General features: G+C 34.7%; 2 pseudogenes; both read right to left on the bottom strand.

Annotated features, from left to right (window-relative positions):
• Positions 1-40,838: 40,838 nt before the first annotated feature.
• On the bottom strand, positions 40,839-42,046 carry LOC125964074 (casein kinase II subunit beta-like; annotated as a pseudogene).
• A 9,954-nt stretch (positions 42,047-52,000) lies between these two features.
• Positions 52,001-71,218, bottom strand: LOC125963974 (T-box transcription factor T-like; annotated as a pseudogene).
• Positions 71,219-72,089: the final 871 nt, after the last annotated feature.

Below are 72,089 nucleotides of genomic sequence, written 5' to 3'. Positions count from 1 at the left end.
TATTCGCAATATTAATGTTTGTTATTAAGCTTTTCAGCTATCTGGTAACTCAAGTGGTCTGTAGTTGAATACACTCTAAAGCCAGATGGAATATCAGAAAATGTGTATGAGGTTTTAATTATCTGAAAACCCGAAATGAACTGTTACTCGTGATACCTGGGGATTTTAATGAAGAGCCTACATATGTTCTTCTTGCTAATTGAAGATGAACTTCATTTTAACAGATTTAATCTCTTGAGTATTTAAAATATAAAAAAGAGAAGGATTGAAAAGAATTTTAAAAACCCAAAGTAAACTTTTCTAAAACTCTGCATGTTGAATATAAAATTATTGGAGGTTTATATTTTTATATCACAAATGATTGTGTTGAATATGTAAAATATCAATGATATAGAAGTTCATGAAATGATAGGTATTAATTATTTCACAGTTAACAAACAAATGATTCAACCAAAACACTCATGATATATCTGAATAAAGCATTATATCTACATATTTAAAGCTGAGTATAGCATACATTAAAAAAATTGGACTGTACATAATACATTAATAATAGCTAGTATTTAGAGTTAGAAAATTCTTAGATGTAGAGTTTAGAATAATTGAAGTTTTATTTTGTAAGTAGCCAATGGAGAAATTATAAAAACTTTAAAAGAAAAGGGGCACTATTTGAAAGTGAAAACAATGCATCAAAGTTGAGAAAGCAAAATAAATTTAAACACACTTTAAATGTGATAAAAATATATACTGAGAAATTCTAAAAGTTAGCTGGAAGCCACGTGTTGAGCTATGTACAAGTCACAGAACTGTATCAGTTTCTAATCCAAGCATTGCTTTGGGGACACAAATGTAGAGAATTGCCCATGAAAAACTGGAAATATAAATATGAATAAATCTGAAAAGAAAATGAGGCAGGGCAGAAGATCCTTTGTCAGAGGAAAAATAGTTAATATCACTACAAAGGAGTTTATGGTTTAAACATGAGGGATAGTGGTGAATAGCCAGAGAGAGGTTCAAATCAGTATGAAAAAAGTGGGGAGTGATGGCTGTTTGGCAGGATCTACCCGAGCACCACCCAAAGTAGATAGGGCAATGCTGGCCCACCTGGTAGGTATGTTGCTTAACTTGTGGTAGATAACAAATGCCATGGCAACTTGATGCCATCGCACACTTGCTTGAAGCAACTGTCAGTATTTTGATTGCCCATTCACCAACTGCTGGCAGTGACAGATACCAATATGCTGACTGTGCCGGACACATATTTTTATTGCAAACTGTTTTGTTTTTTGCAATTTTACAAATTATTTTCTCCAAATAACATAAGTGCATACCCTGAATCTGCTCAATCCTGGGCCCCTGATGAGATCAAAGTTTTAGCTGAAGGCCTGGATTTTCAGCCTTAAAGGTAATTTCACCAAGATAATGCCAACTTGTGGGTACCTGTCCCATAAGACCTTGACCAGGTGAGAGGCTGAATAAAAATCAAGTTGTTATCTTTGTTTTGAAAGAATGTCATTGTCATCATGATGTTTTGTTTTAACCTTATTTCTTCCAAACTTCTGCTTTTAATATGTCAAAGCACATCATCGTTCAAATTTCAATTTTGCTGATGACAGTATGGGGAGCTCTTATAGTTTGGAATGATATGCAACTTAGAATGAACTTAATCTTTTCTAGAAAAAAAATGATTCGCTAATTTTAATATAACTCTAGAATGCAGAGCATATTGTTAAAAGAAGGCACATTTCTCCTGAGTGACAGTTCAGAGGACTTACCTGTTGAAATTACTGAATGCTGCATTATATATCTAAGGCTTGTCATCTACTCATAATGACATGCAGTAATTAAGGGGAAGGGGTTCAGGACCTCGCATAAGCCACCCAGCAAGGAAGAAAAGAAAGTTTTATCTGACAAGTAAAATACATGTTTTAATAAAAATTAAGTAGTGGAACCCAAAACAGGAGAGGACTCTGTCAGCAGGTATGTAGAATAAGGAAGCAGGTAAGTAAAAATTGTCATATTTGGGAGTTCAATAAGTGGAAAAGTAACTTGGATAACTGCCTGAGGATTTGTTGGTTTTGAGATTCCAAATGCAGATTAAATGATCTATCCCATTCTTTGGATTGGGGTACCAAGCATAACATACGTTATGCAATGATGCAACGCAATTATTGCATTAAGAAGTGGAATAAATTAGTGTTTACTTACTAGAACTGTTTATTTCCAAAGCATTTAAAATAAAAAATAGGATGATACAATCCTGACTGAGTACTAATCTGAACCTGTTTAAATACTGTTTAACTTGAGTTTGAATTAGTTTACAAAGTGGTATAATTCATAAATTCTAGGACACCCAAGTAAAAGAAATTGGGAAAACAGATGACAAGATAATGAATTCAGGTTGATAAAATGTTGCAATAAATTTTACATATTTTCAGCTCTTTTAGAGGCCTTATTCTAACTTAGTGTCTAACCATCTGAGGAAACAAAATTGGTTTATCGTTCTAATATTATTATATGACTGGAGCAAATAGAAAATTCAAAGTTTTGTTTTTTAAACCTCTTCCTGGTTAGGTGTTATAAATCCATGACCTGTCTTTTTATCATTTTGGTTAATGCATATTTGTTTTCTAGCAATTGCTTTTTTTTTTTTTGATTTTTTAAAATTTATTTATTTATTTATTTATTTTTGGCTGCATTGGGTCTTCGCTGCTGCACGCGGGCTTTCTCTAGATGCAGAGAGCGGGGGCTACTCTTCGTCGTGGTGCACAGGCATCACATTGCGTGGCTTCTCTTGCTGCAGAGCACAGGCTCTAGGCACGAGGGCTTCAGTAGTTGTGGCGCATGGGCTCAGTAGTTGTGGCTCATGGGCTCTAGAGCGCAGGCTCAGTAGTTTTGGCGCACTGGCTTAATTGCTCCGCGGCATGTGGGATCTTCCTGGACAAAGGCTCGAACGCATGTTCCCTGCATTGGCAGGCGGATTCTTAACCCTTGTGCCACCAGGGAAGTCCCAGCAATTGCTTTTTATTGCATCATCTCTGGAAAATATATTTCATTTTGTTTTGTTTTTACATAACCAGAAATGTCATAATCTCCCACATCAATATGCTTTTTTTAAGCCAAATATATGAATATATGTTTATACAATTAATAATGGGTCATTTTAACTTCCAATAAAGAATATATTATAGAACATCTAACTGCATAATTTCCTTAAGAATATGTGTGGAATCATTTATTCCTACAAGTTTTCTCTCAGTTTTATTGGAATCTTTCTACAAACCTTTTTTTTTTTTCATCAAATTATAATTGCTACTGAATCAACATGAGGACATTTCAAGCACAGACAATATGACGATGAAGGATAAAGGCAGAAAATTATTTCCAGGATAATATCCTTCTTTGTCATGGTGAGGAAAGTGTCCATATTGACTTAAGTTGCATTATTGTCGCTACTGAATCGACACAATTGTAGGTCAGGAAGCCCAGTCTCTGCTATGAACATCCTCCTGAAGGGTTGGTTCATTTGAAGGTGAAAGAGATCCTGGAATACGTGCTCAACTTTCTCATGAGAGGGCAAGAATTATACTTGGTATTGTGTTTTTCACTTTTCCCTTATTTTAGAAGAAGCAATTAAGCACACACTGTGAAAATCTTTAAGATGTGAACATTGTTACACTCAGGAGTTAACTCCTGTTTAAACACAAGAGAAGTGCCAGAAAGTGTCAGTTAAAACCTTTATATAATTTTTGCTATATGATCCTCACCATTTGCCTGAATCTTACTAGGGAAGCATACAACTGTGTGCAGTGGTGGGTTAACATTAAATTCATGATGAAAAATCTCAAATGCATACTCACAACGGTCCTAAAAATGTTTTCTCATTTTTCTGGTATTGTCATCAGGTGTTCTTCACATACTTCAATATACCCTAGTGTTTGCTCTTACCTTCTCTTGCCTCATAAGTCTGAAAATATTTTAAGTAATAAAAATAAATAGGTGCATTTAGACAGGAATTATTTCCTCGAACAAATATATCCAAGTATATATCAATCCATACTCATTTTCTGTCTTATTACATTGTACCAAAAGTCAATCTCTCAACTTGTATTCAAAACCCCATTCTTTGTAGTTTCTCAGGAACTTTGTTACTGGAAGTATGTCTTTTTACTGGATCATCAATTGTTAGTCAACAACTCATTAATATATTAATATGGATGAATATGGTATTTCTTCTTTATTGTAAGATATCCTCCTTAAACTACATTTCTTCACAGCAATGCCCATTTCTTTATCCTTTTCACAGTAAAAATTCTTGAGAGTTCTTTAGGTTTGTTGTCTCATACCCTCGTTTCTAATTCTCTTCTCAAAACATTCAGATTCTGACTCCACCTCTTTGCTCAAACTGCCATATACAAAATTTCCAGAACTTTCATGCCTTTGAAATCTTTCTCCACTTCTCAGAAATGGTAACTCAGTGACCATATCTTCTAGAAATCTTACTAATATTTTATACATTAAACGTGCATTTTTTGGTATACAATTATATATCAATAAAGTATAAAAAATAGGAAACATCCTTTGCAGGACTATTTCTTTTCAGGGTGGTTAATTTCTGTATGCTTGGGTACATTTTATAAAATATCAAATAATATCAAGTATTATAATGGCTAAAATATGTTTATAAATTTCATTAAAAATATACATTAGAAAATCTTTCCTAAATCTGATCCCTTCCTTCCCTGGAAAGTACCTGCTTGCAAAATTGATAATAATAGTTAATGTTTATCAAATATTTATTGTTGATTATATAAACATAACTACATTTTATAAATTATTTCATTAAATACACACAAAATTATTTTGATAATTAACAAAAAAAATATATATAGAGAGACTGAAGCTTAAAGACATAAATTCTTCAGGCTAAATCTTCCAGCAAGTAAGTGCTGGGAATTATAAGTTAAGAAAATGCATACAACACTTGCCTAAAGACTAGGAATTGTTGGAGAACTTTTTTCATTGGATTATTTATTTAATACATTATGAAATACACTATGGATTCCTTTCTATATAACAAATTTTCCAATAACACATGGATCCTTTTTACTGTTCTTTGGATTCATATTGTTTTGCTTTCTTCATATTAAATGCCAAATGCAGTTTTCAAAACTGCTAAACATTTTCATTTATATTACTTTTCCTAGAGAATGTCCTTAAGCATAAGTAATTCTCTCTCTAATGTGGCTATTTAAATACTTCATTTATTTAGGTTCCCTTCATGAATCTTTAGCATGTATTTTAGGGAAATATTATAACTCAGCTGCACACTGCATTTTATATATGTGTATAGATGGGGTTTTTAATTAAAATTTGGAGTTTGTGTTAAATGTTATTTTATTACAGCAATAAAACTTCATTAGCTTTGATCAGATAACTACACAAATAACCTATCTGAAACTTCCAAAGTATGCAAAAGAAGCAAGCTTACAGTGCCAAGATAATGAAACACTTCTAAACAGGAAAAAAATTCAAGGTTGGTAGAAAGGAAAGTTATGTGTAAAGCAGTTTAAATAGTAGCAGAAAGAGATAAATAAAAGCTTAATATGTAAATGTATGCTTGGCCAGGAAAAGAGCACAGCAGCATGTGATATAAACTTCTCATTTAACAGAGTTGGAGCCACTGGTCTAGAGAAGCTGGATGGATTCTTCGGGACCTTAAAGACATGACTTCTAGCTCCAAGTCCGGTTGGCTTTTCCTAACTCAAGGTACCTTCTTTTAGGAAACAGAAGATGCACATTTACATGACACTATACTAGAAAAAGATAAATGCAGGCACAAATTTTTTCACTGGTTGTTCTCCATACTTTTATGAAATTTACAGATGATACGACTTTTATGTCTTGTGGACCACATAGTTTCTGTCTTTACTATTCGATTCTGTCTCAGGAGCATGAAGGTAGCCAGGGACAGTGCCTATATGAATGAGTGTGGCTGTGTGCTAATAATACATTTATGACACTTAATTTTGAATTTTATGTAATTTCAACTCATCAGGAAAATTTAACTGCATTCAATCATTAAAAAATGTAAAAACTATTCTTAGTTTGAAGTGCTTACAAGAACTATGGTTGCCTGGATTTGGCCAGCAGATCCTAGATTGCAGACCCTCGTCTGCATGAATGAAACCACTACCACTCCCCATCACCTACCGTAAGAGGGAATGGGTTTTGTCCTTGTTGTTGTTTCTTGTTAGATGTATAAGCAGGTATTTTATTTAAAGAGATAGAGATAGATTATTTAAACAATTATTTTGAGATTTGAAAAGGCACATGTTCTTAAGCTGTGAAGAAATTGAATTAATTTTGGTAGCCTCTGATTGCACTTCTCATCATTGAGATTGTTTTACATTTAATATGCAGGTGACTTTTATTTCAGAGAAACTACCATGACTAATTATGTCTAATTTACTTCTAGCTTATGAATTTTCTGAAATTGGACAACAGGTCTTATCAAATATGGTAGCTTCTCAGTATTTAGTATAATGTTTTACACCTTGCCACTTAAAGTGTGGTCTTCAGAACAGTCTCAGCATCACCAGTATCTTATTAAAAATGCAGAATCTCAGCTTCCAACCAGGCAGATACACTTAATCAGAATCTTCATTTTAACAAGGAATTCCTAAGCCCAGCACAGTTGAGAAGCTCTGTTCTATCATACAGTGAACATTATGATATAAAAAACAAATTGCAAAAAATATGCCCTACTGAGGTAATTCCCTTAAGTGTTGAGCAGATAAGTTTACCTAAAAAATATTGAAACATTATGGATTATTTAAGATATACAAGTAGCAAACCCGCCTCTACTCCAGGATCACCTGTGTTATAGCATTGGAACTGACATTTGTATCTTGTAGCCACTTTGTGGACAAAGGGAAATGTTTAGTCTATGAAAATATTCTCATGAGAATTCATGGAAATAATGTTAACATGGCAGGCTGAATGATGTTTCAGGACCATCCTATCCCAAATGGCAGTATTCTAGGGGTCCAAACAGAACATGGCAAAGGCCCTCTACTTTTAGAGCCATATCTACCTAGCATCTTACCTTAACCCTTACTAAATATTTTTCAGGAATGAGGCATTCAGGTCACACAGAACCCAAATATCTGTAAAAATCATTATCAATTTCTTCCTTCCTACAATTCTCTGAACTGGAAGGAAGCGACTTTCCATTTTCTCTTCCTCTGTGGCAAAGTATGATTACAGTCACATTCTACCCTAAGTTGTCCCTGGCTTATGATCTAATAAAATATTATTACATGATCAATTATCCATATGACCTGTCCTCCATATGCTAACAAGAGCTACATTTATTCAAAAATCTCTCTTCTTCCTTTTCTTAATAAATCTCAAAAGGACAATGTTATTATGGAGTTAACAGGATATTGACTGATCTTAAACATAAGTATTTTTTTCCCATAAATTGATATATGTCATTGATTAACTATTAGGAAGCCAATGTAACAGGATTTTGAGGAAAGGAAAAATACACAGAAAATGTAAATGCCTATGTCATGGCATATTAGATGATTCTAAAAGTTAAACTAAAACTAAGATTTAAGGAAAGCAATTAAGTTTTCAGAACTTTGATTTTTGGTTGCTTAGTTTATAATAAAAGTTGAACTTTTGGAATTGAAGCAGATGGAAGTTTGTTTGATAGACTCTTCTTATTCTACCACTCCACAGTCATTTGTGCAGATTTTAATGGGTTTGCAGAGCTGTATGAAGCAACATATATTATGATGTAAATGCCATCATTATGACATATGCTTAAACTTCTGCTGAGAAATAAATAAAATATCTTGAAATGCCTGCTGTTTATCCCAGCTGTTTATTTCTCACAGCCCATAAATGGAAAAGTCACACAGTTTAGCATTTATATGCTAGAGGCATTTGGAAATAATTAAAATTCTTCCAGAGAGTCCTTTCCTTTTGTTCTGAATTAGAATTAACTCATAATTTCAAGAAAAGAGGGCAAAAGCATTATTTGAGACTAAATAAAGTGTATATATATTTTCCCAGGAAAGTAAAGAGATTATCAAGACTTGCTTTTTTTCTCCCAAATTTCCAATAGTGGGATAAGTAAGTGAAAGGACATAACTGGGGACAAGTATAGGCCACCCAATCTGTATGCCTGGCTACATGTCCAATGAAGAAACAACTACCAGTGGGAAGCTTGCTTCTGTGGGTAAATTAGGTTGATTGCAATGATCTGACTTATATTGATGCTAATACACACAAATAAGGGAAAGCCAAGGGAGTTGCATTTCCTTCATTAAAAAATGGTGAAATACCTTATGAAATAAAAAACCAAACGTGTTAAAATGTTCTACAAATGCAATCTAAAAATATAGTATTTATATATAAATGTTTTAATAATTATTGTTTATTTTTTCATGAATGTGCTACAGCCACATGCCCATTATATAAATATTTCATTTTGTTTAACATAAAATTTAAGTTACTTGATTTTTACGGAAAATGTGACAGTACCTTTTGAATTTGTTATTATGACAATGGCTAAATTTTAAAACATGGTATAGTATCAGTTTTTTTTTAATTTTTAACGTTGCAGAAACAAAAATACTATGAAGAACTTCTCAAACTTTTCACTCATAGTTGATAAACATAACCTAGTAATCTAAAAACATTCTTATTATACAAAATAACTTGAGAGGAAATAATATTTGAATTATTCTTGCTGTCAAATTGATCTCATAATTATATCCCAACATTTTTATTTAAAACAATTTTGATCAACCAAATTATATACAAAATAAATATTGTATATCTAATTTATATTAATATTATAACTGTATGAAATAAATTTGTATACATTATATAATTTATATTAATATTATAAATTATATGTTATATATAAATGATCCTTTAAGACATATTAAACTTAATATGTTTAATATCTTCCATGCCTCAATTCATAATTATCTATTTTCTTGTGTGTAAGCAGGTCAAATAATTGATATTTTAATGTGAAAAGTAAATCTTCCACCTAAAAGTAGTTTGTTTCGGATGTGTGTCCATGTGTTGTGGTGACTGTGTCTCTGCTAATAAAGCAAATGGTTAGTGTTTAGTAGAAACATTTACTGATTTTTAAACATTAAGAAAGGCATAAATGAATCTTTGCTAAATCTTGCTCTCATTTTTCATCTGGTAAAAAATGGCATTACTTTTTCACTCATATGAGATTCACAAATGGTGTGCCTGAAAACAGTCTCAAGGAAAGTCCTATTTAAAGTTCAACAATTATGTGTGCTCATTTGTTGAAACTTTAAAAAAGAGCGCAAATTACTAGTTTTTTTTTAAGCTTTCCAATTTTTAATAATATAAAAAGTTTAGTTACACAATCTTTTCTTCAGTAATTTGTCTAAAACAACAATATGGAGACAGAACTTAACCTCTAGGAATATTTACACAATTCCATGTGGGCATCACTATTCAGTCATTTTGAAAGATTTCAAAAACTTTAAAATGTGTAGTGTTTGAGCTCAATGTCTGAAAAACTAGAGAAAATTGTCCTTTATATGCAAAATTTACAAAGGTTAGAATTTGTAAACATGGCATATAAATAGTGTCTCTGTGTTTTTAATAATTTTGTCCTTAGAAAACCTAGGAGACTAAATTTACATCCTCTCTAAAATAAGAGAAAATTGAGACTGAATCACTTATTATCATAAAAATGCTTAAAATATCACTAGACTTTATAGTGTAATCATGAATGCATTCATTTTTCAAATACTCATGTTAAGATAGGCAGTAAAATTTTCTAAAATTTGTTATTTAAAATCATTCTGATTACTGGTGGAATAACATTATATTTATTAGTCAAATTCAAGAATATTTTCAGTTTAATAAATTATATTTTTCTGTTTACCCCTGGAATAAATGTTTAATTTTTAATGTGTATTGTCAAATCATTAGATTATTTCTCTTTTTAAAATATTACATTTTAGGGGTGTGTGTGCGTGTGTGTGTGTGTGTGTGTGTGTGTGTGTGTGTGTGTTTTGGGAGATATACCTTTAAGAGTTGACTAAGTTAAAAGAGAATTCAAATCATAACTTGTGGCAATATATTCTGGCCATTTTAATTAAGGGGGATTGATTTTGTCACAATAGTAACCATGCCAACTGAGAGAACTATTCTTGTGATCTTAATCTTCCTGAAACTATTAAAATTATATGGATAGAGCATTCCCTCTTAATATTTAAATATTTCTACAATATGGACTTCTCCCTGTATCCAACACTTTAGCCTAAACTACCTTCAGCTTTCATCTAAGCTAATAGAAGGAACTCTCTAAACCAACAGACTTTGGTTGGTTTTAAACATAATTTTTTACCAAAATTAAAAATAAAATCATTCCATAAAACAAATCATATTATGTGCTTCACTTTTTGTTTTAACATTTTTATTGGAGTATAATTGCTTTACAATTGTGTGTTAGTGTCTGCTTTATAACGAAGTGAATCCGTTATACATATACATATATCCCCATATCTCTTCCCTCCGGTGTCTCCCTTCTCCTCCCTCCCTATCCCACCCTTCTAGCTGGTCACAAAGCACGGAGCTGATCTCCCTGTGCTTCACTTTTAATTTAAAATCCTTTCACGGTTTCTCATTGCTCTTAGGCTTTAAAAAAAATCTTAACATGTTCTCCGAAGACCCCTGTGTCTGGACCCTACTTACTTCTTTCTCCTCCTCTAACAAGTTATCTCTTGCTTTCTTAATTGTAGCTCCAGGGGTCCTCTTTCAGATTCTTAGATCCATTCACCCCTTGGCCTTTCTACATAATGCTCCCTCTTCAGACAATTCTTTACTCTTATTTCTACCAAGATAAAATTGAATCATTAGCCAAAGGGTCATATTATTAGTTAAAAAAACAAACAAACAAACAAACAAAACCTTTCTAATCTCCATAACCAGGTTTAATCTTCCTCATGGTTTAATATCAGGTACCTTCTTTCAAATATCACATATGTCATTTCACTGTGTGTGTGTTTGTGTGTGTGTGAGTGTGATCACGTACTTACTGTCCCCTAACTGAACTGCAAATTCAGGATCTTTATTTTCCTTAATGTGGTTTCCCCAACAGAGAAGTTGAATAGGAGGGACAGTGACAAAGAAACCAATCTTAAAATGCATGAAATTGGGTAGCACAGAATGGAATAATTTTATAGGAGACCAGCAATTATAATGACAACGTTGTATGTCAAGAGGAAATGGACTCCGACTCTAGATTGGAGGAGTGGCAAAGATTTGGGGCTCTCTGTATTTCACTGTGGAATGGCCTCTGCCTAAAGCTTACATAATCCAAGTGCAAATTATAACCTAAACCTCAAAAATCTCATCCAGCCATGGCACAAGCTCAGGATTTAGGTACAAAGTCAAATCATCTAATTAAGACTTCGTGAACAGGTCTTTTGATACAAATCTTCAGAAACAGAGATCTGAGACCTAAAAAACCAAGTGATCTTGAAACCATCCCCACACAATATACAAGATGAGATAGTAAATTAGTATCCTGTGGCTGCTGTAACAAGTTCCACTTGAGATTGACATGTATACACTAATATGTATAAAATAAATAACTAATAAGAACCTGCTATATAAAAAATAAGTAAAATTAAAATTTAAAAAAAACAAAAATCAAACCAAAAAACCCCCCAATTCCACAAACTTGGGGGCTTAAAACGATGGATGTTTTTTCTTTCATAGTTGTGGATGTTGGAAATCTGAATTTTGGCAGGGCTGTGGTCCTTCCACGGTCTCTCTGTCTCTCCCAGCTTTTTGTGGCTGCTGACATTCCTTGCCTCGGTCTATATCTCTTTCTGCCTAAATTTTCATCACCTCCCCCTTCCACGTGTCTCTCTCTCTCATCCCCCTCTGTCTCTGTCTTATGGGAATACCTGTGATGACATTTACAGCATACCCAGATAACACAGGACAAGCTTCCCCTCTCAACATCCCTAACTTATTCAAAACCTTTGCCCAAAAAGACAAATATTACCTTTGGCCGTATGAAATGATGTTCACAATCTGGGGATTAGGATGTGGATATATCTTTGGGGTGGGGGAGACCATTCATCCCACTACATATAAGAAAAGGAGAGCTGCAGTAAATACTCATTAAAAAAAAATTGGAACAGAAGGCATATAACTGGCATTGTTTCATAGTAACTTTGAAATTGAGCCTGGCACATGCTACCAATTCCCCCTGCTCTGAAGGAAGGTAGTGAACATTGCTTAGGGTGCTGTTCTGATCCTTCAGAATAGTTGTTGTAGGTACTTTGCACCAACCTTGGACTCTTACTTCTGTTTTATTATCTATTCTTGTTTGCTTTTATTATTATTTTTTCCACAAAGAAAGTCCTATACTTTGGGCTGATTAGTTTTCTCATCCTTTGGAAACCCTGATGCTCCTTTTCATTTTAAATTGCCTCTGTCTCTTTTAGTATAAACTGATGGTACTTCTGCCTACACAATTCTCCTAAAAACTCTGTGGATATCTTATTTTTTCTTTTTGTAGTTATAATAAATATATTTTATTTCAAAAATATGTTCAGCATGTTTTATAATTTTTAAAATTAATATTTATTGGAGTATAGTTATTTTACAATGTTGTGTTAGTCTCTACTGTACAGCAAAATGAATCAGCCATACATATATATATATATCACCTCCCTTTTGGACTTCCTTCCCATTCAGGTAACCACAGTGCATTAAGTAGTGTTCCCTGTGCTATACAGTATGTTCTCATTAGTTACCAACTTTATACATAGTATCAGTAGTGTATATGTTTCATTCCCAATCTCCCAATTCCTCCCATTCCCCTCTTTCCTCCTTGATATCCATACATTTGTTCTATATGTCTGTGTCTCTATTTCTGCTTTGCAAATAGGATCATCTATGCCATTTTTCTAGATTTCACAGGTATGCATTAATATACAATATTTGTTTTTCTTTTTCTGACTTACTTCACTCTGTATGACAGTCTCTAGGTCCATCCATGTCTCTACAAATGACCCAATTTCATTCCTTTTTATCGTTGAGTAATATTCCATTGTATATATGTACCACATCTTCTTTATCCATTCCTCTGTTAATGGACATTTAGATTGCTTCCATGTCCTATTGTAAATAGTGATGCTATGAACATTGGAGTGCATGTATCTTTTTGAATTATGGTTTTCTCTGGGTATATGCCCAGTAGTGGGATAACTGGGTCATATGGTAGAAAAGACAGCCCTCTGAATGGGAGAAAATATTTGCAAATGAAGCAACTGACAAAGGATTAATCTCTAAAATATACAAGCAGCTCATGCAGCTCAATATCAAAAAAACAAACAACCCAATCAAAAAAATGGATGGAAGTCCTAAATAGACATTGCTCCAAAGGTGACATACAGATGGCCAAGAAGCACATGAAAAGCTGCTCAACATCACTAATTATTAGAGAAATGCAAGTCAAAACTACAATGAGGTATCACCTCATATAAGTCAGAATGGCCATCATCAAAAAATCTACAAACAATAAATGCTAGAGAAGATGCGGAGAAAAGGGAACCCTCATTCACTGTTAGTGGGAGTGTAAATTGATACAGCCACTATGGAGAACAGTATGGAGGTTCCTTAAAAAACTAAAAATAGAACTCTGGGATATCTTAATGGCATTCTCTACATTAGACAAAAACCAGACCAACAAATCCTTCTGAGACAGGCCACTTTGGGCTATGGGTCAGGGCACTGTGTTATTTTTGTTTATAATCTTTGCAGTCTTTTTAAATAGCTGAGTGGGTCTATAATGCAAGACTTTAATTTTATTTTTTAATAAAATGCTTTATTAAAACACACTTAACTTTACCTTGATATTTTGCTGGCAGTGCCCTGGATTAGGTCTTTTTTTCCCCTAAGGCCTTGCTTTACTTTGAAAATTATTTTCCTATCCTGCTAGCAAAGCTGAGTGTGAGAAATAGCTTTATTTTGCAACATCACAAGCACTGAATTAGATACATTTTCTACCATTCACAATAAATAGACATAGTCTTGCCAACATTCCTGCATACGTAACATAAATCACCTTATTTTCAGCCTCCCAAAACAATATTCTTATTGCCTTTCCAACATCCTTTGTTTCTTCACAGGCAATGCAATGTAAAATTTCTTAGATTTTTGTTTGTTTTTGTTTTTTTTGCGGTACGCGGGCCTCTCACTGTTGTGGCCTCTCCCGTTGCGGAGCACAGGCTCCGGACAAGCAGGATCAACGGCCATGGCTCACGGGCCCAGCTGCTCCGCGGCATGTGGGATCTTCCCGGACCGGGACACGAACCCGTGTGCCCTGCAACGGCAGGCGGACTCTCAACCACTGCGCCACCAGGGAAGCCCTGTATTTTTGTTTTTTTTTAATTTCTTAGATTTTTGTATTAGATAAAGTTCATTCAGGGAAGCAGAACATATATGAGTATTATGGGATATGGAATTTAATATAAAACCTTATATAACTGTTTCAGAATCTGGGAAATGTGGAGAATCAGGGAAAAAATCAGTAAGAAGACTCTTGAAATAGAAGTATAGGTAGATAAGTCAGAAATTGAAGGGGAATCTGGGAAACCATGTCCATCCCCCTGCTGAAGTGGGGAGATGAAGGGAAGGTTGAGGAAAAACCTATAGAAATACATCACAACTGTAGAGCTACCACATTTCTAGAACCACAGCTAACTGTCCAATGGTGAGCTTAGGGCTGCTATGGTCTATATATATATATATATATATATATATATATATATATTTATCATGCTAAATATGTGGTTTCTAGTAAACATCAATTTGGAGAGATCTAGCAGTCAGTTGGAAATGTATTGCTGGAACAAAGTCAGGGTTAAAGGCATTGATAAGGGATTCAATATCATAAATAAGTAATTGAAAGCTCTGCTTATTTAGAATAAAAACAATGGAAGACTAAAGTCAGAAGTAAGGGAGAGCAATACTTGAAAAAAGAAAAGGGAAGGAAGCTAAATGGATCAGTGAATTAAAAGAATTAAGGGAGGCATCCAAATTGAAAGGAAAGAAGTAAAATTATAACTCTTCACAGATGGCATGGCCTTATTTGTAGAAAACATTAAAAATTCCACAAAAATATCTGTCAGAACTAATAAGTGAATTCAGCAAAGTTGCAGGATAAAAAATTAACACTAGAATCATTGTGTTTCTATACAATAAGAATGAACAATCTAAAAAAGGAATAAAGAAAATAATACCATTTACAATAGCATAAAAGAGAATAAAATACTTAGGAATAAACTTAACCAAGGTGGCAAAAGAATTGTGCACTGAAAACTACAGAACCTTGCTGAAATAAATTAAAGAAGACAAATTAATAGAAAAATATTCCATGTTTATGGATTGTAAAACTTAATGTTATTAGATATCAATATCACCCAAAGTGATCAATCTACAGATTCAATACAATCCTTCCCAAAATTCCAATGATATTTTTTGTAGAAATAGAAAAATATCCTAAAATTTATATAGAATCTCAATGGACCCCAAAGAATCAGAACTTTGAAAAAGAAGAACAAAGTTGGAAGTTTTACACTTCCTAATTTCAAGTAATTACAAAGCTACAGTAATCAAAACAATGTGGTATTGGCATAAAGACAAGCATATAGACCAATGAAATAGAAGAACCCAGAAGTAAACCCTCACATGCGTGGCCAAGTGAATTTTGACCAAGAGCATTTACAGGGAAAAGGACAGTCTTTTCAACAAACAGTGTTGGGAAAACTATATAACCACAAGAAAAAAAAAAAGTTGGAACCTTACTTTAAACCATATAAAAAATACTAATTCAAAATGGATCAATTGTCTAAATGTAAAAGCTAAAACTACAAAAATCTTAGAAGAAAACATGGATAAAAGTTTCTTGATATTGGATTTGGCAGTGATTTCATGTACTGGACACCAAAACACTGGCAATAAAAATAATAACAGATAAATTGAACTATATCAAAATTTAAAACTGCACATCAAAGGATACAATCAGCAGAATGAAAAGGCTGCCAATGGACTGGGAGAAAATATTTTCAAATCATATATAATAAGAGGTTAATATCCAGAATATGTAAAGAACTCCTGAAAAGTTGAGACTAAAACTAAAGGATGAAAAAAAAATCCAGTTAAAAAATGAGCAAAGGACTTTAATAAATATTTCTCCAAAGAAGATGTACAAGTGTCCATGAAGCAGGTGAAAAGGTGCTCAACATCACTAATCATTAAGGAAATGCAAACTAAACACACAATGAGATGTTACCTCATACCCATTAGGATTGCTACTATCATAAAAACAACAAATAACAAGTGTTACTGAGAATGTGTAGAAACTGGAACCCCTTTATGCTGCTGATGGGAATATAAAGTGGTGCAGCCGGTATCGGAAGTAGTATGGTGGTTTCTCAACGAAATGAAAATAGCTTTACCATATAATCCAGCAATCCCACTCTGGATATATATCCAAAGTAATTGAAAGCAGGGACTCAGGTATGTATACCCATGTTCAGAGCAGCATTCTTCACAATAGCTAAAAAGTAGAAACAACCCAACTGTCCAACAATTCATGAGTAGATAAACTAAAAGTTGTACATATAATGGAATATTATTCAGCCTTAGAATGGAAGGGAATTCTGACTCATGGTACAGCTTGGATGATCATTGAGAACATTATGATAAGTGAAATAAGCCAGTCCCTAAAAGACAAATACTGTGTTATTCCACTTACATGAAGTAATTAGACTAATCAAGTTCATACAGACAGAAGGAAGAATGGTGGTTGCCATTCTGGGAGAGGTTGGAATGGGGAGTCGTTGCTTAATGGTTATAGAGTTTCAATTTTTTGAAATGGAAAGAATTCTGAAGATTGGTGACATATGTGAATATACATAACACTACTGAACTGGACACTTAATGGTTAAAATGGTAAATTTTATTTGTATTTTACCATTATTAAAAATAAGAACTCTTCAACAGAAATAGAAGAATTAGGAAAGTGATATTGTGGAAATCAATATTAAATGTGTTATTAAGAAGTTAACTTCGCTGTACAGTAGAAACTAACACAACATTGTAAAACAACTATACCCCAATTTAAAAAAAAGTTAATAATGAATATGTTTTCAAGAATAGTAGGACTCAGGGGTCAACTTCAAATTCTTTTTATTGAAAGACTATATATTTATCTCTAGATATGCAAACCATGAAAGAATAAATGCATACCTAAAATATTTCCAAGAATTAATATAGTCAGAATATTGAAAATAGAAAATTATCTTTATCATAATAGTTTTAGTGGTGAACTAGAAAGGGAAATAAAGGATGTAATTGTTTGGGAAGTGAATGGGGGTTAGAAAAGAATATAGTTTATTATGGAAACTCTTAGAATATGAGATATGGATTCTCTCATATGAATGTGAAATATGGAATGTGAAATATGGAATAAGGGAACCATAGGTGTAAAATCAAAGGCAAATGTTACTCAAAGCTTACCTAATTGACTAGGGCTGTGTTTTACAACTTGTTTTACAGACTGCCAACGAATGTTGCTTAGATGGCATTTTTTTCTGGGAAGTAGTTACTGACCTTTCCACTCTCCTTGATTTGGCTAGATCATGCATACATGTTCTCTCTATTTAACCCATCATAGAAATTATTACACCTCTGTAATTTTCTGCTGATTTTTCCCCCAAAAAGACTTCTGCAGAAGACAGAGTTTATGTACATTGTGGTTAGCATTGTGCCCACCAAAACACTCAAACCAAAGGACATGAACAATTATGCTTTATAGTTTAAAGAACAATAGGCTTGAATTTAAAAAAGCAGAAGGAGATTTCTGGAAATATACATTTAGTATTAAAAGATTTTTATGCTGGGGCAAAGGATGAAGGGGAGACAGAATTAAGAATGTTAATGAAAAGGTGTACTAAATTATTTTCTATATATACAAGGTAATCATGGCAGGAAACAAAACTTGCTGTCAGCTGCTCAAAGACACTAAGTTTTTTCAAAATCTAGTGAGAGGACAGTACAATTGAAAGATTTTGGCTACAGTTGAAAGTGAAATATTAATAGAAATTCTGATTTATGACTTGGCCATGGAGAGTTCAGCTAAAGTTACAAAATTTTAATGAAATAGATATAAAGGAAACCAAGAACTAGGAACTGAGAGCATTACAATTGTTATACATAAAGACATTAAATTCTTTAATAAGACAACAAGAGTTTTAAAACCCAACCTCCTAGTTTTCCAGCAGTGAATATTCAGGTTTAAATAGGTTTAGATGAAATGATTAAAACCACTTGAAATATCTGTCACGTTTAATATACCACTTATTTTTATGAATATGATTCTTTGTCCGATTTTTCATGGACCATTTTATATTAATAGATTTAAGTTTCTTTTTTGTCAAGGGTCAGAAAAATAACATACTATACCTTTTTTTAACCAACTTTTTCAATTAATTCTTGTATTTAGGAAAACTACTAAGTTAGAGGAAACACAGTCCTAAATAAAACAAGACTATCCTTCCTTCTGACACTAATTGCAAGTTCAGGATTTCCTAGAAGGACTCAGAACTCACTAGAGGCTGCTTATGGTTCATCACAAACAATGGATACAGATTAAAATCATCCAAGGGAAAAATCACATAGGGCTGTGTCTGGAGAAGTACTAAATACAGAGCTTCCAAAATTCTCTCTCTGAGGAATCAGGAGGTGCTGCTTTCCTGGTATCCTTGTGCGACAGTACCCTAAGGTTTCAGCACTATGAACCAGGGAAGCTCACCCCAGTATTCAGCTTTAGTATTCAGTCGCTACTGGGGTTCCACTTGCCCCCTGGTTGATCTCAGTCTCCATTTCAAGTGATATTGTATGACCCAAAGCCCTACTCTGTATCACATTGTTGGTCTTTCTATCCTGGTCAACCCCTACCTTAACCTGGTGTGGTCAGACCCCTATACAAAGATGCTCCTGTCAGGCATGACCTTCCAAAGGATATATCTCCCTGAGAGCAAAGGCAAAGGCCAGACATCTTTAGGGTAAAGTTAAATTCCCTACAAGTACATTTATCAAAGTCACATTTATGCTATCATTTTAAGGATCTGAAATAGTGATTCCAAAGTTCAGACAACATTGTAAAGTTTCTTGTCCTTTTATTCTGTTGAAATAATGACACCTGCTTACTTAGGAATATGAAAAAGCTCCAACCAAGGTGACACTTGGACACAATTTCACTTATATGCCAGCTCTAAGATGTCACTTGCCTGTTCACTACCCTTAATTTATCACAGAGTTAATTAAATTTTATGCTCTTCTTGTATAATCATTTGTACACCTTCTATGATTAACCTTACAGTCATTTTTCCACAATAATTTAAACAAAATTTTAGTGTATTTAGCTCATTTTTATTGTATGTGTTCTGTGATATCAGGAAAATGTCACTTAATTTATGAAATTAAATCTAAATATTTTTATTATCCATAAATCTTATATTTATTTAGTATAGGCCTTGCCATCATGGAATGTTTTTTCTATTAGAAACTTTGATAAATGTGTTGTAACCATAGGAATGATTTGCAAGACAGCAGGAGTAGTCAAAATAGACTAAATTAATGTGTTAGGTTTAGTATTCACACAGCATGCTTTACTTTAATTGATTACTCTATGGCCAAACTTAAATTACTAGTATCAGTGCTGATAGAAGAAAATGAATATTTAATAAAACACCCTTTGTATCATAGTAGCAGATTAATCTAAGTAAAAAAGCTATCATTTGTAATAAGCTTTTAAGGCTACTTTGATATCTTGAATACACGCAATGTTAAAGAGCTTATAAATAAAAAGAGCAAGATAAGTTGGGATAATTTAACAAAAAGTCTCTGCAATTAACTTTGAATTATGATGTATTTGGATTTAAAAATTAAGTAATACACTTACATTGAGAAGAAGTGGCAATACATTTTTTCTAGCTTTGAAATCGCAACAGATTCATTTATCAATAGAATTATATCAACAAAAATAACATAATGAGTAAATGGTAAATGATTAATTTATGAACTTCATAACTAACTCTTAGAGTTATAGATAATCTTAAGACAAATAATTCATGGATAATGTACATTTTATTCCCCCATCATCAATCATCATCATTGTCATCGATACAACAGAGTTTTTGGAATAAAACTCAAATGAATAACAATAAGGAATATCACATTACTAAAATGTAAAAAATTATATAACTAAGAAAAAACCTTGTAAGTTAATATTGAGAGTAAAAATAGAATAAAATTATAGATAAGGATAAAAGGCAAATTTTATGCATTCTTAAATATATTCTTTAAATCCCAAACATAATTTTGACTATTAAATTATTTAAATTCCTTAATCTGGAGATACGTTACAAAAAATAATCCTGTATACACTATAAAATCAGAAGTATATAATGCCTTAGTGGTTTATTATGACTATTCAACTTCAACTGTGTCTTTAGCTCCATGGATTTTATTCCATTGTATGTTAAAATTGAAAATCAGTGATTGCAAGAAAAAAAATTAATTCCCGTTTTTTCCCCCATGTTTCTCACAAAGTGGCTGAAGTAGGAGATGGAAACATTACCATTGAAAAAGAAGGTACAAGAAGAGCCAGATTTATGGGCATGCACCTAGTGCATTCACTCAGACCCAGACAGAAGGACTACACACTTGGTTTAATGCTCTATTGTTGCCGTCTTGAAATTCTGAAGAAATTTTGAATAAGGAGCACTGCATTTTCATTTTGCACTGAGTATGCATAGCCATAAATAAAGTCAAACCTGTTGGTGATGTCAATCTGGAAAACTCCTATCTGGGTCAAGGAGAGACTGACTGGGCATGGCTGCCAGGCATGTGCTTAAATGAATACTTGGAGAGACCATATATAAAATAGATAAACAACAAGGATTTACTGTCTAGCATAGAGAAATATATTCAGTATCATATAGTAACCTATAATGGAAAAGAACTGAGAAAAAAGAATATATATTAATTTATTCATACAAATGTATAACCGAATCACTTTGCTGTACACCTGAAACTAACACAATATTGTAAATCAAATATACTTCAATTAAAGAAAAGAATACTTGGAGAGAACATGACTATTCTCTGAAACTTGGAATAAGCCTATGACCCTGGGTTTTATTCCTTTCCAGTACAGCTTTTCTGTGCTGAAGAGATTTTGACTGGCAAATAGTGAAGAGACCCTTCTTTACTTGATAAAAGCAAACAAATAAATACCAACAATAACCAAAAAAAAGGAGGATGGGCAATATCACTATTAAAATGGACAAATTCATGATCCACAAAGAATATATAATAATATGAATAGCAAACACTTTTAGAATAATGAGAAGATGATTAATATTGGTCTTATAATGTAAGTGGAAATTTTTGACTCATCTCTCAAAATGATTTTAAGCAAGTCCATAGAAAATTTTAAAAATGATATCGATTTTGGGCTTCCCTGGTGGCGCAGTGGTTGAGAGTCCGCCTGCCGATGCAGGGGACACGGATTCGTGCCCTGGTCCGGGAAGATCCCACATGCCGCGGAGCGGCTGGGCCCGTGAGCCATGGCCGCTGAGCCTGCGCATCTGGAGCCTGTGCTCCGCAACGGGAGAGGCCACAACAGTGAGAGGCCCGCATACCGCAAAAAAAAAAAAAAAAAAAAAAAAAAGATATCGATTTTGAAGAGTATAAGTACAAGTCTGAATTAATAGGTTTATACTGAAATTTAAAATTAGACTAAATAGACATGCAAAGAGCTCCCAAATATCTGAAAAACGTTCAAAATTTATGTTCTCAAAGCAATAAACTTTAATCAGTTATTAAAAATAGAAAAAAAACCACAGTTTCTGGCCTCAGTGCAATAACTTGAGAAATTAATAAGCTTAATAACACAATAACAAGTAGGAAATTATAACATAGAACTCATTTAAATAGCTCCAATTACTCTGAAAGAAAGCAAAATTACAATGCCTATTTAGAAATTAAGTACTTACAGAACCAAACATAACAAAGTATATAAAATATACTAAACCTTTACTCAAAGAGAACATGAAAAGCTGTAAATCCTTTCATTATTAAGAAGAGAGAGTATATATATATATATATATATATATATATATATATATAAAAAACATAATTATTAAATTTCAGTGCATTTATTGGAAAAATGGACATGAAATTAGATGAAGCTAGAAATAGATAACACTCCATGAGAGCTTAATATATGACAAGACTTTTCTATAAATATTGCTGGAATTATCAATCTCAGTCTTGAATGATACTATTATGAGCCTCATTTCACCTATGAAGAAACTCAGGCACAGAGATGTTAAGTAACTTGCCCAAGTAACTTGCCCAAGGTCACACAGATGTATAAATGGAAGAGCTAGTTTATGAATAAAGTCAGTGTAGAACCATAACCTGGGCTCTTAACCTCTATGCTCCACCCCTTTGTATAATAAAATAGCTCATACTGACATTTGATTACTACTCACCAAGCCCTACTCTGAGTGTTTTACATGTTTTAATGAAAGACAAAATAGGTCAAAAAAATATGAAATCAAAGTGCATTTGACTGTTATGCTGTACCCACATGGACAGAAATTCTGTTCTTTTTATCTTAATTTCACTCTTTGGGGGCATAAACTATTGTTCAATAAGTTTTATTTTAAGCTGTGAAGGACATTTGAGCTGTTCTTTCTGACCCTAGCTGTGTTTGTTTGTTTGTTTGTGTTTTGGCAGGTGGGAGAGGGAGATACATTAAGAGTAGATATAAATTGAAGCCGCATAGAATCAATGAGAGACAGCAATACTGAAATTATAACAAGGCACATGTCCATGGATGCTGGAAAGCAGAAATTAAGGGTAAGGACATGCAACAGCTTTATACTATTCAAGATGTCACCAGCAGTCCCTCTGTCAAGATCACAGGTGCCATGCTAGAGCTACCAGGGCAATTACTGCTGTCATGATAGTAATGACACAACAAAACAAAACTCTCCCAATTCTTGAGCCAAATGTCCCACTTTGAAAAGCCACATAGAAAGGGTGAATGTGCAATTGGTTAAGCTTGAGTTACATGTCTGACCATAGCCCGCAAAGAAGGATCTGCCCTCTCTACTTCATATGAGGCACTAAGGTGAGGAATATATAATGGGCATGGGAATCCTCCTCTGTCAGCACCACAAACAGGGTAATAGAGGAGTGTCTTGCAAGCAGGCCACCCTGACAGCACACATACAAAATAAAGCTCACATTCACATGATTGCTTGTTTGCTTCTCTTGCTTTTCCATGAGTTTCACAAAAGTGGAAACTATTCCACAGTTTTCATCATCTGTTACCCAAATCATTTCTTTCTTGAATTTATTAGGCATTTAATATAAGCACTTTGACAGAATTGATGAGTATTTAAAAGAATGAATGAATGAATAAATGAATAATCAAAAGTATGTTTCTTTCTAGAAGTTTAGAATCTACCTCTACCAAACAAGGCACAACAATTAGAGATACCACAGCATAACAACATATACAATTTAATACATATCTTCTTCTTTACAACCCATAGTTGACCAGAACAATGTATAGTTTGCCTTGACTGTCATGAAAATTAAGAGAAAAATCTATTCACACTGAAAGACAGCAAAACATGTTAATATATTGCTCATGTGTTGTTTACATCATGAACCATTTCCTGCAAAATGAAGAATGACAAATTGCAAATTACATGACCTTTGAAATACACTATCATTTATGGCAAGCCTTCCTTCAAGGATTTTATATAGTAGGATAAATAGGTTGAAAAAAAAAAAAAGAAGCGACTTATAAAACTGTCATCTAGTTGAGTGGCAGGTTTTTGTATGAACACTTTTTTTGAATAAGAATGCTGAGTTTCATATATATATATATACACATACAAATATATATATACACAAATATATATACAAATATATATATATATTTGCATATATATATACAAAATTTGTATATATATATACAAATATATATATATATTTTTTAGTGATCATGGGTACTAACTCTAAATCCTTACAGAGAAAAAAACCATGCAGAAAAGATTATCTGTTTTGAAAATGTGAAGTTAGTTCATATCTTGCTTCATGTTGTAAATATATTGAGCTTGAATTTGCCCAAGGACTGGATTTGAAAGGAAAAGTTTAAGATTATCATTCCATTTCTTAGAATCAAATCAAGAGAAAAAAAATTTTTCTTTGTACATTTGGGAGTGGGAGATTCATGAATGAATTCTTTCTAAATTCCTTTTTAAATAATTTTTCAATAAAATTTATGTAAAATTCACACTCAGGAAAAAAACAAACAGTGAAACTGTGTGGAAAAATTAAATAAAATGGGAAATATGGAAACCACGATTTCAAAGTTCTTTAGTGACACTGTATAGAAGGTGTATATAAACAAATAATGTGTAATGCTTTGTACTAGTATATAGCTCTAGGAGTATTTTGATCCAAAAATGTCCTTGTTTTATAGATATCCATGAAATTTTTACATTTGAGTTCTGCTTTAAGGAATTTACAGTGAAAACCTTGAAATTGCCTTGAGGATGAATTAAATTAATTCATTATGTCAAAATTTGAGGAAGAGATTCATAAATGAAACAGGAGAATTCATTTTACTTATTTTATTGGCTCAGAAGAACACACACATGAATTTTGAAAATTTGAATGACAAGAAAAATTGTTTCTTTGAGAACTCACTTGACATCCTCTTTCTTTTTGATTACTTTGGAGACCTGATATAAATTCACAGACATATTTTCAACCATAAAATCCATCTTTTGATAGATTTCTTAAAGTGGCTTCCAGTTTATAATGAATAATTTGTGCTTTAAAATGTAATGTGTGAAGAGACAGTTTTGGCCCCATGTAGGGCAGTGGAATTGGTTGTTTGGTAGACTTAGGGATGAACGGTGAGGAAGGGATGTTCAGAAAGATCTTGAAAGCTGTTGGTTGTCAAGTAAATGCACACGTGGTCTCAACACCAGAGCATCACGTACCTTGGTGATCCCTGACCCCTGGAACTGGAGCTGGTGTTTCAACCATTTTATTCTAATTCAATATTAATAAATTTATTCTTCTGTTAGTTTGATTTTTATGGAGTTGTGATTTTTTTTCATGCAGGACAGATTGATCAAGTAGATATGAGAGAAGGGCGGAGTCAAGATGGTGTACTAGGAGGACACAAAATTTGCATCTCCTCACAACTAGGGCACCTACCAGGCAATGGGGGGGGCACAGACACCTAAGGGGATGGGAGGAACCCCCAGTGACTGGGTAGGATGTGGGGCATGGGGGGAGTGAGGGAGGAGGAGAAGTGGAGGCGAGTCAGGACTGGCCCCCCTGAGGGGTGGCTGGGGGAGGGGAAGGGATCCCATGCCAGAAGGGGGAAATTGGAGGACCATTGGGAGGGAAGAAGATCAAAAGGGAGCATGGCTAGGTTTCCCCTGCCCACCACCTGGGCCCCTCCAGCCACACAGGTCCTGAGGGAATGGGAGGGAGGGAAGGGCGATCAAAACTAAAGGCCAGGGCTTCCCTGGTGGCGCAGTGGTTGAGAGTCCGCCTGCCGATGCAGGGGACACGGGTTCGTGCCCCGGTCCGGGAGGATCCCACATGCCACAGAGCAGCTGGGCCCGTGGCCCATGGCCGCTGGGCCTGCAGGTCCGGAGCCTGTGCTACGCGGCGGGACAGGCTACAGCAGTGAGATGCCCGTGTACCGTAAAAAAAAAAAAAAAAAAGTAAAGGCCAGACCTCTGGGACTGGCACCCCTGAGGGGCGGCTGGTGGAGGGGAAGAGTTCCTACACCCAGTGAGACCCACTCACAGTTAGGGGTCCAGCAGTGATGGGGGGAGACCCTGGGGGAGACTATGGGGGAGGGGTGCGAAGGAAGGGAAGGGAACACGGCTGGTGCTTTCCCTGTACACTTAAGCACCAGGAAGCCTGTTGGGCTCCCAGGCCTAATCCTCTGCATTCAGAGCCTCCCTCCTGCGGCGCAGAGCCCAAGCCCCCACCCAGGGCCATACCTCTACACTCAGAGACCCCCTCCAATGAGCTTGGCCTAAACCCCACCCACACACCCTCACTCAGGGTCCTACCTCCAAACTCCGGAAGCCCACAGTCCAGAGGCCCTCCTTTCCACGTGCTGCCTCTCCCCTTCTGCTCAGGTCCTAAGCAGAGGCCCCGCCCCACACTTGAAAGTCACCCCCCACCCACGCACCTAGGCCCCATCCCACACTTGGACATCGCCCTATGTAGGTCCCGCCCCACGCTCAAAAGTCACCCCCCTACCCTAAACACCGTCCCAGCCTAAGTTTCCCCCCCAAACTCCGCCCACATAACCAAGGCTGTTTTTCTTTTATTTTCTTCTATTCCTTTTTGCTCCATCAGATTGGGGTTATGTTTTACCTTGTTGATTCATTATTGTTGATTCTTTTATATTTTTATTTTTCATAATAAATCTTTTATTTTTCTAATTTTATTTTATTCTTTATACTTTGTTAGTGATCTTTCCTTTTGGCTTGTTCTCCCCTCCAATATTTTTTTCTTTTTTCTGTTGTGTATTTATTTTACCTTGCTGCAATTGTTTCAATTATAGTTTTATTTATCCTAATAGATTTTTTATCTTTCTAATTTTATTTTGTTTTTTATTCTTTGATATTGTACTGCTCCTTATTTTCTTTCTTTCTTCCTTTTTTTTTTTTTTTTTTTTTAACTATGCCATGAAGCTTGCAGGATCTTGGTTCCCCGGCTGGATGTCAGGCCCGAGCTCCAGTGGTGGGAGCTCTGAGTCAAAACCGCTGGACTAACAGAGAACCTCAGAGCTCAGGGAATATCAATCAGAGTGAGGCCTCCTGGAAGTCCTCATCTCAGCACCAAGACCCAGCTCTATCCAAGTGCCTACAAACTCCAGTGCTGCACGACTCATGACAAACAACCTGTAAGACAGGAATACAAACCCCCACCCCCCAAAAAACAGAAACAACAAAAAAATATGTTACAGATGAAGGAGCAAGGTAAAAACCTACAAGACCAAATAAATGAAGATGAAATAGGCAACCTACCTGAAAAGAATTCAGATTAATGATAGTAAAGGTGATCCAAAATCCAGGAAACAGAAGGGAGAAAATACAAGAAACATATAATGAGGACCTAGAAGAACTAAAGAGCAAACAAACACTGATGATCAACACAGTTACTGAAATTACAAATACTCTAGAAGGAATCAATAACAGAATAACTGAGGCAGAAGATGGAAAAGTGAGCTGGAAGATAAAATGGTAGAAATAACTGCTACAGAGCAGAATAAAGAAAAAAGAATGAAAAGAATTGAGGACAGTCTCAGAGACCTCTGGGACAACATTAAACAGACCGAATTATATGGGTCCCAGAAGAAGAAGAGAAAAAAGGAAAGGGTCTGAGAAAAACTTTGAAGAGATTGTAGTCGAAACTTCCCTAACATGGGAAAGGAAATAGTCAATTAAATCGAGGAAGCACAGAGAGTACCATACAGGATAAACCCAAAGAGAAACTCACCGAGACATATATTAATCAAACTATCAAAAATTAAATACAAAGAAAAAATATTAAAAGCAGCAAGGGAAAAGCAACAAATTTTCAGCAGAAACAAAGAAATTTTTCAACAGAAACAACAAATTTTTCAGCAGAAACTCTGCAAACCAGAAGGAAGTGGCAGGACATATTTAAAGTGATGAAAGGGAAAAACCTACAACCAAGATTACTCTACGCAGCAAGGATCTCATTCAGATTCTATGGAGAAATAAAAATCTTTACAGATAAGCAAAAGTTAATAAAATTCAGCAACACCAAACCAGCTTTACAACAAATGCTAAAGGAACTTCTCTAGGCAGGAAACACTAGAAAAAGTAAAGACCCACAAAAACAAAAACAAAACAATTAAGAAAAGGGTAATAGGAACATACATATTGAAAATTACCTTAAATAAATTGATTACATGCTCCAACCTAAAGACCTATACTGGCTGAAGGGATAAAAAAACAAGGCCTGTACATATGCTATCTACAAGAGACCCACCTCAGACCTAGGGAAACATACAGACGGAAAGTGAGGGGATGGAAAAAGATATTCCATGCAAATGGAATTCAAAAGAAAGCTGGAGTAGCAATTCTCATATCACACAAAATAGACTTTAAAATAAAGACTATTACAAGAGACAAAGAAGGACACTACATAATGATCAAGGGATCAATCCAATACATAAGGCACATGCTAACAGCCATAAAACGGGAAACTGACAGTAACACAAAAATAGTTGGGGACTTTAACACCCCACTTTCACCAGTGAACAGGTCATCCAAAATGAAAATAAATAAGGAAACACAAGCTTTAAATGACACATTAGACAAGATGGATTTAGTTCATATTTATAGCACATTCCATCCCAAAACAACAGAACACACTTTCTTCTCAAGTGCTCATGGAACATTCTCCAGGAGAGACCATATAGAGAGTGACAAATCAAGTGTTCCTAAATTTAAGAAAATTGAAATCATATCAAGTATCTTTTCCTACCACAACCCTATAAGACAATATATCAATTACAGTAGAAAAACTGTAAAAAATACAAGCACACAGAGGCTAAACAATACACTACTAAATAACCAAGGGATCACTGAAGATATCAAAGAGGAAATCAAAAAATACCTAAAAACAAATGACAATGGAAACACAATGACCCAAAACCTATGGGATGCAGCAAAAGCAGTTCTAAGAGGAAAGTTTATAGCAATAGAGTCCTACCTCAGGAAACAAGAAAAATCTCAAGTAAACAACCAAATCTTACACCTAAAGCAATTAGAGAAAGAACAAACACACAAAAAGTCCCAAAGTTAGCAGAAAGAAAGAAATCATACAGATCAGATCAGAAATAAATGAAAAAGAAATGAAGGAAACAATAGCAAAGATCAATAAAACTAAAAGTTTGTTGTTTGAGAAGATAAACAAATTGATAAACCATTAGCCAGACTCATCAAGAAAAAAGGCAGAGGACTCAAATCAACAGAATTAGAAATGAAAAAGAAGAAGTAACAAATGACACTGCAGAAATACAAAGGATCATGAGAGATTACTACAAGCAACGACATACCAATAAAATGGACAACCTAGAAGAAGTGGACAAATTCTTAAAAAAGCACAACCTTCTGAGACTGAACCAGGAAGAAATAGAAAATATAAACAGACAAATCACAAGCACTGAAATTGAAACTGTGATTTAAAATCTTCCAACAAACAAAATCCCAGTACCAGATGGCTGCAGAGATGAATTCTATCAAACAATTAGAGAAGAGTTAACACCTATCCTTCTCAAACTCTTCCAAAATATACCAGAGGGAATAACACTCCCAAACTGATTCTATGAGGCCACCATCACCCTGATACCAAAACCAGACAAAGATGTTACAAAAAAAGAAAACTACAGGCCAATATCACGGATGAACATAGATGCAAAAATCTTCAACAAAATACTAGCAAACAGAATCCAGCAGCACATTACAAGTATCATACACCATGATCACGTGGGATTTATCCCAGGAATTCAAGGATTCTTCAATATATGCAAATCAATCAATGTGATAAACCATGTTACCAAATTGAATAATAAAAACCATATGATCATCTCAGTAGATGCAGACAAAGCTTTTGACAAAATTCAACACCTATTTATGATAAAAACTCTCCATAAAGTGGGTATAGAGGGAACCTACCTCAAAATAATAAAGGCCAAATATGAAAAACCCACAGCCAACATCATTCTCAATGATGAAAAACTGAAACCATTTCCACTAAGATCAGGAACAAGACAAGGTTGCCCACTCTCACCACTATTATTCAACATAGTTTTAGAAGTTTTAGCCACAGCAATCAGAGAAAAAAAAAGAAATAAAAGGAATACAAATTGTAAAAGAAGTAAAGCTGTCACTATTTGCAGATGACATGATACTATGCATAAAGAATCCTAAAGACGCTACCAGAAAACTACTAGAGCTAATCAATGAATTTGGTAGAGTAGTAGGATACAAAATTAATGCACAGAAATCTCTTGCATTCCTATACACTAATGACGAAAAATCGAGAGATAAATTAAGGAAACACTCCCATTTACCACTGCAACAAAAAGAATAAATTACCTAGGAATAAAGCTACCTAAGGAGACAAAGGACCTGTATGCAGAAAACTATAAGACACCGATGAAAGAAAGATGATACAAACAGATGGAGAGATATACCATGTTCTTGGATTGGAAGATCAACATTATGAAAATGACTATACTATCCAAAGCAATCTACAGATTCAATGCAATCCCTATGAAACTACCAATGGTATTCTTCACAGAACTAGAACAAAAAATTCACAATTTGTATGGCAACACAAAAGACCCCGAATAGCAAAAGCAATCTTGAGAAAGATAAATGGAGCTGGAGGAATCAGGTTTCCTGACTTCAGACTATACTACAAAGCTGCAGTAATCAAGACAGTATGGTACTGGCACAAAAACAGAAATATAGATCAATGGAACAAGATAGATAGCCCTGAGACAAACCCACGCACCTATGGTCACCTTATCTTTGATAAAGGAGGCAAGAATAGGCAATGGGGAAAAGAGTGCCTCTTCAATAAGTGGTGCTGGGAAAACTGGACAGCTACATGTAAAAGAATGAAATTAGAACCCTCCCAAACACCATACACAAAAATAAACTCTAAATGGATTAAAGACATAAATGTAAGGCCAGACACTATAAAACTCTTAAAGGAAAACATAGGAAGAACACTCTATGACATAAATCACAGCAAGATTCTTTTTGATCCACCCTCTAGAGAAATGGAAATAAAAACAAAACTAAACAAATGGGGGCTTCCCTGGTGGCACAGTGGCTGAGAGTCCGCCTGCCGATGCAGGGCACGCGGGTTTGTGCCCCGGTCCGGGAAGATCCCACATGCCACGGAGCGGTTGGGCCCGTGAGCCGTGGCCGCTGGGCCTGCACGTCTGGAGCCTGTGCTCCGCAACGGCAGAGGCCACAACAGTAGGAGGCCCGCGTACTGCAAAAAAAAAAAAGAAAAAACAAAAACTAAACAAATGGGACCTAATGAAACTTCAAAGCTTTTGAACAGCAAAGGAAACCATAAACAAGATGAAAAGACAACCTTCAGAATGGGAGAAAATATATGCCAATAAAGCAACTGACAAAGGGTTAATCTCCAAAATATACAAGCAACTCATGTAGCTGAATATCAAAAAAAACAAACAACTGAATCCAAAAATGGGCAGAAGATCTAAACAAACATTTCTCCAAAGAAGTTATACAGGTTGCCAACAAACACATGAAAGGATGCTCAACATCACTAATCATCAGAGAAATGCAAGTCAAAACTACAGTGAGGTATCACCCCACCCTGGTCAGAATGGTCATCATCAAAATATCTACAAACAAATAAATGCTGGAGAGGGTGTGGAGAAAAAGGAACCCTCTTGCACTGTTGGTGGGAATGTGAATTGATACAGCCACTATGGAGAACACTGTGGAGGTTCCTTAAAAAGCTAAAAATAGAACTATCATATGACCCAGCAATCCCACTTCTGGGCATATACCCTGAGAAAACCATAATTCAAAAAGAGTCATGCACCACAATGTTCATTGCAGCACTATTTACAATAGCCAGGACGTGGAAGCAACCTAAGTGTCCATAGACAGATGAATGGATAAAAAAGATGTGACACATATTTACAATGGAATATTACTCAGCCATAAAAAGAAACAAAATTGAGTTATTTGTAGTGAGGTGGATGGACCTAGAGTCTGTCATACAGAGCAAAGTAAGTCAGAAAGAGAAAAACAAGGACCATATGCTAACACATATATATGGAATCTAAAAAAAAAAAAAAAAGGTTCTGATGAACCTAGGGGCAGGCCAGGAATCAAGACACAGACGTAGAGTATGGTCTTGAGGACATGGTGTGGGGGAAGGGTAAACTGGGACGAAGTGAGAGAGTAGCACTGACATATATACACTACCAAATGTAAAATAGATAGCTAGTGTGAAGCAGCTGCATGGCACAGGCAGATCAGCTTGGTGCTTTGCGACCACCTAGAGGAGTGGAATAAGGAGGTTGGGAGGGAGATGCAAGAGGGAAGGGATATGGGGATATATGTATGTATATAGCTGATTCACTTTGTTATACAGCAGAAACTAACACAACACTGTAAACAATTATACTCCAGTAAAGATGTTAAAAAAGAAAAACATTAAAAAAAGAAAGTAGATTCAAAAACTGCCTTTAAGGTAGGGATTAACATATACACACTACTATATATAAAATGGATAATCAACAAGGACCTACTGTATTGCACAGGGAACTCTACTCAATATTCTCTAATAAGCTATATGGGAAAAGAATATGAAAATTAGTAGATATGTGTATATGTATAACTGAATCACTTTGCTGTATACCTGAAACTAAACTGACACAATATTGTAAATCAAGTATACTCCAAAATAAAAGAAAAACTACCTTTATTCCTAACTGTTGCAATGATTTGTATAATTAGTTCAGTAAGATAATTTTTTTCTTCCTCTTTAAAAGCTTAGTCATTAGATCCAAAGTCACATTTTTTTCACTCTCTTCTTCTCAAATGAGGAAGGTTTCATTTACAGTTTTTTCATGTTACCCTGTGTCTCACATTTGACCTAAATATTACCCTTACATTTTACCAGTTGGATTCTTTCAATCTGTCTTCTTCTGTAAATATTGCTGATTTTTCAGTTGCGGTTCAGTCAGGAGATAAACCATGTGGTACGTGGAATGGGTGCAGTTTATCAAAAGAATTCATACCTAGTAACAGGTGAATGGAGTAAAGAATGCAGTAATACCTAATAGAGAAAGCAGCCACTACTCTTAGGGGTGATACCAGTGCAAAAGTTCCTCCCTCACTCCCACCCCCAAAACACCACCCCCCACCCCAAACTGAGGCTCAGAACCCCCTGGTGGCACATGGCTGTAGCCCAGCAGATAGTGGAGAAGTTCACTGAAGTTCCACAGGAGGATGCCAGCAAGCAGAGAACTGCCTCCTATATGTAGAGGAAACTCATGGAGAACTACATTTGGGGTAGGTGGGGTGGGTCCTGAACTCGCAGGGAAGTGGCTGGAACACCCATTGGGATGTTACTTAACTGAGGTCCCACAGTACTTGCTGGGAAACTGCCTGCAGGATGCAGTAAGGCTCACTCCAACTTTATTATTTAAAAATTTATTTCTGATTACAAATGCAATATGAGGTCAATATTGGAAAAATATGGAATCAGAATAGGATAAAATAGGGAAAACCACAGCCCTCAAAAGCATTTAAAAGTAACTTTTACAGAGTATATATATCCTACATGTAGATTGTATAGATTGTCCAAAAATTGTATTTTAGAGGATGGTAACACGATACGTGTTTATATTCAATAATGTAAGTCATTCCATTTTTTTCTATTTAATAAGGTAGTCTTGGCTATGTTCAGCTACTTGATTTTTAATATAAATATTATATTCTACTTGTCAGTTTTCACACATACCAACACACACACACAACTGGATTTTGAAATGTCTGGCACTTTTTGGTCATTTAACATTAAAGGAAATACATTTGATGGACTTTGTTTTTTACACACTCCTTATATATTACTTTAATGGCATTAGAATAATATACTTTGTGAAATAGAAAATTACTAATTCCTAGTTTTGAAAATTCTGTTTCCAGGTTTTCATTTTGTAGAACTATGATGAACAGTTCTATGCATAAAGGTGATCTGAACTGTTTTTAAGATTCTTCAATATAGTGTCTATAAAGTTGAACTGAGAGGCAAAAGTCATGCATTATCAAAGCTCATAGAAAATTGCTGTCTTGTGTATCATTTAAAAATATTTTCCATTTTAACCATCAGTATGTGTGAGTATACCACAGACTATCTCTAAGAGATCATGCCTTAGCATTAATTTTTCTTTTTTGCTATTTCAAAACATCATGTAAGTATAATCTTTCAGACTTTGAGTAGAAAAGATATTGCAGTTGTGTGTGTGTGTGTGTTTTCTGTGCTTGTGAGAGCAAGAGAGACAGAGACAAAGACAGAGATACTAAGGATTGTAAAGGCGGCACAACTCTATCTCATTTTCAGTTTTTAGCTATATAAAGAATCAAAGTACTAATTATATTCTGAAAAATCAAAATTATGCCCTAAATGATACAAATTATAATTTCATAAACTTAATATAATTTATTATTTTTATTGTTCTCAATTCACTCAGATAATGCACATATAATTATAGGGCTACTATGCAAGGTTCTTTTCAGAACAGCAACCACTAGATGATTTCATAGCAACTAATTGTAATGCAATAATTCAGGAAGTTTTCTGAAAGCACAAATTTGAGTATGTTAAAATAGTTTCAAATTTTATTTTCCTTGGACAAAAGCTTCTTTTACAGTGCAAATGTATTTTAATTATAAATCTACACTTAAAAATCATATTAAAGGGAAACTATTTTTACTGATACATGCCAGGGGGTAAATAATATTAATGCTAAATGCATACCTTTTAAGAAAATAATAAAATGGACTATGATATGTCTTTGTTTAAGCACAAAGTTCCAAAGCTCTCCAATTATCCTTTGGATGAAAGTTGAATCACATTTTCTTTACTATAGAATCAAATCTGAGCATTTCAAGAGGTAAACAGTGATTCTTTGATGGCTTACTTCAAAGCATTCAGAGGAAATTAATCAAATTAATCCATCCTTCTTTCCACTGGTAACAAAAATTATTCACTGCTTTGGACTCAGGGCATTTCACAAGACCCTAATGAGTATTGGGAAGGAAAAAAAAAAGTATTAAATGGTGGCATTAAGGAGGAGACTGTAAAGCACTGAACATTCTTTTTTTTTAATGCCAGATTGGAAATGTAATTGAGTGAAGCAGGCCCCGGGTGGTTGGAAGCATTGCAAAGTGCATGGCCCGCCTAAAGGTGGCAGCTGCTACCCAGCAACCATGGATCATTGCCACATTGGAATTCAGAACCAGGTTTGGCAGATATTCCAGTGTTTGTGGAAAAGAAAGAAATTCATATTTTAATGTGAGCTCTCTAAATTTTTGAGTGTTGATGTTAACAAAAAAAAGTCCTTGTGAGCTGAATCAAATAAGTCAGGAAGTTCCTCCTTGTTAAATGAAAAAGATTATGTACTTGACCTTGGTCTTGCCCCTCCCCAATTTTAATCAAAGTCCTTAAAAGCATTTAGAAAATATATAAGTGACAATTATTTCTTATGCCAATTTTTCCTTGAGGAGCATCAAGGGAAAAATTTATTTCCTTCCAAAAGCCATTGGTTGAAGACCAAGCAACTCTAAACATTTGGCTAATATGATTGCTTATATATTTCCCAATAATTAAATACTTGTTCTCAGTTGATAAAGGGGAAGAGTATTTAAAAGTTATTTTTAAATTACAGCAATACAGGTATTTTTTGAAACAAAGGGATATTGCTTTCAATAGATTTTTTGTCTAAAATAGATGGTCTCTTCCAAATCTCTGAACGAATTCTCACATTTTTTCAAAATTGTTGCTGTTAAGCATGGTTAAATTATATCACCTCTATAGCCAGACTCTCATATTCTGAATCCAGTTCTGATGTTACTAGCTACTTCACCTTGTGTGTCTTACCCAAATTTCTTGAGTCTCAGGTTCCTCTTCTAGAAAATAATGGTCATTTTGGGATCAACTTCAGAGGCTTACTATGAGGATTTTGTAAGGAGATCTTTAAAGCTATCAGTGATAGAAAGTGTTCCATACATCTTAGTTAACATTATGTCCTTTGAAGTCATTCTTTCTTCCTGGTTTACATGGAAATACTGCTGCAGATGTCAGAAGACACATTTTTCTCCCACCTGAAACATTGCACATTTGTAGCAACCATCTTCATAGAGGAAAACAGAATTCTTATTCACTGCTGCACATATTTAATGTGTGTTTGAGATCACTCTACCCCGTTTCTGGTCTTTATAAAGTTATCATAAAATTATAAGTGTCTTTGACAATTATCTAGTTACTAGACACAAAAGTATCAATACATGGGAACTCAGAGAGACTGAGTGATTTGCCTGGGATAAATAAATAAATAAATAAGAAAGTGGCAGAACTGGGACTAAAATTGTGTTTCTTTCTTTTGCTTTCATTATATATTTCTATCGAAATATATTTAAGTTGAAATTATAAATATTAAAAAATTTGAATGCCTTAATTCATAGACTTTCTCCATTAAATTGGAAAGAAAAGGCTACATTAACAAGAGAAAACCATTATTTTTATAGGGAAATTTTGTCAGTTAAGCTGCAGTATGCCAAACATCTGTGTACCTGTCAACCAATTCTACATGATTGACATAGTTTGCATTCATATACAGATATTCCTGCATTTTGAGATCTAGTTTTACACATTGACATTTTAATATAAATGAACAATAGAAAATCATATTCCATGGGCATCATGAATGAGTCAACAAATTTATTTGGCTTACTCTAAATAAATATTTCTGAAATGTCACATTTGCACAGCGTTAAAAGTTTTAAGCAAATACTTGTGAAGCATGCCCCTGTGACACTGATGATTGAATATATTATCTTGTCTCTTTCTAATGAAGAAAACAGTGAAGTTGCCAACTTTATATGAACTAAGGGAAGTTCTCTGACCACATGAGATGTCATTTCAAAATAGATTTCCTTTGGAAGGATGATATTATGCTAAAATAATATGAGATTTATTTTTATTGCCCACTAAAGAAATAAGGAAAATACAATGCCATGGAAATTGTTATTTTAATGCTGTATTCAAAAGAATAAAAGTTAAATATAGAACTTTGAATTGCTTTTCTTCTCTCCTCACTAGTAGTATATGTTCGTATTCTGGAGACTGGGAAATTCAACTTCACACAACACATCCAGCTAATGAGATTGCAGAAACATTGTGCTCTCCATCATTTCCTTATCAGTGACAGTCCATTAAAAGCTCTAACCCCATGAAGTGAATTTCAGTTTTAAACTTTTGCATTCTGAAAACGGTCTTCCCAAGACCATTAATAGATAAGATGGATGCCACATTTGTTGACAGTTCAAGATACTTTTACCTTACTAGAACTGTTTTGAAACCAACAACAGACCTATTATCTTCTTTTACGAAGAAATTTTATAGTGCTATTTTAGTGAACTGCCAAACTCTGAAGGAAATTTTACTTTTACTTACCTGTGTTTTTGTTTCCTTACACAATGCAGTAAAATATGTACAATGTGTGTTTGTAGTCTACATTTTAATTGCATCCTTTCAGAAAAATTGAGTAGGTCTACTAAAAACAATTTTCCTTTCGAGTGTGGCACTCTTTGTCCTTCTGAAAACAGAAAGATGATGATTTATTCCTGGATTCTTAATAGTTTTGGTTGCAATAAGTTAGTCATGATCACAATTGAATGTCAGGATTGTAAAATAATCAAAACAGCCTTTCCAAACTTAGTGTGGAGAAACTGAACAAACGCAAGCACAAAGATATGACTTCACCTCCTGACAAAGAAGGAGGAGGAGATTCCTGCCCAGACTGATGTCCCAAAGAAAAAACCATGATTGTGAGGCATGGCATCCAGGGGTAGTTAAAGTCTTACTATTTTAGGTAATTTTTAAAATTGAATATGTGTACAAGTTTCCTTCCATGAATGTAGTTAGAACATGTCAAAAAAGAATGGAATTCAACTCTCTGGATTCAGTCTCAGAGGTTTCAGAAAATAGTAGGGATAGTCACCCGAAGCAATTAGGCTTTTGAGAAGAATGGCATATGGGCCACTGCTCTAGCTGTCCCTGAATGGGGACTGGAGACAAGGACACAAATCTAGGTTTCTGGAGCTGTCCAATCAGTAACTAGTGCCTTTGAAATATAAAATTCAGGAAACAATCAATGCATACTTAGGATTATTTGCTGATACAAAAAGTGCAGAAATAAATATACCTGGAGATGGAGATACAGCTACTGATCTACAGTGCACAGAAAACTGGATACACTGAGTAGAGTGACAAATACATGGTGTGCTGAAGAGAAGAGCTGTGTTGTCCTGTCAGGTACTGAGATTAAAATCTGTTTACAAAAAATAAATAAGAAAAGAAATCTGTTTACAACATTCAACAAAAGAGGGTTGGCTCCCTTTGGAAATTTATTTGTACTTCAAAGGATGCTAAATAGAAATAGGATTGAAGATATATTTGAAAGAAATATGCTGTATTTGAAGTGGAATCATCTCCCATCTTTAGTGAAAACAGCTCCATAATATCCCAGAAGCCAGGAGCACTATAGAGAGATTGTTTGGGTGGAATTACCAAATACACTTATTTACATTAAATTAATATCAATAGTAGTCAATACACTTTGATCATTTTCTATGTATAGTAGTATACTTTATGTGGCTTATATTATTTAATCTCTTCAATTAATCTATGAGGAGTCACTCAATATTTGTCAACGTCACAGATTAATAAATTGAGTTTAATACAGATTAGGTATCTTTTCTAAAGATTATGAAACTAGAAAGCATCAGAATAAGAGTTTTCAAACCCTTATTTAACAAGGCAGTATATACTTCCTAATGCATATGATTAAGAAACAAGTTATCTCATACTTTATGTATATGTTATTTGATACTAAGGGACTCAGTCAATCCTTCTGAGGGTACAGGTAACGGTAAACGCTTTTTCTTTCCACCCAAAAGCTTCAGATAAAATGTTTTTAAGTGAATTGACTATAAATAAAATTTTAATTTTATCTTAACAATATGCTAGAAAGATAGTTTAAAAAGTTTTTCATAATTCAAGATGATTTATATAATTTATATAATGTTCACATTAATTAAAACATGGTAACTGGGGTATACATATGGATAATTAGAGTAAGTTGGTAAGCTAAATATTCTGTCTAACACAGATTATAAATTTGAGTGGACAAGAAAAATATGTTGCAATATCCATTTGAGCAACAGCAGCTTCTTATTACAAACACCATGCTTAATATAACTATCCCTAGATATAAGCAAAAAAAATCTGATTATCACAGTTTTGCTTTTTGCTTTTTTTAGTAAACAAAGGAGATATTAAGTTTCAGAATGATGAGCACAACTTTCTTATTCCATGTGTCATTAGGATGTGGTATATAAATATTCTCCAACTTTGCTCTATATCTTCACAACAAAGTGCAATGATAAACTAATGCTTTGCAATCTGAAAATTACATTTGTCACTTTTTTCCTCTAAGGGTGTCAGATTGAAAAACCTTTCTGATTTATGATCTGTGCTTCAATTACAGTTGAATTCAAGACTACATGAAAGAACTTGGTGCTGACAGTATTCAATTTTCACATGGATATGGTTTTCCAAGACACCATAGTTTTCTGCTCTTTGTCCTTACCCATCTGTCTACTTGCCTCTTAGATTAAATATTTTCAACAAATATGCTTATTTGAAAGGGCCTTGTTTGAATTTTAGTGTTATTATTTTGCCGCCCCATTTATACCTTATATTTAAATAAATTGCTACTCCCCAATGCTGTAGCTTGTTACAAAGTCTCCATTGTGGATTACAAAAATGTTTCATAATATCTGACCCTGAGGTGGCTAACATGATTCCAACATAGTATCTACAGGATAAATCCAAGCACCTCAAGGATAGATATGTGTAGAAAGATCAAGTTAACAAAAACTAACACTTATAATATGAAAAAAAAAAAAAAAACTAGAACAACATGCAGTGCTTAGCAAACAATATACTGAAAAGAATATGAATATTACAATGTCTATATTTGTTGTCACTCACATAGAAGTATGGTGTTATCATTAGTCATTGAATTAGCCTAGCTAGATTTTGATGGCTAAGAACACTCTCCAAATAGGCATCTTGATTTTTTCCACTGAGATGGGATTGGAATTTCAGTTCTCCAACTAAGAGATGTCTTATATCAACCCAACTTGACATAATTAGCCAATTCTCAATTTAATGTGTCATCCAATCTCTCCCCACTGATGTTCATAAATTTTGTATACACTCTGATTTCATTGGATTATTCATTATTTTTGACTTGACTCTCTATTCCAAGGGAAAAATAAAAGGTTTAATAGTACATTATAGTAGTTGCTAGATCAAATACGTAAATTTTAGCTTCTTTTCACATTTATAATCATAAATCTATTAAATTAATTTCCAGAACATTTTGAAATATAGGTGGATTGAGATACACATTCTTGTCATGTTTTGATATGTCTGTTGGTACTTATGCTTTCTTTGAATTTTATTAAACATTGAATTGATTTTATCAAGTATAAAAATATATTCTCTCTTAAGATTTAATTGCTATTTACTAGTGATATTTGAGATTTGCTTTTTTTAAAATAATGTGAGTCAGTCTGTGGTTTGACACAGCAAAGTCCATTTCAACTTATAGCCCAGAACTATTTAAATAATATGAGAATTAGTTGATTTTAGGTATATGAAAATTTCCTTTCTAAAGACCTGTGATTCTTGTACCTTTCAACATGGTAGTTTTTGTAGATCTTTTAAAAAATTTCTTCATTATTATGGTACTATTCAGTATTCTTCTCATACATTAATCAATGATGCTAATGTATCTTAATATAAATAATCAATTTTATTTAGTAATTAAATAAATTACCATAGAATTATTTTTAAAATACCTTATGATTTAACAACATTTATATTAGGAGCCATCAAGCCCTAAAATATTTTTCCTGAAGAGATCCGGCAAGAGTTTATATAAATTTTGAGTAAATGCTTATTTTTGCCTTTTTTCTACTTTATTTCATATTCACACCAAAATAATGACTCTTCTAATTTAAAATATAAACCATAGAGGTTTCCTTAAAGGTGGCAGGGGAGGACTGGAACTGTCAAAGACAGAGTGACAGGTGGGGTTGGGAATAAGTGAACGGTCTTGACAGACTCAAAGTTGCTGGCAGCTTGGAACTGCACCTGGTAGGACAGTGGATGGATCTTGCAACTGTACACTTTGGACATAAACTGGTTAGTGGGCTGCTTGGGCCGGCATTCAGTGTGCACCATGAAGAGCAATGTGAGGGAAACTGGTACCCAAGTAGGGGCCTTCTGTGTGGTGCTGCCTTGATGGTGTCTTAGGTGTGGAATTGTCCATGCACTTGGGGCAGTAGAGCTTCACCAAGGCCTCACCTGGGGTGTCAGAAAGGCTATTGGAAAGCATTGGCTTGTTCTCACAGTGCACATGGGGCAGTAGCCAAACTCTCCCTGCTGGTACTTTTCCAACATCCGGGTGGTGCCATGGTTTGTGAGGATATAGGTGGTCTGGGTGAACCCATACAGCATCTTGGCTGACTGCTTAATCAGGGTTCTCTGGTTGGGGTTGTCTTCCAGCTCTTCATCAGGCTCCAGGTCCAAGACCATGTCTAGAGCTTGTCTACAGTGAGGCACCTGCTCATTGAGTTGACTGAGATTAAATTTGTCCTGGATGGAGTCTTCATCCACTTCACAGAAGAATTCATAGTCATGGAGCCCACAGAACCAGTATAAATAACACTTCCTGATGTTTAAATCACTTTTTTTTAAATTTGTCATTTATTTTTCTTTACTGATTTCCTGATGCTTCTTTGTCTCTGTAATTTTGCTTTCTTGAGTGATCATAAAAGTCTTTGAAAGTTAGGGGTCTTTTTTTTTCTTTTGTTTTGCAAAGCATGTCATGATTAAAATGTGTTTCTACTTATTTTAATGAATTAATAAATAAAAAATATCATGGGAATGATATTTTTAATTTCTATGTACTTTTAAGTGTTTATTGAACATAGTATCAGTAAGACTAGTGACCACATCAAAAGAGTTCAGCTCAATGGATTGATTTCACATGTCAGAAGATACCTGCTTAGTCAGACTCAGATCAAAAACAGAATACCAGTAACCTAGTACATTCTCATCTCAGTATAAACTGTTCCAGTTAACTGTTCTCATGACTTCTAAAACCAGAGATTCGTCCTGTCTTTTTTTGTACTTAGTATTGATAAATTATGCATTATGCACATTATAGATGATCAATTCCCATTGTGTGAGTATTCCATAATTTTTATGGCTTCTCCTATGAGTGGATATTTATGTGGGTAGCATCCAGTTTGGGCCTACAAATAATGCTATAATGAATATTCTAGTGCATGCCTTTCAGTGAACTTATGAATGCACTACTGTTGGGTTTAGGTATATATATAGGAGTGGAGCTGATTATCTTTGGAACTGTGTATCTTCAGCTTTTGTAAATACTGCAGTTTTTCGAACTGCCCTTATGCTTGAGGTTTTTTTTCTTTTACTGATACCATTTTTTTTTTAGTACATCTTTATTGGAGTATAATTGCTTCACAATACCATGTTAGTTTCTGTTGCACAACAAAGCAAATCAGCCGTATGCATACACATGTCCCCATATCCCCTCCCTCTTAAGCCTCCCTCCCATCCTCCCTATCCCATCCCTCTAGGTCACCTCAAAGCACCGAGCTGATCTCCCTGTGCTATGCTGCTTCTTCCCACCAGCCAACTATTTTACATTCGGTAGTGTATATACATCAATGCTACTCTCACTTTGCCCCAGCTTCCCCCTCCCACCCCATGTCATCAAGTCCATTTTCTATGTCTACCTCTTTATTCCTGCCCTGCAACTAGGTTCATCAGTACCATTTTTTTTTTTAGATTCCATATATATGCATTAACATATGGTGACATACTTCACTCTGTATGACAGACTCTAGGTCCACCCACCTCATTACAAATAACTCAATTTCGTTTCTTTTTATGGCTGAGTAATATTCCATTGTATATATGTGCCACATCTTCTTTATCCATTCCTCTGTCGATGGACACTTAGGTTGGTTCCATGTCCTGGCTATTGTAAATAGTGCTGCAATGAACATTGGGGTGCATGTCTCTTTTTGAATTATGGTTCTCTCAGGGTATATGCCTAGTAGTGGGATTGCTAGGTCATATGGTAGTTCTTTTTTTAGTTTTTTAAGGAACCTCCATACTGTTTTCCATAGTGGTTGGATCAATTTACATTCCCACAAACAGTGCAGGAGGGCTCCCTTTTCACCACACACTTTCCAGCATTTATTGTTTCTAGATTTTTTGATAATGGCCATTCTGACTGGCGTGAGAAAACTACTACTCATTGTAGTTTTGATTTGCATTTCTCTAATAATTAGTAATGTTGAGCATCTTTTCATGTGCTTTTTGGCCAACTGTCTTCCTTGGTGAAATGTCTATTTAGGTCTTCTGCCCATTTTTTAACTGGATTGTTTGTTTGTTTGATATTGAGCTGCATGAGCTATTTGTATATTTTGGAGATTAATCCTTTGTTGTTTTATTTACAAATATTTTCTCCCATTTGGAGGGTTGTCTTTTTTGTCTTGTTTATGGTTTCCTTTGCTGTGCAAAAGCTTTTAAGTTTAATTAAGCCCCATTTGTTTATTTTTATTTCTGTTACTCTAGGAGGTAGGTCAAAAAAGTTCTTCCTGTGGTTTATGTCAAAGAGTGTTTTTCCTATGTTTTCCTCCAAAAGTTTTATAGTGCCTGGTCTTACATTTAAGTCATTAATCCATTTGGAGCTTATTTTTGTGTATGGTGTTAGGTAGTGTTCTAATTTCATTCTTTTACATGTAGTTCTCCAGTTTTCCCAGCACCACTTATTGAAGAGGCTGTCTTTCCTCCATTGTATATTCTTGCCTCCTTTGTCATAAAACAGGTGTCCATATGTGTATGGATTTATCTCTGGTCATTCTGTCCTGTACCATTGATCTATATTTGTTTTTGTGCCAGTACCTTACTGTCTTGATTACTGTATCTTTGTGGTATAGTTTGAAGTTGGGGAACCTACTTCCTCCAACTCCATTTTTTTTTTTTATCAAGATTGCTTTGGCTATTCGGGGTCTTTTGTGTTTCCATATGAATTGTAAGATTTTTTGTTCCAATTCTGTGAAGAATGCCATTGGTAGTTTGATAGGGATTACACTGAATCTGTAGATTGCTTTAGGCTATATAGTCATTTTCACAATATTGATTCTTCCAATCCAAGAACATGGTATATTTCTCCATCTGTTTTATGTCATCTTTGGTTTCTTTCATCAGTGTTTTATAGTTTTCTGAGAACAAGTCTTTTGCCTCCTTAGGCAGGTTTATTCCTAGGTATTTTATTCTTTTTGCTGCAATGGTAAATGGGAGTGTTTCCTTAATTTCTCTTTCTGACTTTTTGTTGTTGGTGTGTAGGAATGCCAGAGATTTCTGTGCATTAATTTTGTATCCTGCAAATTTATCAAACTCTTTGATTAGTTCTAGGAGTTTTCTGGTGGTATCTTTAGGATTTTCTATGTATAGCATCATGTCATCAGCAAATAGTGACGGTTTTAATCCTTATTTTTCCAATTTGTATTCCTTTTTTTTCTCTAACTGCCATGGCTAGGACTTCCAAAACTATGTTGAATAAGAGTGGCGAGAGTGGACATCCTTCTCTTGTTCTTGATCCTAGTGGAAATGCTTTCAGTTTTTCACCATTGAGTATGATGCTTGCTGTGGGTTTGTCATATATGGACTTTATTATGTTGAGGTAGGTTCCCTCTATGCCCACTTTCTGGAGGGTTTTTATAATAAATTGGTGTTGTATTTTGTCAGAAGCTTTTTCTGCATCTACTGAGATGATCATATTGTTTTTATTCCTTAAATTGTTAATGTGGTGTATCACATTCATTGATTTACATATATTGAAGAATCCTTGCATCCCTGGGATAAATCCCACTTGATCATGGTGTGTGATCCTTTTAATGTGCTGTTGGATTCTGTTTGCTAGTGTTTTGTTCAGGATTTTTACATCTCTGTTCATCAGTGATATTGGCCTGTAGTTTTCATTTTTTGTGATACCTTTTGCTGGTTTTGGTATCAGGGTGTTGGTGGCTTCGTTGGGAGTGTTTCTCCCTCGGCAATTTTTTGGAAGAGTTTGAGAAGGATTGGTGTTTGCTCTTCTCTAAATGTGCTCTTCTCTAAATGTTTGATAGAATTTGCCTGAGAAGCCATCTGGTCCTGGACATTTTTTTGTTGGAAGATTTTTAATTATGGTTTTAATTTCATTACTTGTGATAAGTCTGTTCATATTTTCTTATTCTTCCTGGTTCAGTCTTGGAAAATTGTACCTTTCAAAGAATTTGTCCATTTCTTCATGGTTGTCCATTTTATTGGCATATGGTTGTTTGTAGTAGTCTCTTATAATCCTTTGTATTTCTGCAGTGTCAGTTGTGATTTCTCCTTTTTCATTTCTAATTTTATTGATTTGTGTCCTCTCCCTCTTTTTCTTGATGATTTTGGCTAAGGATTTATCAATTTTGTTTATCTTCTCAAAGAATCAGCTTTTAGTTTTATTGATCTTTGCTATTGTTTTCTTCATTTCTATTTCATTTATTTCTGCTCTGATCTTTGTGATTTCTTTCCTTCCTCTGACTTTGGGTTCCTTTGCTCTTCTTTCTTTAGTTGTCTTAAAAGTAACATTAGATTGTTTATGTGGGATTTTTCTTGTTTCTTGAGGTGAGATTGAATTGCTGTAAACTTCCCTCTAAGAAGTGCTTTTGCTGTGCCGCATATGTTTTGGGACATTGTGTTTTCATTGTCATTTGTTTCTATGTATTTTTTATTTCTTCTTTGATTTCTTCAGTGATATCTTGGTTATTTAGGAGTGACTGTTTAACTTCCATGTTTTTTTGTGATTTTTACAGGTTTTTTCTGTAATTGATTTCCAATCTCATAGTGTTGTGGTCAGAAAAAATGCTTAATAGGTTTCAATTTTCTTAAATTTACCGAGGCTTGATTTGTGACCCAAGATGTGATCTATCCTGGAGAATGTTCCATGAGCACTTGAGAATAAAGTGTATTCCATCACTTTTGGGTGGAATGTTCTATAAATATCAATTAGATCTATCTGGTCTATTATGTCATTTAAAGTTTGTGTTTCCTTATTAATTTTCTGTCTGGATAATCTGTCCATTGGTGTAAGTGAGATGTTAAAGTCCCCTACTATTATTTTGTTACTGTTGATTTTTCCTTTTATGGTTGTTAGGATTTGCCTTATGTATTGAAGTGCTCCTATGTTGGGTGCATAAACATTTATAATCGTTATATCTTCTTTTTGGACTGATCCTTTGATTATTATGTAATGTCCCTCCTTATCTCTTGTAACAGTCTTTATTTTAAAGTCTATTTTATCTGATACAAGTATTGCTACTCCAGCTTTCTTTTGATTTCCATTTGCATGGAATATCTATTTCCATCCCTTCACTTTCAGTCTGTATGTGTCCCTAGGACTGAATTGGGTCTCTTGTAGACAGCTTATATATGGGTCTTTTTTTGTATCCATTCAGCCAGTCTGTGTCCTTTGGTTGCGGCATTTAGTTTATTTACTTTCAAGGTTATTATCGATATGTATGTTCCTATTACCATTTTCTTAATTGTTTTTGATTTGGTTTTGTGGGTCTTTTTCTTCTCTTTGTGTTTCCTGCTTAGGGAAGTTTCTTTAGCATTTGTTGTAAACTGGTTTCATGGTGCTGAATTCTCTTAGCTTTGGTTTGTCTGAGAAGCTTTTGACTTCTCCATCAAACCTGAATTAGATCCTTGCTGGGTACAGTAATCTTGGTTGTAGGTTTTTTTCTTTCATCACTTTAAGTATATCCTGCCACTCCCTTCTGGCTTGCAGAGTTTCCACTGAAAAATCAGCTGATAACCTTACGGGGATTCCTTTGTATATTATTTTTTTTGTTTTTCTCTTGCTGTTTTTAATATTTTTCTTTGCATTTAATTTTTGTTAATTTGATGAATATGTGTACTGGTGTATTTTTCCTAGGTTTTATGCTGTATTGGGACTCTCTCTGCTTCCCGGATTTGGGTGACTCTTTCCTTTCCCACGTTAAGGAAGTTTTCCACTATAATCTCTTCAAATATTTTCTCAGACCATTTGTTTTTCTCTTCTTCTTCTGGGACTCCTATAATTTGAATGTTGGTGCATTTAGTATTGTCCCAGTGGTCTCTGAGATTGTCTTCAATTCTTTTCATTCTTTTTTTCTTTATTTTTCTCCTCAGCAGTTATTTCCACCATTTTGCCTTCCAGCTCACTTTTTCATTCTTCTGTTTCCACTATTCTTTTACTGATTCCTTCTAGTGTATTTTTCATTTCAGTTATTGGGTTGTTCATCTCTGTTTGTTTGTTATTTAGTTCTTCTAGGTCTTTGTTAAACATTTCTTGTATTTTCTCAATCTGTGCTTCCATTCTATTTCTGAGATTCTGAATCATCTTTGCTATCATTACTCTGAATTCTTTTTCAGGTAGATTGCATATTTTCTTTTCATTTACTTGGTCTTGTAGGTTTTTACCTTGCTCCTTCAACTGTGACATATTTTTTGCCATCTCACTTTTTTTTTTTTTTTAATGAGTAGGTTGTGTTCCTGTTTTACTGGTTGTTTGGCCTGAGGCTTCCAACACTAGAGTTTGTAGGCTATTGAGTAGAGATGGTCTTTGTGCTGAGATGAGGACCTCTGGGAGACCTCACTCTGAAGAATATTCCCTGGAGTCTGAGGTTCTCTGTTAGTCCAGTGGTTCAGACTCAGAGCTCCCATTGCAAGAGTTTCTGCCCGACCCCGAGGTCATGAATCAAGATCCCGCAAGCCATGTGGGGCAGCAAAAAGAAGAAGAAGAAGAAAAAGAAAGAACAGTAACAAAGTAAAAATAAAATTAGACTAGGAAACTAACAGATTTATTAGAAAGAATGTAAAAATAAAAATATATATGAATCAACAACTGGAATGTACATCAGTACCCTATAATAAAAAAGAGGAGGAGGGAAAAGAAAAAAAAAAGTGGGGGAGGGAAGGCCTTGGCTGTGGAGAGCGAGGCCTAAGCAAGGGTGAGGTTTGGGTGGTGTATGGGGCCAATGCTCAGGACCCACAAGGCTGGAAAAGGTCCTGAGGGCTGTGGGGGGTGGGGCTTATACTCAAGGAACAGTAGGGACCCAGGCGTGCCACCCACCCCTGGTCTCAGAGGGTAGGGGACCTCACCTGGGAGCCCAGCAGGGGCAGAGCAAATGCCTTCCTCTCTTCTCCTGTTCCTCTGGTCTGGGGTCTGGGAGGGCCCCTCCTACCTGCCTCTCTGATTTCCCAGGCCTCTCTCCTATGTCCCCAGGACCAATACGGTAGGGGGAAAAGGGGGCCTTGGAGGGCAGGGGAGCAGCCTGGGAGCTCAGCATGCTCCCTGTGCCCGAGTGAGTAGGGTAATCACCCTCTGCTCCTCTCCTGATCCTCCTGGATGACCCCTCCTGCCTGCCACTCCTGATCTCCCCAGCCTCCCTCCTATGTCCCCAGGACCCATGTGGCCTGGATGAGGCTTTGGGGGGAGGGGGAATTGGCTTGGGAACTCAGCAAGCTCCCCGGCCCAAGGGACGCCAATCCTGTCTGGGCTTCACTTCTCCCCTATTGGTCTGCCTACATCCTACTGGTTCACTCTGGGTTTCCTCCTGTCTCCTTGGGGGTCAGAGTCCCCTACCAGTGGCTGGCAGGCACACTAGTTGTGGGGAGAAGCTAACTCTGCGTGTTCCCACACTGCCATCTTGACTCCTCCCCTGAGCTTGAGTTTTGAGGTACATAATTTACTTTGATATTTATAAGGAATCTAAAAACTCAGCTTTTATTTTCCTATTTACACAAACTTTCAGAAATGTGTGTTTTAACTTCAAAATATTTTATCACATTTTGTTATAATTACTAGTTTGATAACATTGTGGTAAGAAAATGTGATGTAAACCCTTATAATTTATCTGTTTTCAAGTGTGTTGCAATTTATTTTAAAATGTCCAAAGTATGTTGGAAAAATAGGAGACAGAAAGTGGATAGAGTGAGAACATAGTTACATAGAAAGAACAGCCTACAGTTTAGTAGTTAAATGACCTCAATTTCCTTTTTCTATTATCTTCTTGTTTTGTTGAAATTTTTTCCTTTTTCATACTATCATTGATTTCTTATTAACTTCTCTTTTACCTTCTGGCACTCAATGGTTTCAGACTAATCATATCCCTAATTTAGACTGGTATATTTGTAAATATCAATTGACATTTCTTTCATTCTTCACTTTTTAAATATTTTTTGTATATAAGTTTTTTGTAACATTTTTGTCAAATATTTGGGTAATTTGTGTCTCTCTGTGTACATGTAGTTATCTCATCTTTAAAACTCAGACTTTATACTTTGCTTTTGATTCAGGAATTTAACCAAAAAAAGGATTATTGCTGTGACATTTATAATCATATTAATGTTTCTTGTTGTCTTAGGGCCTCTAGTGTGGCTGTAACTTTTAGATTTTGTTTTTTACTTTCTTAGCAGTATTTTTTAATCTCACCTAAACCCATTTTTGACTCATTATTCCTTTTTCATTCCAGCCTGTTCTTCCCATCTAATTAGTTGTTGCTGTTTATAAAACAGACATTATGACATTATGTATTTTTATGTGATTATGACAACAGAAGTTTTCCTGAAATTCCTCCTAGGTCATTGAGTGCTTTTTTGACACATATGTACTGGGCTCGTATTTTCCAAAAATGATTCTAGGTCTTGGGGACTGATCAACTAGCAAGAAAAACTTGAGTTCTTGCACTTGAGGAACTTGAATTCTGGCAGGGGCAAGGGACGCAATCAATAAAAAATTTGGAAAATAAAAGAATAAACAAAGGACATAAAAATTCATGTTATGAAAAAAATCTAACAGACCAAGAGTTTTCATAGTACATTGGGGCAGTTGATGTGGAGTGGTCAGGTGTGGCCTCTGTGAGGAATGAAATTGAAGGAGTAAGCCAGGTGATTATGTGGGGAAAGCCATTTCCAGACAAAGAAATATCCTGTGCAAAAGCCTTAAGTCAGGTCTAGTATAAAATACATCTTCTCACCATTGAAAAAATATTACTTTCATGTACATTTGCATCTTTACACTGTCAAAGTATCATTATTTAGTTTAATACAGTCTTTGCTCCAATTATCACAAACAAATGTAGAAATGCATTATCTCTTCTTTGGATGAACTTAATCTGGATGCTTTATCAGAATATTTTAAGGTATATCATGAACTACAATTTGTTAATATAAAACTTAAAGAGCCAGTTAAAAAAACATGAAGTTGATTTTTTTATCATTAATTTAGAACAATTTTACATGCTTCCAATTAATGTAGAGATTACCAAAAAAGGGGCACCTAAAAAGAATTTGATCTTCAGAAAACCTTTACTAAGTAATTATAAGCTCTTAAAATCACTTTCCTTTAGGGCTTCCCTGGTGGCACAGTGGTTGAGAGTCCACCTGCCGATGCAGGGGACATGGGTTCGTGCCATGGTCTGGGAAGATCCCACATGCCGTGGAGTGGCTAGGCCCGTGAGCCATGGCTGCTGAGCCTGCATATCCGGAGCCTCTGCTCCACAACGGGAGAAGCCGCAACATTGAGAGGCCTGTGTACCACCAAAAAAAAAAAAAAAAAAAAAAAAAAAAAAATCACTCTCCTTTGAAAAGAAAAGCATGTGTTCTTTTGTGTAATCCATCTTAAACTTTAAAGTTTTTCATTCTGGGCAAAAGAAGTTTGCTCAATATTTTCCAAAATAAATATTTCTAGATGCACAGTAAGTTAGCAAAAGATGAGAATTTGAGCTATGCAAATTTTGAAAATTTTAGTGGATTATGTTTGTCACTAATTCCTAGTACTGAATCCTCTCAGTAGATCTTTTTAGAACTGTATTTAGTTTTTTGTTTTTGTTGTTTCTTTTTTTTTTTTTTTTTTGCATATTGCCTTTATTTTGCAGAAAATGTTTTGCTGATTGTCTTTGGCTATTTTTTTCAGAAGAAAAATATTGCCATTGTAGGTTTAACAATACAAGAGGCAATTACATATGCTCAAAATAAACACATTCTATTGGGCAGAACAGTGAAATTTCCATTTCAATTAAAGTCTGTTGTCCTCAACTATGAATTTATTATTTTGTCCCTAACAGCTTAACTATAAGTATGATAGCTGTCACAAAAGGAACCTGAAAACTACTCTGAAGCAACAAGGAATGCAATTGAAAGTATGCTTTTTATTTCACTAAATAAGATGAGTTGAGTTTATTAATTCTAGTGTGTCAAATCTTCTATATTCTGTAAGAGACACAAAAAAATAAGTTTCTGGATCTTAGCAAACAAAATGTTATTATGATCAAGTAATGGTGATTTAATAGTCCAACTGAGTTTTGTTTCCATGCTTAAATTCATCTGTAGCATATAAACACAACATAGGACTACACTTGTGTTGCAGATGATGGGTGGGGTTATTTTTTTGATGAACAACAGAACATATATTCCTTTTCATATTTTAAAGTGAAGTTAATAAGATTTTTTTTTCTTTCTTGACCTATGAGACTGTCATTTTGTACCTAGATCAAATCCTGAGTAAAACTGGTAGACATAAAAAAAAATAGTGTATATTTTAAGGAAAGACTTTGGTTTACATGGAAGGTGGTGACAGAGACATCCATGAGGTTATGAGGCCAAGGTGTGATATTGGCTGTCAGGAATATCTGTGGCCATGACGTGGTTCTTATAGAGTGAGAATCCTGAGGAGAAGGGACCTGAGATTACTTGGGTAAGATAGGGTTCACTGGGAATGGACTCCCAGCCCATTAGGTAGCTATGCTGTCTGAGACCCTGGTGTGAAGGTGCTCTGCTAGCTGACCACAGGTTGGGGTACTGATGCAGTCCTGTTGTGCTCAGGAGTAACATGATAGTATGTACACACATGCTGAGGCTGGGCTAAGTTCATGGGATCAGATCATGGACAACTTGCAAATGAATTGTCAGAATAGGTTGGAGAATTTTTCCAATGAGTGTATGGGCTAAGTATGAGCTTGTCCAAGTCGGGAGGGGTCCTAGGCACAGCTTTGAGGACAGGGACAGGGATGGGTGAACTGTGGTTCCTCAGCATAGAGCATTTTTCACAGCCATGGGTGGAGAAAAGTGAGACAGGACCTCCAAACTGAAGATGGGGGTTGACAGCAGATAGAAGGAACTGAGTCCAGGGATAAGCTACTTCCATTAGTAATACACAGGTTGCTGTTTGTCTCTGGGTTCTTCTGTCTTATCTTTGTGATCCCTGCTTCTTTTTGCATCATAGCAAGCCCTTGCAAATCAGTTGTATTTAGTTTTAAGAGCTGTAATCTCTTTCTGGTAAGCCTTGACAGATATGCATTGAGTCTTGAGAATGCCGTGGCTGGTAGTCATCCCCTGTAGACCCTCAACTCATACTATATGAATTTAGAGTTTTTATTTATGTAAGGAGTTCAATATGCAGATATGGCTTGGACTGACCCTCCAGGCACCCACTCTCTGTTCACACACTTCCAGAAGTGGTTGCTCTCCGTCACAAAATCCAAGATGAAACAACACATGGTGTTCGGGTCCCGGCCAGACATACTCAACTTCAGCACTGGGAACATCCTCCTGCTGTTATTGGTGACCATCACCTGGTTGATGAGCTCTCTGAAGTGCAGCCATATCTAACTTTTCTTGGTTGACACTGGGGTTACCCTTCTCCCTGCCAGCCTGTAGCTCTCACTTCAAGGAGCTCAGCTGGTGGTCCACTCTATTGCAGGCTATTCTACAAGTTCTGGACACCAAGGGAGATTGTCCTCTTGCTGACCCTTCTTCATGGCCCTCCAACCAAGACTTACTTACCCAAGAGCCATATTTAATTCCTTTCAACAGCCACTCTTCCGAGAAAAGAAGCAGCAAAAGTCCGCAGTTCCCAGGCAGAGACCTGTGAGGAGAAGACTTGAAGGTAGGGGAGGGGCAGAGGGGTGAAGATAGAGGATATTCCCCTTGAACTTCTGCAAGGCATGACTAAAGTAGCTCTTTGTGGCATTGGATTTGCTTCAAACAATTAAAAATCAGACTATTGACTAGCATACAAATATTTATAAAATATACAAATAAAACTATTGATATCTTTGAAGGCCATTTTTAAACAAAAGGAACATTTTTAAATGTGCCAGGATATAAATTATGGGTACCTCAGGATTATTATAACTTTTCTATAACATTTTATTAGATCTTTATGGTGTTTTTAAAAATGTTGGCCACTGATATTTGAAATTTGATAGGTATTTATAAAGTTTCCTCAAAGGATTCTTATGACAGCTAAAATTTTTGACTATTTAGACAGACACTTTTGGCTGGCTACTCGGTAAAGTACCACATGCTGTGATTATTACTTTTTGTGCTTTCCAAGTCAACACCCAGATGCCTGTGAACCTGACCTGCACAGAGTAGTTATTTCGGTTCTTTAAACTCCTGCCAAACTGTTGCAGTAGCTTTTTCATATGGGCAGATGGCCACTTCAGAACAAATCAAAATATAATATTTGGTCTCTGAACTTACTTTTGAATTCAAATCTTTGAATATGAATGCTAACTCATATTGAATTTTGGGTTTGACTAATTGCTTTGATGTTCTTAGGCAGTTTTCATGAAACATATTTGATCAAATAACTTAACATGGACTTCACTTCTTATTAGTTGTATAATGTCCCTTTTGGTGTGTTAAATGCAATAAAATTTTGAGGATATATACTAATATGTAGCTCCTACCCAGCATATGATGAACAAAATATGTATTAACAAGAGACATCAATCCATTTCTGAGGTTATGCACATAGTTTAGTGCTGAAATGCAGTAAAACTTTAAAATTTGTAATTTCTGGTCAGAGTTTATGAGAAACATGAATATGAGCAAAATAGGTAAATTTAGTGTTTTTTTTAACAAGGTAGGTATGGCACAGACTTCAAACTATAACACAGATTTCAAGCAAACAAAGGTAATTACATTGATTTAAGCAGTTCTTCCCCATTTATTCATATATATTTTTTGTCTTAATTCAGGCCTAGCTTAATTCACTCCTCCCTCCCTCCCTCCTTTCCTCCCTCTCTCCCTTCCTTCCTTCCTTCCTTCCTTCCTTCCTTCCTTCCTTCCTTCCTTCTTTCTGTCTTTCCTTCCCTTTCTTCTGTTCTGCCTTTCTTTCTCCTATCTCTTTAAACTGCAGTCCTGAGTAAAACAGATGGTTTCAAATTAATCTAATTAATTACAACTAAATAGCCACTTATGTCATTAAGCCAGGATACTTCCCTGGGCTACTCAGATCCAAATGTAGATTTCATATTTTCAATGGAACAATGTTTGTTAGAAAATATATTTCATATTGTATTATAATCTTTATAATGAGAAAAATGCTAATTAAAACCAAAACCATTAGTCATCTGTAAGATTTGAAATATATGAAAAGTTTGGTAACACTCTGTTGGTGAGGCTAAGGAGGAAAAAGCAGTCTAATATTTTGTTTTTCAAAATGTAAAATGGGACAACATCCATGGAGAAGATTTTATCAATATCTAACAAAATCATAGCTGTATTTGGCCTTTGACCTATCAATCCCTCTTCCAGGAATCTGTTCCAAAGTTCCAAAAGTACACTGACATTAGTTTGAAATGACATGTATCAAATGTTCTTCAATGTAACATTATTGGGACTAGTAACAAAATTGAAATCACCCCCAAAATCCAAAATTCTAACACCAAAATCCAACAGTTATATAAACTGCAATATATCTACACAGTGGATTACTATGTACTTGCACAAAGCAGTTGGGAAGATCTCTACAAAATGGATTAAATGCATTATATATTGTATATTTTGGAGTATAAATTGTTAAGTGATAAAAAGAAGTTGCAGAAAACTGTGTATAGTATGTCACCTTTTGTGTAAGAAACCCTCCCTTCCTTCCTTCCTTCTTTCCATCCTTCCTTCCACCCCTTTCTCTCTCTTTCATCTCTGTTTCTTTTCTTTCTTTATTATTTCACAATTTGTGTTTTTTTTAATATATATTTGCAAAAAAAAATAAGGGAAGGAGAGAAGAAAAACTCAGAAAAATTGTTCCCTATAAGGTAACTGTCTCTCCATTCTTAAAAGTGGGACATTGAAATCATCTACTATTATTACACTTCTGTCTATTTTTCTAGTCAATTCTGTCAGTGTTTGTTTTATATATTTAGGTGCTCTGATGTTGCATGAATATATATTTGTAATTGTTATATCTTCCTGGTGATTTGACCTTTTATCATTATATAATGTCCTACTTTGTTTTTGTGATAGTTTTTTGTTCAAATTGACAATAAATTTTAAGCATAATTAACTGTCATTAGCACAAATTCATGAACTGTATCTTCGCTTTTCTCATTTTTTGAAACCTTATAGTTATAATCATAGTTATTCATATTTGATAAATAAAATTATTTATAAAGAATTCAAGTTATAAGTAAATGGAAATGCATCATTCAATTTTTGTTTTCTTGCTAGTGGAGGACATTAAGCAAAACTAAGATTTTTAATTCATAAATATGGTAATAAAATTGAACAGGGGCTTCCCTGGTGGCGCAGTGGTTGAGAGTCTGCCTGCCGATGCAGGGGACGCGGGTTCGTGCCCCGGTCCGGGAAGATCCCACATGCCGCGGAGCGGCTGGGCCTGTGAGCCATGGCCGCTGAGCCTGCGTGTCCGGAGCCCGTGCTCCACAACGGGAGAGGCCACAACAGTGAGAGGCCCGCGTACCGCAAAAAAAAAAAAAAAAAAATTGAACATGTATTTAAAGTATTAAAATGGTATAACTGAAGAATAAAAGAAACATTATAATAAATGCTTTATTATCATTAATGTTAAATTCTTTTGATTACTGATTTTAATTGAAGATTTTAAAAATACACTATAAAAAATAAAAGTACATTATAAATATATTTGCATTATAAATCTATATTTAAAACTTGTAAATGTTGATAGAACTAATTGTCCTGTTGAATAATGGAACAGAGTTCATCTAATTATTTAACTTTTATGATCCTTGTGAAATAACAGTTAACTATTTGAAACGTGCTGTTCATTTTTGTATGTGTTTTACAGAAAGAAATTGTATTCTGTCATAGCTTACATTTCTAAATTCAAAAAGGCAAATATTTCAAGACCTTTATTATCTTGATCATTTTGACACACTTAAAAATTATCCAATTTTAACAAAGATGTCCTTACCAGGAAATGGTAAGTTCTACTGACGAGTTAAAACAAATGATCAATTATTATTTTTAATTATATTTGTTGCTGGGAAAAAGAAATTGTAGAAAACTAGTCAGAGAAGAAGGATTATATCCTTTAATTTGTAATAAATTTATTTGTAAAGATGGGTGATGTGATGCCTAGCTGTGAAAATAAGTAACATGACAAGTAAATATTAAAGCCATGGAAGTGATCTAAAAATACCTGGATAATTATTGCAGATTATATAAATGTGGGTTTCTGGGGTAGGATTGGAGGTACCAGCCACTTTCCACTGGAAACAAAGCTTCAGTGACTTATATTCTATTGCCAGAAGAACTGGGGAATTTAAACATAGAAATAGAGTAATTGGATGATTTATTTCATAAGCATACATTTTTAAATGTTGCTGATGACTTTTCTTGAAAGTAAAGCCAGAAGGATTTTAAGATTCTTAATTGTAAATATTAGAAATGATTATTATAATACTTTCCATGATAAAATTATTTGAAACTTACTCTTGTATATTCCCAATGAAAGGTGATTCTTATTTTTTATTGTGGCTAATTTAATGAAATAATATTTTATACAAAACACAATTTTCCTAACTTGGAAATTATAATTAATTAAATTAAGAACACATTTGAGTTTTGAGTGTTGTCATTTAGACTGTGGGCATTATCAGGGCACAATAATCCACTTGGTGAAAATTTAGTCTAGTTGAAGGCCAATTATTTTACTTCCTTGTAATTCACGTGATATGTCCTTGCAAATAGAAGCGGCCGCTAGCCAACTAACTAGGGAGAAACAAAGAGCCTTGGGTGGGTGATATTTCAAATTCAACAGTATAAAGCAAAGAAAAATAACATATTTTAACACATAAAAAATGCTAGAAAAAATGTTTACATGCATGATTCTAGTTTGGTAATTGCTTCTATTCTAAATTTTTTCATATCAATTCAACAATAAGCACCTTCCTATCATATAAATCACTATCACTTATAAGTGAGTAGGGTTGTAGTTTTAAAGCATTTGGTTTTATCAAGTAATATATGCTCATTAAAAAAATCACATGTTAAAGAATGTTTTATATTAAATATCAACAGAGTCAGAGCACTTCTTCACTTCTAAGTCTACTCTCCAGACAAATTCTTCACAATTGTTTATATTTTAGTTATTTCCTTTCTCAAACAATATATATTTTCTGAATTTATTAATATCAGATAACATTTATTATTCCCCCAATACCAAATATAAATATTTAACTCACTCAGGTCCTCTTCTCCAACTGTTTTAGTCAATTATGTTATTGTTTTGGTTTTTCTGTCAATTATCTTTAGTATAAACAATGTAATTAAACTCAATCATTTTTCTATAGTCCTTTAATTCAGTTTTCATACTTTATATGACAATTTTAATGCCCTTGCTTCTCTACCCAATTTTCTTCACAATCTGCTTTGTGTAAGTTACATTTTTATCATAGCTCTTGGATTTTCATTCCATCCTTAAACATAGCATCTTCTTTCCGTGGCCTGAAGATTGACTCAAAATTGAAAGTAAATAAACAATATTTTCATCATTATGGTTGCAAACATATTGAGCAATAAAATACCAATTATCTTCCCATCTTTAGGAGTTCACCAAATGCTCCTTGAGGGAGAACGTTAGGCTGAAAGAATTTCCTCAGTTGGTAAAAAATCATTTAAAATTATATTTGGAAAATAATTTCCATCCTCAGTTTCTGTCATTTTTGGAGGTTATATTGGCCATTTAAAAATTGCATGTACTGCTTTTATTCTCAACATTTTTCAGTTCTAAATCATGCTTATCATTATGTTCTACTACCTTTATTTCTTAAAAGTACCTGTAATGATCTCCACTGGAATTTTATTACCTTCTCTGTTGGGTTTTCTCTTTGTTTTTCTTTTATTATAACTTTCTTTTGCTTAATTTACATATTAGTTTCTTTTCTTCCCTTAAGCTCATAATGAAAGATCTTCATAAACTATGAAGTTAGCAAATAACATTTCTGAGTCCTAAGCACTATAGTGTTGATTTTATAGCTTAGGAATTTCTTTAATCTCCTAAAAATGAAATATATACATATATATAGACAGTATGTGTTCTCCCAGCTGATTGGTAAATAGAACTGTCTTCTATTTAGGTCCGTACTCAAGTGGGGTATTATAGGATGAGAGGCTACACACAGTAATCTCTCTTTTTCACCTGATCATAGCAGTCTGCCTTGCGGTTGATAGCACAAGCACCAAGCTGACAAAGGCTTTACTATGAATCAACATTCAGACTATTGATCTTATTTAGGATTTAAATGTTGTATTTAAATTTTTTAAAAAGTTTCATTTTGAAGTAATTGTAAGTTCATTAGCAGTAATAAGAAATAATGCAGAGGGGTCTCATGTACTCATTTCCCAGTTTCTCTCAATGGTGACATCTTAGATTATAGTACAATATCACAACCAGAATATTAATTTTTATGTAAGATGTGTGACAAGTCAAGGCTCAATTTTTTTTAACCTATCAGATTGCTCTAGTACCATTGGTTTAAAAGTCTATCTTTTCTCCATTGAATTGTTCCTTTCACTTTTGTCAAAAATCATTTGGGCATATTTGTGAGTTTATTTCTGAATTATCTGTTCTCTTCTATTGGCCTATGTGTCTATTCCTCCACTCACACCACACAGTCTTGATTACTAAAGATAGTATAAGGATGAATTGGGAGATTGGGATTGACATATATACACTATTGATACTACGTATAAAAGAGATAACTAATGAGAACCTACTGTATAGCACAGGGAGCTCTACTCAGTGCTCTGTGGTGACCTAAATGGGAAGGAAATCCAAAAAAGAGAGGATATATGTATATGTATAGCTGATTCACTTTGCTGTACAGTAGAAACTAACAAAATATTGTAAAGTGACTGTACTCCAAAATAAATAAATAAATAAATAAAGCAGTAATAAAAGAAAGATAAAGAAAAAAAAATAAGGCTTAAAATTGGGTAGACTGGCTTCTTCTACTATATTCTTCATTTTCCAAATTCTTTTTATTCTTCTAATTCCCTTGTTCTTTTCCATATATATTTTTAAATAATCTGGTCTATACAAAAATTCTTGCTGATGTCTTGATGAGAATTGTTTTAAAATTTTATATCAATTTTGGCATAATTGAAATCCTTACTGTTATGAGCTAAATTGACTCTCCCCAAAATTTATGTGTAGAAGTTTTAACCCCCCAGACTTAACAATATGAGAATGTGACTATATTTGGGATATGGTCTTTAAAGAGGTATTTAAATTAAAATGAGGTAATTAGGATGGGCTCTAATCCAACCTGATTTGCAATTAGGACACAGACACACATAGAGGAAGACTCTGAAGGTACAGAGAAGAGATGGCCATTTACGAGAAAAGAAGAGAAGCCTTAGGCAAAATAAAACCCTGCTGACATCTTGATCATGGACTTTAATAAGCCTCCAGGATTGTGAGAAAATATATTTATTTTATTTATGCTATCCAGTCTTTGATATTTTGTTATGATGGCCCTTGCAAAACTAACAGTTACCAAGCTGAAGTTTCCAATCTATAAACACTGAATGTCTTCCATTTATTTAGAACCTCTTTGATTTTTTTCATGAACATTTTATAGTTTTTTGATGACAAGTCTTGTAAATATTTGATTATTTGGATATATTTCTATAATCTCACTGCCCATATTTAATTCCTAGCAAATAGGTTTACAATTAATATTTTATGTTTGTTTTATATCCTGTATCCTTGCTTAACTTATTAATTCTAAAAGGGTATTTTTTTGAGTATATGTGTATTCCTAGACTTCAGTTTGTATATAATCATATCATCTGCGAATAGAGACAATTTTATTTCTTTCTTACCTACATATCTGTCTTTTAATTATTTTTCTTGCCTTACTGAACTTGCTAGAACACCTCATACTATGTTAAATGAGTGCGGTGAGAGTGAATATCCTTGCCATGTTCCTGACCTTGAGAAGGGAAATAATTCAGTCTTTCATCATTAAGTATAATGTTAACTTTGGGTTTTTGGTTTTCTTTTTGTGTTTGATTTCCATAGATGCTGTTTATCAAGTGGAAGAAGTTATTCTCTATTCCTATTTTTCTGAGAGCTTTTTGTTCGTTTGTTGTTTTTTTTTTTTTTTTTCGTTTGTTGTTTTTACAACATGAATGGTTGTGAAATTTGTCAAACCCTTTTTCTGCATTGAATTATATGACCATGGAATTTTTTTTTTCTTTAGGATTGGGTAAATTACATTGATAATTCTTGAATATTGAACTGGCTTTACATGCTGAGAATGAATATCAATTGGTAACAGTGTATAATTATTTTTATATATTGCTAATTCTATTAATATTTTGCTAAGGATTTCTACATTTATTTTATGATGGAAATTGGTGTGTAGTTTTCTTTTTGTGTATTGTCTTTTTCTTGTTTTTGTATTACTATAATAATACCGTCATAGCAATAGAAATAAAAATCCAGTATTTTACTTCAAAAACTGTGATCCTCATGGACAAGATCTGTGATTTCTGTCATTAAAGATGTGGGGATAGGGAACTAACAAGCCATTATTTTTAAGTTTAACACTTGTAATTTATTCTCTGGAATCATATGATCATTTATCATATGTGATTGCCAATAGGTGAATTTTACAACTACAGTAAGGGGTGGTGGGGTAGTACAAAGAGATTCTTCTAATACCAGACACAAAACTGAATTTCTGTGTAATTTAGAACAAATTGATTTAACCTAATGCAATTGAAATTTCTATGCTGTAAAATGGGAATTATGATGTCAACTATTAACAGTATTGGGGAAATCAAATGAAATAATATAAATAACATCTTGTAAGAACATAGATTTTTTAATAAGCTCGGTGAGAAATTAACTATATCTCTATTCTCTATCATCTATAGAAATAGAAAAAAATAGAAAGATGGATGTGGGCTGGGGATAAACAGGATTTCCATTTCCAACATCCATCATGTCCTTAAAAGAGAATGTAGACTAAGCTTCAGTGGGTTTGACAGGAAAGTCAGAATCCAAGTTGCTCATAAATATTTCACAGGAAGGACATAGATGCTGCTTAAAGTTCTTTCTGAATGGTGTTAGGTGACTTGATTCTGAAAAAGCTTTGAGCTTAGAAAAAATGAGCTTTGCGTATTGACAAGAGTCCTCACGTGGGAACAGAGTCAAAATTAACAGACTCTGCAACCCAAAGGAGGCTGGCTGAATATTCCCGCTACCTTTGCTCTGATCATGTGACCATCTCACACTTCTGTCACTTTCATTAAATAAAAATTAATCTTAACATATTTGGGCAGGAGTGGGGGTGGGTTGGCATGAGTGTCTACTCTGTCAATTTAAAAAATATCCTTTAGTTCTCATCACCTAATCAGCTCCATTTTCTCCCTTTTCTTTCTTTATCACTGCCTAACCTTGTCCCCTAGGAGTTTCAGACCTTGTTATTCATAAATGGCATAACTTCGTGCACCCTTTTCCTTTTTACTCAAAAGTTTTCTTTAAAATCAAAGGATTACTTGGCTGATTATAAAATTCTTGCATCACATATTCTTCTTCTCAGTATATTTTAGATACTGATCAAACTGTCTCCTTGCATGAATATTACTGTGAAGATGTCGAATCCATCTTGATATTTCACACTAGTAGGGGGCATGATTTTTTCCCCTCTTTCTCTTAGGATTCTTTCTTTGTACCTGAATTTTAACATCCTTACCAGAATATGCTTTGATTTGGAATGGTAAGTATGAATGTTAGGTTTCATTATTTCTTGGAAATCTATGAGCCCCTTCAGTCTACACATTCAACTTGTCTTTATTTCAGAAAAATGTTGAAAAAATTATACTTTAGACTCTTTCTATATTTTCATTTGCTTAGTTCTTCTTAAAAATATCAATAATGCATGTTAGATATACCTTTTTAAAGTCTAGCATTCCTTCTGTGATCATATTTACATTCCCCTTTTTCTCTCCCTGCTCCACCTCCCTCCCTTCCTCTCTTTCTTTCTCTCTGAGTCACCCTCATAACTACTTATAAACATCTAACTTTTTCCACCTATAACGGGCATTATTCTCTACACTGGCTTTTCATTTTTTGTCATATTGTGACATTTTGCAACTCAATTCTATATTCTTTGGACATCCTATAAAGTCTCTTTGGAATACTTTTTTCTCATTGTTCAAATTTCACTTATTACTTATAAAGATGATATTATCTATAAATTTTGTGAGAATAATGAGAAGCATTTCTTTCATTCCTTTGTTTTACTGTAACCATCTTTTTATCGGAAATGACAATTTACTGATTTAAAGAAAAATGTTTTGCGCATAGAGCACATACCATTTTCTTTCTAAGTATGATCCATCTTTGAATTATTTTTGCTGCTTGCCAGAGATGTTGACAACTGTGGTAACTGGGACTATCTGGGGCGTGGATTCAGAGGTGTTGACTCCAAACTCTTCCTCAACAAATTGCTTGGGTGACAGAAAAATCTTCTTTGGTATTCAGCGTACATTTGGCGGATGTGAAAACCATTCAATATTTAAGGATGGGGAAATTTATAGCTGATCACAGGTGACTAGAGTGATGGAATGGCTAAAGGTGTTAAGGGAAGAGGAGGGTTGTTCTTCATAGATCAAGAAACTGTCACTGCCTTAGACTACAGCTCATGGGACCATTTTCGCCCCAGAGCTGCTGACAGTATGAGGGGTAAGCTCTCTGTCTGTGTCTGCTACTGTTAGAAATGTATTCTTCTATTAAGCAAAAACCAGAAGCCCACTCTACCATTGCTGCTAAATTACTCTCAAAGTTGCTGACATTCACTGCTGCCTAAAATCACCTTTAAAAAAACAGCTTTATAAAATATAGGTTAAATATTATAAAATTCACCCATTTCACGAGCATTTAATTCAATAAATTTTTGTATATTGCAGAGCTGGTCTGCCTTTCTTTGCCTCCACCCCTGCATACTCTTCTCCTAGAATGGAGGTTCCATGCCAAGAAGACCATGAGCAAGATGCCTTCTTTTGTCGTTATGGTATTGCTACTGTCACAGCCCTTAGGTGCTGAAAGAAACTGAAATAGCAAAGTAATATTCTGTTTCTTCTTTCTTCCTTCTAAATTCCATCTAGTGCCTCCAACTGGCAGAAACTAAGAGAAATTCAGAAAGCTACGTTGTCTGAAATATGTGGCTTGCAGGTTTATCCCTCAAAAGTAGAGAAGAAAGTGCAGAAAGGAAAGTGTAATATTGAGAGCCCATCGTATTGAAAGCTAGAGTATCCAGAGCAGCCCTCAACTTATAAAATCATGGATTGCCTCCTCTATTCCTGTCTTAGCCCATTCAAGATGCTATAACAAATTACCGTAGACTGGGTGACTTATAAACAACAGAAACTTATTTCTCACACTTCTGGAGGCTGGGAAATTCAAGATCAGGTGCCAGCAGGTTTGGTGTCATTCATTCATGAGGGATCTGCCCTTATGACCTGATCAGCAACCAAAGGCCCCACCTCCAAATGATATCCCATTATAAATTAAGTTTTAACATATGAATGGGGACACTAACATTTTGTCTATGGCAATGCTTTTCCTTCTCTCCTCTATTCAGCTCTCAGTGAAGCAACTTTCAGGCTAGGAAAGAAAGTGTACAGATGGTTTTATTTATTTTTATTATTATTTTTATTTTTATTTGCCAGGTATCTGCTTTTCTGTCACAAATATCTGGGTCCCAACAGGATATATTCCACAGTACCCAGAGCCTTCCTATAACTCTTGATGTCTTAACTGTCATTTTGTAGAGATTATGCAGAATAAGATACTTAAATTTTTGGAAATGCAAAAATATCTTGGAGACTGAGGAAGTTTGTGAAAATAAATATCATGCACTCTTGTTTAGGTTAATGTTTCACATTTTTTGTCTAGTATAATTCTATTTGTATATTGAAGTTTTTTTTTTCTATTATATTAAATCTTGAAGTTTCTACTCTTCTTTTGTTCTTTGGGGCATTTGCCAGGGATTGAAAAGATGAGATTGAAATAAGATGCTTTTATTCCACTGATTTTTAACAGAAAATTTGCATTCTCTACTTCCAGTCTGTCTGAAACAAGTTTCTAATTGTCTCTCAGGAGAAACAATACTGTTCCTTCACTCAGTACTTTTTGTTTGTTGTTGTTCCAAAGTTCATATCATGGGTCTGTCAAAGCAAAATTATAAATTGCAAGTCATTAAGGTAAGGTGAATGCCCATCTGTGTAAGAACATGTCAAAGAAATATTTACCCAGTTGTAATATCACTGGCCAATCTACTATCTACTACTGTATATAGTATGTGTATTAATATCCTAGGGTTGCTATAGCAAAATACTACAAGTATATGACTTAAAGCAACAGAAATTTATTTTCTCACAGTTCTGGTGCCTAGAAGTCTGGAACTGATGTGTCAGCAGTGCCAGGCTCCCTCTGGAGACTCTCGGGAAGAATACTTCATTGCCTCTTCCTAACTTCTGATGATCACTGTCAAACACTTGGCGTGCCTTGACTCGAAGTTTCATCCCTCCAACCTCTGTCTCCACCATCACATGGCTGTTTACCCTGCGTGTCTACCTCTCTGTGTCTCTTTCTCCTTATAAGGACACTAGTCATTGGACTTAGGGCCCACCTCAATCCAATATGACCTTACCTTAAGTTGGTTAAATCGCAGAGACCCCGTTTCCAAATAAGGTCACATTCACAGGTGTCTGGGTTCAGGAACTCAGTATATCTTTTGTGGGGACACAATTCAGCTCACAACAGTACTAGATATTATTAGTAGCATGGAGCTGGAAGATCTGGTAGATTTTTAGACCAATGGCAGCCAACATATAGTATATTAATATTTATATCAAACTGACTAAAATTACCTAAAAATTTCCAAAAATGAATAAATCTTCAACTTTGAAACTACTCACCTGCTTATTCCATTTTCTATTCAAAATAAATATACAAAGTATGATGTGTGTGTGTGTGCACGTGCTATATGTATCTACATGGATTTATGTGTAGGACTTTTCAAAATCCTCATTTCTTATTTACAACTGTAAAACTGAATTCTGAAGCTTAGACTAGAAAGAAATCAGGGCTTCACGTTGAGGTGGTAAAGTTACACATACATTAATTCTGATAACTAGATTATTCAACCAATTACTTTTTTTTTCTTTTTTTAATTGAGATACTATTGACATATAACACTGTGTAATTTTAACCAAAGATAGGAAATCTGAGAGGAATGAAATATTATGATAAAACATCATAGCCTAATTGAAGTTGGGGGACAAAGTTTTGGTTGCTATGACAGTAAATTACTCTTAGTTTGAGTAAGAGCTTCTCACATACCACTATGTTCTACTTAAACATGACTAGGATTTCAGGTGATCCTATGACCAGAGCTACTCATCATCAACTGGGCAAAATCATATCATTAAGCCATAAAGTCAAGTGGGCACAGCAGAAGTTGACTATATAATGAAAATGATACAATCAGGATTAGGCCAAACAGTTTGAATTTGACTTCCTATCTTCTAACTGTATTTTTTTTTCTTTTCTGTCATTATCCAAGATAATTTTCTTTTTCATGAGTAGTCCTAAATGGTTTCTTTACAAATCTATCATGGTAGTTTTGATATTAATTTGGGGGATGGAAATAGCAATAATAATAAATGTACATAGGGCATTCCAGTGACTTCTGGAGAGATATGTTCTCCTGATCTGAAAGGCAACAGGAAAAGGAGAGAGAGGGCACAGCCTCTGAATGTTTTTATGTTTTTTCAGAAATGCAGTTACCATAGAAATTCAATGCAGAGTCATGTTAAGCGGTTAAAATATACAAGCAACCCATCTTAAACACACTACATAAGGAAAAATCTGAATTTTGTTATATCTAGTGTAACACATTTAAATTAACATTACTATCAAACACTCAGTAATTTGGTATTGTAAATCTCTTAAAAACAAAATTATCATAAACTTCAAACAAATAAGTCTTTCACAGCTTAAAAACAAACAAACAAGCAAAAAATGGGGCCTCAGGTTAGGATTCAATGTGACTTTTTCAATTTTGAAAAACTCATGAGTTTAATAGGAGTTAAGAAGAGGAAGGACAGGGGAGAGATTGCTAAAGGATTTCTTCCTGGGGTGATGCAAATATTCCAAAATGAGATCGTGGTGATGCTTGCAGAACTCTGTGAATACACCAAACAATGAACACTTAACCACTAATGCTAAACATTGCACGCTTTAAAGTGGTAAAATGTATGGTAAGTAAACTATATTTCCATAAAGCTGTTATTTTGAGAAAAACAACTTATGATAGGCAGTCTCTTCCTGGGTGCTGGCATTGTATATAAAGATCATATATTACCTAGTTTCTGAAATGTGACCACTTTTTTCTCTAATCAAACTCAGGAGTATATTTTTTCTCTTTGAGTACAATTAAAACAAAATTTTTAAAAGTAAATGATTCAAAACACAATTTAATTTATACCAGAACATGAATTTTATTAATTTGTAATTAATTTTAAAAACTGATTAAGACTGTAACTCTTAAATTTTTACCTAGATTTACTCATTCTGTTTCCTTATCCATAAAATGGGGGCATTTATCATATAATTAAAAAACATGTAAAGCAATTAGAATATTTCCTAGTGCCTAGAACGTGCTTTGTAAATATTTATTATTATTAATAAGTAATGCACAGGCTATATTCACTTCTCCAATAGAATATTTTTATACTTTACCAAATAAATTTCTTATTTTCCAGTATTATTTTTTCCTCAATTTTTTTCACAAGCTGTCCACTCGAGAACACAAGAATTTTTTTTTTAATTTATTTTTTATTGACGTATAGTAGAATTACAGTGTTGTGTTAATTACTGCTGCACAGAAAAGTGACTCAGTTACACATTTATATACATTCTTTTTCACATTCTTTTCCATTACGGCTTACCACAGGATATTGAATATAGTTCCCTGTGCTATACAGTAGGACCTTTTTGGGTTTTTTTAAATACATCCACTTTTTAAAAAAATAAATGTATTTATTTTATTTTTGGCTGAGTTGGGTCTTCATTGCTACACGCAGGCTTTCTGTAGTTGCGGTGAGCGGGGGCTACTCTTCTATGCGCTGTGCAGGCTTCTCATTGTGGTGGCTTCTCTTGTTGCAGAGCACGGGCTCTAGGTGCATGGAGTTCAGTAGTTGTGGCACACAGGCTTCAGTAGTTGTGACTCGCAGGCTCTAGAGTGCAGGCTCAGTAGTTGTGGCAAAATAGTCAATAATTTAATACTGAATGGAGAATTAAGGACTCTAGAGCTAACCCTAGTGGCCCCAGTGGTCATAATGACTGTCTTCCATTCAGCCTGCTCTCTTCTCATATTGATGAGAACAATTCAACAAAATTCAAATAAATATCTGCAGATGTCGAGGAAGGTGGGACAGCATAGTTGACACTGGGCTTAACTGTTCTGGAAAACGTGGTCCCAGTAGGCATACACGCTGGTACATTTTCCCCACCCGCCGCTCCCCGGGAGACGGGAGACCAGCCGAGAACACAAGAATTTTAAACACCAATCTTCAGCTCAATTAGTTTATAAAGTAGGTGTGAAATCACAAAACTTCAAGATATTGTCTATTTTTTTCAGAAGTCACAGGTCTTTTCAGGAATTAGGAGGTTCCCATCACATATGAAAACAAAGTAACATTGTTAAAAGAATACCATTCAACTGGCATAAACATTGAAACATTCTTTAAGAAAGAATTCTTCAGTTTTATAATTTAGTGAATTCTAAGCTCCTATTTACCATTTCCACACCTAAAATCTTGATATTAATCCAATTCCTCATGCTCAGTTCAGTAATGATTATGCATTCTCATTATGAAATTTGGAACTTACCTAGTTGTACCTGTGAGTGGATGGATGCAGCAACCCCAGCCAGACAGAGGGGTGATTACCAAGGTCTCGGTCCCTTTAGAAATTTAAGTTTGGGCCACAACAGGGCCAGATTCATGGGCACTTGACCTGGGCAGTCCCACAGGTCAAATGAAGGGCCCCATACTTAAAAGAACCTCATGCTTGGTCTATTGCTCTGCTGTCACTGTTTTGAAATTCTTAGTAATTTTTGAACAAGGAGTCCTACATTTCATTTTGCACTGAACACAGAAAATTATATAGCTAATCCTGGGTCATAAAGCCAGGTAAACTACCAAATCCTGTGGTAATAATTAAGGGTAGGAGGAAATTAGTATAGGTGTTTGAGGAGGGAGAGGATGAGTATTAATGATACCCTGAACCTACTTGCAGCAATGGTGTCTGTGCCTCTTCCCACTAACCTCTCATAGGTTTCTCCTCAGAAACATGGACAAGAACTACGGAGGAGGGACTTCCCTGGTGGCACAGTGTTTAAGAATCCGCCGGCCAATGCAGGGTACACGGGTTTGAGCCCTGGTCCGGAAAGATCCCACATGCCGTGGAGCAACTAAGCCCGTGTGCCACAACTACTGAGCCTGCACTCTAGAGCCCGTGAGCGACAGCTACTGAGCCCGCATGCCTCAACTACTGAAGCCCGCGTGCCTAGAGCCTGTGCTCCACAACAAGAGAAGCCACTGCAATGAGAAGCCCGCGCATCACAATGAAGAGCAGCCCCCATTCGCCACATCTAGAGAAAGCCTGCACACAGCAACAAAGAATGGACATGGCCAAAAATAAAAAATAAAAATAATTTAAAAAAAAAGATTCTGGTTCAAAAGATAAAATGCATATACAAAGCTTAAAAAAAAAAATGATGGAGGAGCTGTTTTCCAAACCTCATGCACAGAGAAGAGAATCTGTATGAAGCAAGGGATGGATGGGAAGTGTCTTGCTTACATCTCTATTCAAGGAAGACTTCTGCAGGAAGGATAGCTGGTTGACAGCCTCCAGCTGCCCCAAGACTGGCCAATGTGTTCTTGCCAGACTGCTTCCCCAGTGACTATGCACTTTGACGTACTAGAATCACTATATTCCTGCCCACCCCTAGATTCCTAGAATCCCTGTAATGGTAGACTTTGCTTAGGGAGTCTGATTACCTAGTCAGTTAGCTAGCATCCTCTCTCTCTCTCTTTCAAATATATATATAATCGCTATTGGGATCATGGGTAAATTTTTGTTTCTTTCACCCTGCTTTGCTTATGTGCATATTATTTTTTTTTCTGCAAATACATGTGCTACTTCAAGGACTTATAATATTGTTGGAAATCATCAAGAATAACATATCTTGTGATCTGTTTTAAAGGAATAAATGATTTCACCCACCTACATTTACTGACTACTCATGAAATGCAAAGCTTCACCTTACTTTACCCTATCATCAGAAAAATGATTCCAGTTTTGGTACAAAAGGATACTTCCAAGTATCCTTTCTGCAAGATTGTAGAAAAGCAATCTCATATATATTACATGATAGCTTTTACATGAATTACTGAGGCTGCAAATCAGTGGGCAATGTATGTGGACAAATACTCAATGTTTTAATTTTTTTTAAGTATAGGTTGCACTTTTGCATTTCATGGTGCCTTTTAGAATTAACTATATCTTTATTTTTTCTTTAATGTCATGAACTATGTTTTGAAATATTCAAACACATGAGAAAAAGGCTTATTGAAGTAAATATTCTGCAATTAGTATTTCTCCTGCCACTTATACCATGATTACATGAATTGTAAAATCACTGCTTTTGAGTATTAGGAAAAAAATAGAAGGAATCATAATTATAGGCAAGTTTTATTAGGAAATGTTTAGGTTAACTCAAATTCAAGTATAAATAGGATTTTTTTAAATCTCAGTTTATAGTTACCACAAGTATGTGTGATAAGTTAAGTTTTGCTAACCAGTAAATTGGGGTGGTCCTTGAATCTTCCTTTGGCAGTTCCTCCCCTTCATTTCAAATCAATCAGAAAGTCTTACAGACTCTACGTCCTAAACCTTTCTTGAAGCCCTCTCCTCCACCCTATTTCTGCTGGCATTGGGCTCATGCTCATTTTTTCTTCATTTGAGTGCTCACATTCTGGCCTCCCTTCTGACTCTCCACATTGTTGCCAGTGTGATTGTTCTGAAATGGAAATATGGTCATTCCTCTGCAATTCACATCTGTCATTGAGTTCCCAGAGCCTAGCTTGAAGTAAAATACTTGTTGGCAATATATTTGAGAACTTTTGTGATCTTACTCCTGCTTGCTTCTCAGACTCATCCCTGTCTGCCTACAAAACCTCTCTGCTCTGGCTCTGAACTCCCTGTCATCATTCAAAAGTTCCATGAGTTTTCACAGCCCTGCAAGTTGCATCTTCCGTTGCCACTGCCTGGAATATATTCCCCTCAGCTCAATCCTGAAAAATATAACTCATTTCTCTTTTTTCACCTATATGTTTTCTTAAGTTCATGATTAACATTGCCATTTTAAAAAACCTCAATGCAAAAAATTTAATTTTCACACCATAAAATAATTTAATATTTCTGTATAAAATGTTCTTTTGTTTCCCATTTCAGAATAACTAAACCATAATATCACATGACAGTTTTTCTCAGCTGATTTCACTGATTTTCCCCCAGCAGATAAACAACTTACCTTGAATTAAACACTTCCTTCTCTGCCCTTTGCTGCATGCTGAATAAAGCTCTAATAAACATCTTCAGGTATTGCATGTGGCAAACATTCTAACATGTCCAGGAAATTCTTAAAGCCAGAGACTCTCTTTGTTTGTTTCCATTCCCTAAATGTCTTGGATACTTGCTACATGGCAAGTACTCATGTAATATTTGTTTAGAGAATGAAAGATAGCAAATAATTAAGAATAAAACTTGATTTTTTAGTGTTATTTTGAAATTTTTTATCAAAATGACAGAACATAACTATTCAGTTATACATTTATCCTTGGTCATGTTCTTGCTTAAATCGTGTAACTGTTAACATACAGTTTACTCCAACAGCATTTTTATGTTCCTACGTATTAGGTATTTTGTTGTTTGCTTGGGAAACTCAGATAAATACAACACTGACTCTTTATTCAATGTTTTCTTATTATAAGTGAGTGATGAAATAATAGTTGGTACTATTCACTGTACTCTGTGCCACCTACTAATTAATCACCTAATAAGATACTTCGAGGTGAAATTTAATCATCAGCAGTCTTATTTTGTGTATGTGTGTAAAATAATTTAAATGCATTCAAAATATGCATTGTGTTGTGGCAATATAGGTAAATTTATGTGTAAAAATCATTGGATATAATGGTTATTCAATTAATATTTTGGATTGATTGAATATATCACTAATATGAATGAGTAATTCATACTACTATAATCCTTTCATTTCAGTTGAGCTCTCTCTCTATTTTTTTCTTTTTTGAAGAGAATGCACTTCAGTATAATCACAAAAAGAGTGAATAGATGGGATTGCATAGTCTCAATCAACCTACTTTTTACATGCAAAAAATTTAAAAACACATAATTATAAATTTCCTATATTTCACAGTAA

The sequence above is a fragment of the Orcinus orca genome, chromosome 3 (genome assembly GCF_937001465.1).
Source record: "Orcinus orca chromosome 3, mOrcOrc1.1, whole genome shotgun sequence".
NCBI lineage: Eukaryota > Metazoa > Chordata > Mammalia > Artiodactyla > Delphinidae > Orcinus > Orcinus orca.
The sequence above is the reverse complement of the archived record's forward strand: the minus strand, read 5'-3'. Positions and strand labels throughout refer to the sequence as shown.